Genomic DNA, 72,089 nt, shown 5'->3' on the forward strand with positions numbered 1-72,089 from the left:
ATGCCTTAGTTTATTGTTTTGTACTAGTTTTTGTACACCCCACTTCGCTTTAGGATAAGTGGGAGATTGTTGGGGTTTATGCCCTAAAGTCTCATGTCCTGTAGTTTGTAAATAGTATGTACGAACGCTTGTGTTGTTAATATATGATATTTACTTTACATCTTATAATTTTGCTCATTTATTTGTTTTATTTGCTTTACAACAAACTAATAAACATAAAATCCCTGGTTATCTGTATGTGACTCAAGCATGTATATGGTGACATACAAGTCGATCATGTCTTGAGTGATAACCAAAATGGTCTGTAGTATATGGATAAAGGAGGGAAACCGTATCTTGGTAATGCTACGGACGCGGCCCACTTTGTGGAATAGTCACAAGTGTTGTGACTTGTCACAGATGGTCTAATCTTGATCATTTGTATTGGGGACATGCGAGTAGGGGCGTCCTATACAAAGAGTTTGCATAAGACTTGACCACGAAGTGTTAACGTCTCGTTATATAACACCGTTCATGGCAGAGACTTCACTTCACAGTATGACCATAGGTAACATGACCTCAATCTTGAGTGACTTGGGAACTCCTGCCATTGAGGGCGGTCCTTTGATTTGTATGGGTGCGAATGGCCAGGCCGCCGATTCAAACCTACTATTTTGGGGATTCGTCTGATTTGGGAGCTTGGAACTCAGCTGCACAAGATGGAATTCACTCATTCCCCGAGGCAGGGGTAAGTAGATAGATGGCTCCCTTAAGGGCTAATTCTGGGGCTTGAATGATGTGGCGCCGCACACCTTCTCTTGGCCCGAGAGGTGTTCACACATAGTTGGACAATGTTGTATTATTCATTAGAGGAATAAGTGGTACTTAAGGAGTGAGATGTAACTACAGGAGCAAAACGATAAATTGGCCCAGCTGTACTTATGAGCATCTATGAAGGGTCATCGTACTAATGATTGGTTATATCCGATGGACACAGAGATATATCTGTGGTAAGAAGATTTCAACTATTGGTCTTTAGTGGAATGTCTGACAGTTAACGGATGGTGGATCTCGTGGCTAAAGAGTTTAGTCAGCTATTCACGTACCGTTTGAGCTTCAACCCACAAGTCCATTAGCCCCCTGGGTAGCTTGGATAAAGTGGAGAATCAGTATTTGGATTAATTTGAAATGTTCAAATTAACAAGAGGAAGTTCGATTATATGTGGTATAATTGGACTGGTTAATTATATATGATATAATTGGCAAATGTATGAGATACATTATTTTGGAGGAAATAAGATATAAATATGATTTATATCGAGTAGAGGAGAAAATACTATAGTAGATATGTGATATCAAACTATAGGATATAAATATAATATGATTATATTTATTAATTAATTAATTGATTAATTATATGATAATTAATCCTAATATCACGTTTGGACATGGGTTAGTGTACAGCATCGGTTATGGTAACCGATGAGTTAAAAATGAATTTTTTTTTTCATTTTGGATCGTGCAATCGATAGTCCGTCAGATCGCCCAAAAGAATTGTGAAGCGTGCGTTAGTGATTCAAAACGATCGCTTGAGAGCCTATACGATAGCATTCTCCACTTAGACGATCGTATACCTCGTACCTAAACGATCGCACACTATCGCCTAGACGATTGGATAGCTTCTCTAAACGATCGTATAGTGTACCGATTTAACTAAACGATCGTATACGTTTTTCTAAACGATCGTTCAGTAATTCCTACACATCGTGTAGCTTCTCTAGACGATAAGTATTTTTGCTATGCGATAGCGACCTTCACCCTCCCACTTGCTTATCGACTACACGATTCGTGCTTCCTCCGTCCTCTACCAAATTCACCAAGCCCACCCTTTGGGTTTTCACTCCGAGAATACCCGGGGCTCATTAGTGGTGGTGTCGTCCCCGTTGCGGCGTTTATGTTTGCGTTGATGGTATTGTTGCAGTCGACGTTACCGTGAGGTGTTGGTAGATCTCTTGGAGGGTTTCCGCTGCATTGGAGTTCCGGAGTGTGAAGATAGTCTTCAACTGGTATGGAACTCTATCCCTTATGTTTTTGTTTGTTCTTAGCATGTCGTTAATTAAGTTTTGATTGCATAACTGTATGTGTTGAATGTATAATGTTATATTTCGATCACGGTGAGATTGGAGCGATCCGAAAGAACTCATAGAACTCTCGGTATGAGATCTTTTAGAGAGGACTACTACTGACTGTAATGTAGCCTTCCAACTTAGAACACATCTTCCATATAGGAAGATATAACCTGATATGGATTTTCTTTTGTCTTGGTCTCCAGAATAGTCAGAGTCAACATACCCTACTAATTCTGGTTTTTTGTCTGATAGCTGTTGATATAGTAGTTTAGCACTTGTAGTGCCTTTAAGATACCTCATTATCCATTTGGTTGCCTCCCAATATCTCTTTTCCGGATTAGCCATGTACCTACTTACTAGACTTATAGCATAAGCAATATCCGACCTTGTAGACACTATTAGATACATTAAACTTCCCACAACTTGGGAATAGGGAATAGTTGACATTACCTTCAAATGTTCAATGTCAGATTCTTTAGGTGAATTTTCTGCTGAGAGTTTGAAATGATTAGCAATAGGAGTACAAACTGATTTAGCCTCTGTCATATGATATTTCTTGAATAGCTTTTGAAAATATCGAGACTGATCAATGCTAAGTATACATAATTTTCTGTTTCTGATTATATCAATGCCTAATATTCTTTTTGCATTGCCCATGTTTTTCATTCCAAATTCTGACTTGAGTAGACCTTTGAATTTATTCAAATCTTGCATAGTTGTTCCTGATAACAACATATCATCCACATAGAATAGCAAATAGATAAGATGAGTGTAGGTGTCCGTGTTTATATAAACACAACTATCATAGGAACTCTTGATAAAGCCATTCTTTTGCACAAAGTCACTGAATCATCTGTTTCAGCACCTAGGGGATTGTTTAAGGCCATAGATTGACCTTTTAAGTAAGCAAACACGGTCTTCTTTCCTTCTGACTTCATACCCTTTAGGTTGACTCATGTAGATAACTTCATCTAGAAAACCATGTAAGAAAGTTGTTTTAACATCAAGTTGTTCCAGCTCTAGATCATTCTGAGCCACAATACGCAGTAAGAGTCTGATAGAAGTTTTCTTGACACTGGAGAAAATATCTCATTGAAGTCAACACCTGGTCTTTGAGTAAATCCCTTAGCTACCAACCTAGCTTTATATCTAGGTCATTAACCATTAGGGAATCCCTCTTTATATTTATACACCCATTTGGATGCAATTGGTTTGCAGCTTTTGGGTAAAAGTGTCAACTCCCAAGTGTCATTTCTGACAAGTGAATCAACTTCTTCATTCATTGCTTCTATCCACAATTTAGCTTTAGGATAGCTTACTGCTTCTTCAAAGGTTGAGGGTTCTGCTTTATTATATAGATCTGAGGCATTTACAGCTAAATTGATATAGTCATCATATCTTAAAGGTAGCACAATAGTTCTTTTTTGCCTATCTCTTACTAGGCTATACCCCCTTAGATCTGGTTCTTCTTGCACTGGATAAAAAACAGCATCTTCTACTTCTTCTTCATGATGAGGTAGTTGATCAAAATGTGATTCTGAGCTTGAAGGATCATTGCTAGGGTTAAGAACTTGCTCCAACTCAATTGTATCATTCTTTCTTTGAGGTGTTATAACATTTGAAGTATATCCTTGCATAAACATCTCAGTCTCCCTGAAAACAACATCTCTACTAGTAATACACCTCTTATCTGTAGGATGCCACATTCTAAAACCTTTCACTCCTTTTGTGAAACCCAAAAACAAACATTTCACAGCTCGGGCAGCCAATTTCCCCTTGTTCTGATGAACAAATCCTATGCAACCAAACACTCTTAAATTATTTAGGTTTGGAGGTTGTTTGGTCCACCTTTCTTCAGGAGTTAGCAGATTAAGTGAGGCATGAGGGCATCTATTAAGAGTATAGATAGTGTAAGATGCTGCCTCAACCCAAAACTTCTGAGGAAGAATGGCATCTGACAATAGGCTTCTAATTCTTTCCATAATTGTTCTATTCAATCTCTCTGCCACCCCATTTTGCTGAGGTGTATACCTAACAGTCTTGTGTCTAATAATCCCCTGCTATCTACAAAAAACATTAAAATATTCTACACAGAACTCGAGCCCATTATCAGTTCTTAGACACTTTATTTGACTGTTAAACATTTTTTCAACCACAAGCTTCCATTCTTTAAACTTATCAAACACTAAGTCCTTATATTTAAGGAAAAATATCCAACATTTTCTAGAATAATCATCCAAAAAGGTTAAGAAGTACCTGGCTCCACTCAAAGACTGGAAAGGTGAAGGACCCTATAGGTCCGAATGCACATAATCAAGGATGGCCTTGTTTGTATGCTGAGCCTTTACAAAAATCTACCTTGTAGCTTTGCCTATCACACAATGTTCACAAAAGGATAGGCTTTGATGAATTCCTTTAGGTAGAATTTCATGATTGGTAAGAGCTTGTAGACCTTTGGCACTAATATGTAAGAATCTTTTGTGCCAAAAATCTCATTCAGTAGGCGTTTCTGAGTTACAATCAAGGCTGTATGCAGTTTCTGAATTCCTTGAACAACATAGACCCCGTTTATCTGGTCCCTCTGAAAATAGGCTTACTATTCTTCAAAACTTCACAATAGTCTTCCTTTCCTCTATATTCACAGCCGATTAAGTCAAGTATGCCTAGTGAAATCAAATTTCTCTTCAACTTAGGCACATATCTGACATTTCTTAGTAATTTGACTGATCCATCTTCAAGCTTGAGTGATACAAAACCAATACCAACCACTGGACATGAGTTATTATTACTCATGTAAACTGAGCCTCCATCCAAATCTCTATATGTGCTGAACCAGTCCTTGTGGGGTGTCATATGAAAGGAACACCCTGAGTTTAGAACCCAATCTAGGTTCTTATTAGATCCTTCATCTGCCTTTAAATTTGATGTAGCTAGGGCATCTGAATAGAAGTAAGAATCCTAAAAAATTGAGGCTTTTCCTTACTGACTTTGCTGGTTTTTCTATTGAGGCCGTGATTGCTTACTCTTCTGTTCATTTCTCCACTTCAAGGTTCTACAATCCTTGATTAGATGTCCCAACTTTTTGCAATATTTACATCTAACCTTGGTCTTATCTTTGCCTTCTTCTATTGAGTTTTGCTTCCCCTTTTCCTTATTACTTTGTTTAGACTTCCCTTTAACAAATAAACCCTCAACACTAGATTTATCTTCTTTGCTAGTTAAGAGCTCAATCTCTTTGATTTTAAAGGCTGAAATGATAATATCAATTGTTAAAGAGTCTCTTCCATACTTTAGGTCAGTCTTGACATCCTTATAAGAATTCGGTAGTGAGTTAAGAAGCACAAAAGCTTCATTATCAACCCCAATCTCTTCACCTTGATTCTTGAATTTAGTAGTAATCCTCTTGAAGTCATCTAAGTTTTCTGTTAAGGATTTTGAAGAACTCATTTTGAAGGTAAAAAAACCTTTCCCTCAGGAAAAGCTTGTTAGGTAGATTCTTTGTCTCGTACAGCTCATTCAACTTAGTCTACATCTTGAATGCGGTTTCTTGGTCAATTACTTGTCTTAATACACTGTCTGAAAAATTAAAAACAAGTGTGCCATGAGCAATTAGCTCCATATTCTCCTTCTCTTCTTCTGTTGTTGTAGTAGGTAGCTTGGTTGGATCTTCAAGGGCCTTATGAGCCTTTTGTTGCCCTAAAATTACTTTGATCTTGGCTTTTCATTAGCCAAAGTCTCCTTCCCATCAAAATTTTCAATATCATATCTTTCTACTGCTATTTCATTCCCTTTTAATTTTGAAAGCTCCAAGATTTACTTTCTTTATGAATCTTTGAATAATCTTGAAGTTTTCTTGCAGGTTCTGATACCACTTGTTCCACTTAATGGGCTTGGAAAAGAAAATAGAAAGAAAAACAATTTGGGCTTTGCCAATTAAAGAGTCTGGCCCAAATTGTCAATACCACTTACTTGATTTGAGCTGAAAATTATTCTATGTGCTAAAAGCCCAATCCTCGTGAAGGAAAATCTTCACCATACATGTTGACGACCCTGATTTACTTCGAGCACTCAGAGAAAATAGAGAAATTTAATGATTAACACATATTTTCAGAAGAAATCGAGAGAGAAAAGAGAAAGAACAAACGAAATGCTGCCGAAATTTCTCCAAGACTGATGAAGAGCTGAAGAATACGAACAAGAAGATAAAGAAGATTAAGGGAAGAAGAAAGAACACAGAAGATTTATGTGGTTCGGCTAAACATTGCCTACATCCACGGAGAGAAGCTGATTAATGCAGATCGGGGAGCTACTAGGCTTTTACAAGATAAGTCTCTGTCTAATAACTATCTCTAGATGTAATTTTCTCTCTTAATGTACAAGTATGATTACAAAAGTATTTATAGACAACCTTGTATAACTAATTTAACAACCTTTGAAGTTGTTTTTCATTGCTTATAATAATAGCAGCATTATTAACACAAAAATGACTGAAACCTCACTCTCATATATAATAATCGTACTATCAATGAAACTTAAAACAAGAGCTACTGGTAGCACTTGAAACATGTTGTTTGAGGACTCTTAATTGGCTAGTTTTGTGCGATATTTGTGCACTTTGACGCATTTTACTTGTGTTTTTATATGAATTGAGTTGATGAGCATAAATCAAACACTTCGGTGTTATGATTAAGAAAAATGACCCCTAAGAGTAAAAAAGATCGAGACTAAAGTATGAAAAAGTAGAAGAAAAAGTATGTAAGAACCATGGAAGGAGCATCTTGATTATTCCATTGAGTGTCTCAACGCTCTAAACTTGAGAGGAACTATCACAACACTCTGAAGAATTTTCAATTTCGCTTCAATGCTCGACATCGAAGGGCATTCACTACAAGATATTTGGTTATTTTCGACAAAACCTTTCTCGATGAAAGAAAAACAGTCAACATAACCCATTTTTCCTGACGCTTTTAATGTGACGTCGGGAATAAATAATCTCTCGACGGTCGTTTGATTGGAGTCGGGATAAATCAGTTATCTCGACAGTAACCCAAACAATCGTCGCGAGAACAGACCTTGCCCGACGATTGTACGACTGTCGGGAGAGGGTCAATTTTTAAAAGATATTAGAATTTTTTATTAGAGTTCTCCCAATGATGGTCCAAATGATCGTTGGGAGACCTAGTTAGCCCGACGGGTTTTATACCCTCAGGCGAGGGTCAAATTTTTAAAACAATATTAGGATTTGTTATTGAAGTTCTCCCGATGGTGATCCATAGGACCGTCGAGATACCCTGGTTAGCCTAATAGTTTGATAAAAAAAAATATTAGAATTTTTATTGAAGTTCTCACACGATCATTCGTATGACCGTTGAGAATTCCTACTTAGCCCAACGATTGTACCATCGTTTGGAGAGGATCAATTTAAAAAAAATGGGAAAAAATGTTTTGTAGAGTTCTCCTGACGGTTGTCCAAACAATCGTTAGGAGTACATACTTAGTCTGATGGTTTTTAGGCTGGTGGGATAGGGTTAATTTTAAAAAAAAAAATTAAGAATTTTTTTTAGAGTTATCCTGACAATAACCCAAAGAACCGTCGGGAGTAACTACTTATCCCGAAGGTTTGTCGACCGTCGGGAGAGATCCAATTATAATCCTCTTCTTCCCCTCATTTTCCCTGTCGCCTGTGAGCTTTCTCATTTTCTATCTAACCACAAACGGCCATTTCTCTCCTCCTCGCAAAATCGACCGTTACAGATCACCGTTCGCCACCGTTTGTGCAGTTGTCACCATTCACCACGAGGTAAGCCATTCGCCACTGGGGTCGATTTATATGCTTCTTTTAACTTATTTACAACATGATTATCTATTATGTTTGTTGGATTAACGATTGTCATGTTTGTATACGATTGTTATGTTTGTTGGATTAACGATTGTCGATATAATAATTTGATTTATACGATTGTCATGTTTGTTGCATTTCATCGCCATCATTTCTATTTTGACTAGAGTAGAATGGATTCTAGTTTGATTTTGATCAGATTGGTTACTTTGGTTACTTTTACTTCAATTTAATTTATTGAGGTAATTATTATGTTGGTATACATGTCAAAATATTTATTTCTGTTTAATATTGTACATGTAATAAATAGGTCTTTTACTTCGATTTCTTGTAGTGTAATATGATTAATTATATAATTCTTACTTGTATTAAATTATGTTAAAATTCTTATATATATAAATATGGGGATGATTAACAAGTTTGTAAAAGAAGTTGTGACTTCTTATAGAGCAAGTCTCATTAGAGAATATAATTAGGCATGGCAATGTCTAAAGATCAGAGTGGAGGAAGAGTTATGAAATATGGAAGAGGAATGCAAAATGTTGCAGAAAGCTTTTTATTCCAAGAAATGTAAAGGCTTTTGGATGCAGACATCATATGGTTCTCACATTAATAACAAAGTTCAAAGGAAAAAACCTCTCATTTTTTGTTGGCTGAATTGGCTTAGGCTGCTAAGTTTCTTCAACTTATCCTTGCTGAGAGTGAAGGAAAATATGTTGTTGAGTTTATGTTACTGTACAATCAACATACAAAAATATTTTATTGTCAATCTTTTGTGATGAATTGCATGTTTTTTATAAATTTTTTATTGCATTTAATTTTGTTGAATTGGATTTTTTTGTTGAATCTTATAATATTTGCATTATATAGTTCTCTTTTAAATGTTGGAGATGAGTTTCATGTTTATAGTAGATTACTTTGATGTGATAGATATTTTGTTGCATTTAAATTTGTTGAACTAGATTTGTACTAGTTAAATAAATTAATTATTTTTAACATGTACTATATAACAAAATAAATTTCATGACTTCGAAGTTCCATTTCTAAAATTTTAAAGATGATTGAGTCATTGCTCTTCAAGTTGTAGTAATCTTCTCTTTATGGTTTTTTGCTACATGAAATGCTCAAGTACAATTGATTTCATGTTTTTCCATAAAGTAGGATTTAAATTTGAGAATTAGTAATAGTTGATAGGGACAAGACTCTCAAACTATCTCCATTATGATATTGTCCACTTTGGGCATAAACCCTCATGGGTTTGTTTTTTGTTTCACCCGAAAAGGCCTCATACCAATGGAGATAGTCATCCTCATTTATATACCCATGATCCTCCTCTTATCTAACAGTCCAATCAATGTGGGACTTTGGTCGCATTCTAGTGTTCTATTTATGAGTTTTCCTAATTAATAAATACATGAAAATTCTCATGCATATAAAAATACATGTACATTTGAGAAGTAGTAATATTCTCTTCATGAATATTTCTAATTCTAACTCCATAAATACATGAATTTTCACTTGTAATTTTTCAGTAAAAAATTACATGAAAATTTTCACACTTTTTAAATGAATTATTTTTTTATTTAGTTTGATGTTGTTCTACTTGAGTCGGTCATTGTATTACGTTGAGACAATTATCGTAGCTTATTTTAGCAATTTGTGCAAAGAACATAATCATATTTAGGTCCGTACTTTTGAAGCATGCTTTGACTACTAATCATCACATTTTTCTCTGTTTTCAAGTTTTGTTTGTTTGATGTTATTACTATTTTCGATTTGATAATCTAATACTAAGGCGTCGGGAGATAGTGCTTTTCGATAGAGTATTTTATGTTATCTTTGTGTCTGAATTCATTGATAGTTTCGAACTTGTTTATTGCCCAAATACTTGAAAGTTTGTTACTTTGGCTATTTCTTCTTGTATCATCCTCTTTTTTATTTCATTTTGACTTTTTTGTTTGATTGGATTACAAAGGATTGTCAATCCCTTGTAATAAAAGAAAGAGACCCTTAAAGGAAAACTTTATTTTGAAGGATGATTGGGGAAATTCACCCCAAAAAAGAAACACAAACAAGAAAGAAATTAAATTAAATTAAAAGTCTTAATATATATTTTAACTTGGGTTTATTATTTGTGGTCGAATATTGTTCTTAAAGAAAACAACTCTTCTAACAAAAAATTAGTACTTAGAAATTGAAACTATGTGTTCTAATATATCTAATTGTCTAAATCATACAGGTTCAACTTATCACATATATTTACTAAGAATGGATAAGAGTGGATTAAGATTATGAACAAGTTATCAACTGAGTATACAGAAGGAGTATACCAATTTCTTGAGGTTATAAAATTTCATGTTAATAACTCAGGAAAAACAAGATGTCTATGCAGAAAATGTATGAATGCAATCCGAGAACCAATAGATGGAGTTGAACGATATTTATTCATTTTTTTATGGAATTTCTCTATCGTATCATCAATGGATATATCAAAGAGACCTAGTCGACTTGTCTAGGGGATACAAGAGTCACACATCTCAATCGACACATGATGATGGATTAAGTATGACAGAGATGAATGTTATAGATGAAGAAATGAAATTTTGAATATTATAAATGATCTACAGTGTCCAATTGCCGATGTAAATGAAGAAGATAACGAGAATGAGATGCACACCAATGCCCAAGAAAGAGATAACAATTCAAGCTTATTTGAAGACTTAATAAATGAAGCATGCAATCAGTTGTACAAAATTCTTTTCATTGTTGTTCTTTGTGAAGTTGATGCATATTAAGGTTCTTAGCAGTTGGATGAACAAGTCATTTGATTTGTTACTTGAATTGTTAAAAGAAGCATTTCTTGTTGGAGCATCTATACCTAGTTCATTTTATGAAGCTAAAAGAAACTTACGTGACTTAGGACTAGGTTATGAGTTTATTCATGCTTGCTAATACGATTCCATCCTATATTGGAAATAATTTGTCGATTGGTGACAGTGCTTAGTATGTGGTGAGTCTCGATACAAAGTTGAAGATGGAAAAAGTAAAAAGATTCTATATAAAATTTTACGACATTTTCCTTTAATACCAAGATTGAAGCGAAGTTTTCATCTAAACATATTGCACCTAAAATGATGTGGCATAAAGATAATCGTGTTGCAATTAATGGAGTGTTACGACATCTAGCTGATGTTGAAGGGTGGAAGCATTTTGATCATGAGCTTCCTCAGTTTGCTTTAGACCCATGAAATGTTCATTTAGGACTAGCTTCAGATGGCTTCAATCTATTCGGGAATATGAATACTTCGTATAGTATGTGGCCAGTGGTGATCATTCCTTACAATTTGCCACCTTGGAAATGCATGAAAGAGACAAATTTCATTGTCTCCCTTCTTATACCCAGGCCGAAATCTCCTGGAAAATAAATAAATATTTACTGACAACTATTGATTGAAGAGTTAAAGAAGTTATGGAATTATGGTGTGCACACTTATGATTGTGTTAGCAACGAATACTTTCAACTACGTGCGAGCTTATTGTGGATTATTAATGACTTTCCTACGTATGGTGACCTATCTGGATAGAGTACCAAAGGTTTCCAAGCATGTCCTATTTGTAAAGAGGACACATCATCATTAAGGCTAAGAAGAAATCAATGTTTTATGGGGCATCGACGTTATCTTCCAGATAATTGTAGTTGGCGTAAGATCAAACAATATGACGGAAAAGTGGAACGTAGACTTCTTCCAGTTTTCATGAATGGAGAAGATATCTTACGAGAGGTGAACTTGTTAAAATTTTCCATGCTTAGCAAACATCCAGCAAAACGTGATAAAAATCAGAAACGAAATTTAAATTAGAATAAAAAAGGTATATTTTTCCAACTTCTATATTGGTCGAAACTTTTATTCAGACATAAGTTGGATATAACGCATATCGAAAATAATATTTGTGATGATTTGGTGGCACATTGTTAAATATTGAGAGAAAGAATAAGGATACAACTAATGCCCGTTTTGAATTAGAATATCTAAATATATGAAAATAACTACACCTGTAAAAGGTAGGGGATAAAGTTGTAAAGCCACACGCTGCATACACATTGACTACTAGTGATAAGGGTGCATTCTGAGTAGATGAAATCAGTTAATTTTTCTGATGGGTTTGTATCAAATATATCAAGATGTGTGAGTAAGAAAGATGGAAACCTATGGGGGCTAAAAACTCACAACTCTCATGTTTTGCTTTAGAGACTTCTTCCAATTGGTGTTTGAGAAAAAAAGATGTGCCCACTGTTGTCGTTGAGTTATACAAATTTTTCTATGATCTATGTGCAAAAACAGTATCTATAGGGGATTTAGATCGATTACAAAGAGACATTATAATCATACTTTGTAAGTTAGAAAAAATATTCCCACGGGCATTTTTTGATGTAATGGTGCACCTTTGTCCATTTACCCTATGAAACAAAAGTTGCAGGTCCAGTTAGTTATAGTTAGATGTACCCTATCGAAATAAGTTTACGGACATTGAAACAATACGTAGAAAAAAAAGCACGTCTTGAGGGTTCTATTGTAGAAACGTATATAATGAATGAATTGTTGGTATTTGTTCTGTGTACATAACTGAAATTGAGACGATGTTCAATAGAGATGAAAGAAATTATGATAGACTTCCAAAGAATGAAATATGTGGTGAAATTTCAATGTTTAGACAAAATAAGCGACCATTAAGAGTACCAAGAGTAAGGACATTATCAAAAGAAGAGAAATAGGACATTATCGAAAGAAGAGAAATGCAATGCACATTGGTACATGTTAAACAATTGCATGGAAATTAAATCTTATAGAAAGTATGTTTTGAACATTCTATTGTAATTGATGATTTTCATACAAGGTGTGAAATAGAAAATTGAGACACGTCTCTTTCTTATAGGTAATATTTGAGACTAATTCGACATGAAGGTTAAAGTCAAGATGATTTATATGGAAGGCACCAACGAAGCTTTCTCGATTGGTTCAAATCTCATGTAAGTATGATATTAAAAGATAAGTAACAATTTCATTGAATTAATGTGAGTGACATTAGTTTTTAAAATCTAATGTGTTATACTAAATTAACAGGTTCTTTCATTGCGTGAAAATGGAGATATGTCTGATAATATATATTCACTAGCAATGGGGCCAACTTCAGAAGTGCGCTCATATAGTGGATATATTATTAATGGAGTACGCTATCATAGTATTGAGCATGATAATTGTCACAGTACACAAAATAGTGAGATCATGGTGCCTACAGAAAGTGAAGGTGGAGGAGATCTCCATAATTTCTATGGTGTTACTAGTGAAGTATTAGACTTCTATATGCCAAGAGAAAATTTGTAATTATGTTTAAGTGTACTTAATTCGACACAGATCCTAAATGACTAATAGAGTACACATGGATTTGGGGTATATATCAATTAATACAGCTCATCATTGGTTTGTTAACGAGCCTTTTGTATTTGTCAGTCAAGCTAAACAAGTGTTTTACCTTAACGATCCCAAATATGGTAATAACTGGAAAGTGGGCTTAGTTCACATGTTCTAGCTTAGTTCGTATTCTGGGTATGTGGCAAGCAAGAAAAACGTATTTTCCATAATTATGATATCCTTTGCTGATGCTGATAGTACTACTAGCTCTTGACTTAAAGGGCAGTAAGTGGCTCACCAATTTCGGGTGTACGCGTCCCATAGTCTAATTGGTATTCATGTCTTCTATAGCAGTATGGTATATGTAACGTTCTTGGGCAAGTAGTCCAAAACAAGCTTATGTGGGACATGCCAGAAGTAGAAGAACGTGGGAATGACCAACCTGAGTTATTAGAAGTTGTGAATAGTATTCCTTGTACAGTCGATGAATAAATGGACGATATCAGTTTATGTAAAGTTGATGTTAATCCTATAGTTATAGAAGAACAGATAATCCAGCGAGTTGGTGATGACTTCATAAATGACGAGAAAGAGGATGTACAATCATCTTCTAATAGGAGTTTAAGTCTTGATGAACATCTTAATGATACAGAATAATCATGTAAATATGTATCTTCTTTTTTATTTCACAACTTACGTATTGTTGTATAACATATATATTTTTGTTTGCACGGGAACAATGGTAGGTCATACTAAGAAGGAGGCATTAATGGAGTATTTAGAGTCCGAGCATATCGGCACATCATCCTCCATGGAAGATAATTCAGGTAATTTTACATACACATTTTATTTGTATAAAAGATGTATAATTGTCTTTAAACTAATGTATAATTGTCTTTAAACTAATGTTTAATTAAACTAACGACGTATAATTTCTTTAGAGATAAGTTGTACGACTAATAGGATAGGACTTGGATACTCTTGAAATGTTGATTTGGATAAATATGTCCAAGCATTTGGGAGAAGTCTTATCGAGATCGACCCTATATAGGAGAAACTAATTTGTAATCATGCAACAAAGTTTTGCAATATCATTGGTACCAATGTTTGGGTATCCTTTTCTGTTCGTTATGGAACATGGAGAGAAGTACCAATAGAAACTAGAAAGCTAGTTAAAAGTTGACTAATGGTAAGATGGTTATTTGATATTTTACAAATTATATATGTGTCTGCATGGATACTAGTAAGTTTTTTTTTTCTTTTTAATTCAAAACCATTTTGTGTTTGACTGGTCCAATCAACTGGTCAATGATTTCATTGATGAACAGATGAAATTTCCGTTTAAAGAGTATAGGGGGAGATACAAAAACACTATAAAAAATATGCAAGTTCTGAAGAGGCACGAGCACTCCCACCTAATCGACTTAAAATTGCCATTGAAGATTGGCACTTTTTATGCACCAAGTTTGAATCCATCGAATGGAAAGTAAGAATTTTGTGTTTATTTTAGTGAATTTTGTGTTTATTTTAGTCTACTTACATTTCAATTACTCATTTCCTCTTAATTTCTCATTTTCTTAGAAAGTGGTAGAGACTAATCAAAAGAATCGGTTAGCTCTAAAGTTCACTGATGACATGCAGAAATACATGTCATCGTAGGCCTTTTACTTAGAATTATGAAGGTTATTAGGCAGAATATGCGGCAATCATGATGAGGAATTCACGAGAAAATAAGTTTGCATCGATTAGCATGTTGAATCTCAGCTAACCCGTTATTTTGCGTTATTATGCGTTCAATATTCTATTTTTGTAGCTAACGCAAGAAATGAACGCAAACGCAGAAATCGGACCACCACATAGACGACCGCATGCGGAGAAACACTCCATCGTAAAGGCAAACACATCGATCAACGCAAGGATGTTGCGGTAATTAGCTGTATACGTCCATCACATGGGAGTTGCGCTCATCAAGCGATTGTGGTCATCATGTAGAGTTGCGGTATTAAGCGAATGCGGCCATTGAATGATTGCGGCTATACAACAATGCATTCTAATGGGATCAACGCAAGGTAGGTGGAATGAATGCATCAATGCATCTACCTCGAGAAAATCTAAAGTTGATGCTGACATTTCACCTACCACGCTTTTAGTGGCAGAGGTTCAGAAAGAACTAATGCACTGAACGTTAGACTCGAAGCAGTCCAATTAATGTTATCAGTGACCCAAGCTCTATAAATAGAAGCCGATAAGAAAAAATTCAAGTAATCCAGGGTTTTCGCCCAAGGTTGAATCCATGGTTTTCGCCTGAGGTTCGCCTAGGGTTGATCCTTGCGGTCCAAACAAATGCATGAGAAGATGGCTGAGAGTTCTTCACCTTCTTCATCCATTCCGAGTGACGACCGGAGCTAGATCTTGAGAGAGTCAGCTCCTCCACCCATCCATGGTACCACCGGTAGCCTTGATGCACATCCGCTGGGAACAAATCTTTGCTTCCAGCCGGTCATTTCCTTTTCCTTTCTTTTCTCATATTGTATTGAATGAAATTTTGGAATTAAGAAATTAATACAATTTTTTTTCAATACATTTCTCTGTTCCTTCGACTCCATCTCCACCTTCTTTGCTTAACATCTTTACTTTCATTGCAACACTTAATGAGATTCCTTGGGTGTTGCATACTTAGTCATGTGGATTAGGGATATGAAGCATGTAGCAACCCACCGAGAGGTGTGCATTGCGCGAGTGTGTGAGTAATCTTATTTTCTTAGTGTGAAGCTGCTGTAACGTCTATCTATAGGCTAATGCATTGCTTGTCTGTGAAGTCAGCAACAATCAACTACCGGGGAGGGTAACTGGTTGGACGCATTAAGCAATGTATGCATTGTTCACTAGGGATAGTAACAATCTTGCGTCAACTAAGTTCATGTGATTGTCTTGTATTATGTATGCTTCATTCGTCCATTAGGGATACTCGGGAAGGTAGTCTAAGGACAGGATATAGGCTTGGGAAGGTTAGGTCCGAATCTAGGCTCGGGAGAGTCAGATTAGAACACATAATACGAGAGATAGGAGCTTAGGAATAAGCCTTGTTTGCTATTAACCTATCATATGCATCCTAGAGATAGGATACGATTGTGTGCGGTCACCGCAGTGTTGTGTGCATTTTGCATCATCGCATAGGAAAAGAGTAGAGACTTAGAAATAAGCTCAATGGTCACTTTTTCATTCAACACATGCATCCTAGACTTAGAAGTGCCGCATTTCCATTGAAAAATGATTTGCCGTGCATGAGTGTAGCATGATCGCATTAGCTTGCGTTGACTAGGATTGCCCTTGCGGTCACTCTTAAGGGTTGCAATGAAAACATCTCCGCATTTTATCTATTTTCCCACACATTTATTTCATGTCAAGGTTTGTCGTATCTCTACCTTTCATGCATATTCTCATTGTGTTGTCTGTTAGATAGAAGTAGGAGTAGGATTAACTTAGCAACATCCCCTCCATTCTATTATTTATACCACCGCATGCACATCACCGCATACATATAGCTACAAGTTCCTGTGTTCGACCTCGGATTACCCGAGAAATTTGCGTTCGCATTATACTTGGCATGAGCGCAAGAAAACTTGTGGCAGAACGCATGGTCATCGCATACATTCGTTAACGTAATATTAGTCGAACGCATGACCATTGACGCATGACTATCAACGCATATCTTAGGAACATGCATCACATACCGCATCCACAAGATTTTGGTTGTCGAGTAAAATTGACTTCTAATTTTCCGGCATCAAGTTTTTGGTTGCCGGGGATTTGGCAACTAAATGTTTGTTAAGTTTTGTGTCTCTACGAGCAAACTTTTTATCTTAGAAGTATTACAGCTTGTGCAACCAGGTTGCAAACAATATTGAAGTGTAGGCGATGCGCTGAAAGCCAATGTTGACCCCAAGGTAGAGGGACAATCAGTCGCAAAAGAACTGAAGGTAATTCTAAGCACATAATGGCCGCATGCGCCCAACAATTGTCGAAAGTTCCAATGGTCAAGGCAACTTGACCCAAGCAGTTGAGAACCATCTTCTGCATGGAAGACTCCTTGCGATGACAACACTCCAATTTTTCCAGGGACGTCTTCTACTTTATCTTTTCTTTTCTTTCTTAGTATAGGTTATTTATTTCATTTTCATTGTTATTTTGGATATATGGCTGCTTCCTTGGTTGTGGTACATTTTCTCTTGTAGGTGCAACAATAAGTCTCCTCGGTTTGTAGTTCAATGGAAGAATTCCCTTCACCCTTCAACGCATGGCTTCAATCACGTGGATTCCAACGCATGAGCACATGCGTTGTTCCGCCTAAGGTCTTTTCTTGTTATCTTGTATGCCTTATCCTTTTGAAATTCTCTTTTTCTCGATTGCGTTGTTTTACGATGTTTCTATGATGGTACGTATCGTTCACCGCCTTTTCTAACTAACTAACCAACGAAAGGCACTCTTTACTTTTATTAGCTTCTTAAAATTTTTAAAGTCTTAAGTTTTATTTTGCGCAAACTTTTGTTCAAAAATTTATTATCGCATTCTTGTAATTCTGTTTTTAGCTTTGCGGTGAGAACGTTGCCAACCTCTAAGTTTGGGGGTAGCGGTCTCGGAGAATTACGTTCATTATATTGTGATCAGTTGAAAAAAAAATTGTTGTTTTGCTTTAAATCATTTGACCCTCTCTTTGTTTGTTTACAACACTTAAGGCACAAGATTGCGAAGATGTTACATGAAGACGCAAATTATCTCACTCCATCACTGCAATCCACAGAAGATAGATCGCTGCAAGGATAGATGCGTCAATACACAATGCGGGCGATCTATTTTCTGTGGATTGTGGTGATGGAGTGAGATAATTTACGTCTTCATGTAATATCTCTGCAATCCTGTGCCTTAAGGGTTGTAAACAAACAAAGAGAGGGTCAAATGATTGAAAGCAAAACAACAATTTTTTTTTTAGAGATAAAATAAGGATAGATAAAGATTGAAGAGATATAGTGAAAATTCCGAGTAGTGGTAAAGAATTGAAGAGTTGATGCTTCCAAAAACATGTGTCCCTGATGAGGTTGAATCATATAATACTCAGGGATCACTTATTCCAGGCTGGTTTGTTCACGTCTATGGTGGCTTTTCTCTCTTTTCCTTGTCTTTTGGAATCTTTACTGCCTTAATCCGAAGTTTCTCCCCATGAATGCTCATTACAATTTTCCCCTTGCGCACATCAATTTAACCGCGACTGGTTGAAAGGAATGGTTGTCCCAATATGATGGCCGCATCTTTGTCTACTTTATAATCCAAAATGAGTAAGTCTGCCAGCAGGATGAATTTATCGATTGAAATTGTGGCATTTTTCAACTCTCCTTTAGATTGTATTCAAGGTCTGTTCGCGAGCAGGAGAGTTTCCTTTATGGGCGTAAGTGTGCCGGCATTCAATTGTTTGAAGACTGATAACAGGTTTATGTTTATACTTGCCCCAAGATCGCATAGTGCTTGGCCACTGAAGGTCCCTCCGATAGAGCATGGGATCATGAAGATTCCTGGGTCGCACATTTTAGGTGGGATCATAGCATTTTATGCTGCAGCCACTATTACGATCTTTCCTTCCTCATTTTGTTCCTCTTTCAGTTTTTGCGGAGTTGCTGGTGGTTAGACTTCTTCTATTCCAAGATCTAGAGGCTTAAGGGTGGACGCAGCTTCAGGGTCTATTTTCTCGGGCTTCTCCAAACTATAGGTCAACGGGTCTTCGGTTGTTGCCGCATTCAAGTTGGTCGCAATTTGCTTTTCCCCTACTTCCACAGTCATGTTGTCGCTTAACAAGGAGATTGCTAAGCATTGTTCCTTCCTGTTACTCCCAACATTGCGAGGGAGCTCAGTTGCTTAGTGATAACGGGCAGAAATGCACGTTATCATAGTGCTAAGTTCTTAAACAATGTTGGATTACGTTGATGAAATATGTTAACTTGCGTCCATTAAGCATCGTTTTCATAATATTGCGGTCGCATGCGTTCAACGCATTAGAACAGTTTATTTTTGTATTTTTGTGCAGAATATGCATTAACGCAATGTAAGAATTGCGATTATAGGAAATCATTGGTCGAGCACAAATTCACCGCAAGGCTTTGTGTTGATCGTGCTCGCAAACATTTGCCCGAGAAGGATCGCCGCAACTTGGTTAGCGCAACATGGTGGGCGCATTTGGGTGAAAGGCCAATTAAACGCGATGCGACAGAAAGCTAATGACAGTCGAATCTAAATTAAGTTGACAGTCGATAACGGTCACAAAGTACATTTAGCTTTATCGGTGACAATTATTCGGCGTATCAGTCAGGAATTAAAGTTGTTCCATCTGTACAACCAAGAGAGAGAAACTGCCTTGCACTATGGATCCTCTATAAATACAAGGGCATTCTTTAGAGAAGGGGTTCACGAGTTAAACAATTAGAGATTTCATACTTCAGTTCGCATGCTGTTATTCTTAGTTTTCTGTCATTTTAAGGCGGACGCGAGGGAGGAAGTTGTACCGGCAGATCATTCCGGTAAGCTTAGGAGAGCGCCAGGAGCTTCAAGGACAGAGAGAGGGCCGACGCCTGCGGAAGCAGGAACCTCTTTAGAATAGAATAGAGATTCAGTGTAAAAGCCTCGGTCAGCAAGGAATTGCTACCAAGCTCTCTACCTTTAACTTCCATTGTAATTTTTTACTCAACTCATTTATAAAAAAAGGAATTTCCTTCTCTATACTTGTTCACTCTCTGTTATTCATGCATGGGTAGCTAAATCAGTTGAATGGGTTGAGAAGCATTTAGCTTGCACAACTAGGAAATCTTCATCTTTGCGATTATCTTGTTTATGTATGCTTCATTCGTCCATTAGAAATACTCAGGAGGGTAGTCTAAGGACAGGATCTAGACTTGGGAAGGTCAGGTTAGAATCTAGACTCGAAAGAGCCAGATTAAAACGCATAAACAAGAGATAGGAGCTTAGGAATGAGCTCTATTTATTATCAATGCATCGCGTGCAGCTAGAGGTAGGATATGATTGAATGCGGTCACTTTGCCCTTATGCATTTTGCATCATCGCATAGAACAAGAGTAGAGACTTAGGGATGAGCTCTATGGGCATTTTGCATTCAACACATGTGTCCTAGATTTAGGAGCATCGCATTTGCATTGGAAAATGACTTGTTGTGCATGGTTGTAACATGATCGCATAATCTGACGCACTCCCAAGTAATACTAGCTAAAGATCTTCTTAACCCGTTCATCACATACTCATTGCATCTATCACACAACTGCATTTTCTCAAATCCGCCGCATTTATTTATTTTTCATCAACGTAAACAACAAATCCAATGACTTATTTATTGATATGGTTACTGCAAAGGCTTTCATAAAAATTACCAATGCAATCTGTTTTCACAAGTCCCTATGTTCGATCCTGGACTTAGCAGGAAACTCAGAGAAATTTACACTTGGATTCCACTGAGGAAACTTGAGTGCACAACGTAATTTCATCAACGCATATCATCCATATTTCCACTGCAAAAAACCAAGCATCATTCACTCACACCGTTGGTTCTTAGACTTTCATACGCATACGAGAATCTACGGTAGAAATAAAAGTATTTCTATAATTTACTTCTAAGAAATTATTATTGATATCTTCTATGTGAATTGTTTTACAGAAAGGACCCGATGATCAAACAATGAAACTAGTAGTCTTATTTAAGCATACGCATTCTAAGAGTGGCAACTTGTTTGTTAATCACGCCGTTAATGATGCATATGTAAGTTTTTATTCCGCAATGTAACTTTATTTATATACAATTGTCATACAATTATTAGTCATAATCATTGATGTAGAGTCAAATGGTCGAGCTGAGAGAAGCCTCCACCCTGGAAGGGTTTGAACCAATATGGGAAGAAAAAATATGCGAGCAAGTGTTGGGCACAGGAGTGAGCCTTGGTAGGACACCAAAGTGTAAAAAATAAAAAATAAAAAAATAAATCATTGTCCAATGCATTCTCCTTGAAAGTTATAGAGGAGCAACAACAAGAGATAGAATCCTTAAAGGTAGTTAACTAGATTGAACGAACTGCAAGAAAGAAGACAAACTGAGATGGATGATATGAAAGCTTTAATCTTATAGCTCATGAAAGATAAATCGAACTAGGTATGAGCTCTTTAACTTTCATTGTAAACTAATTAGAAGACTGTGTATATTGTTATCCTGCAGTTATAGTAACAATATAAATGTATAGTTATGTAAAATATAGTTTATGTTCTGAAGTTGAGTTTGAAGTTGAGTTTGTGGTTAAAATTAGTGGGGTTTTCAGTTGAATTTTAAGTTCTATATTGAGATGGAGAATAATTTTGAGATGAGTATATGCTATATTAAGTTTGTGGTTGAAATAAGTGGGGGAGAGGGGAGAGAGATTGAATAAACTTCATTTGAATTTGTTCATATTCTTATGCTAAGTTTAAAATTGGTAAAGGGGTAAACGTACAATTATGTTTATGTTTAAGTTGGGTTTTAAGTTCTATATTGGGTTTAAGATTGACATATGTAGATAAGAGTTGGTTTGTTTCAACTCTTAGTGTTCTCATTTGAGTTTTAAGTGATTGAGATTGAGAATAATTTTGAGATGGGTATATGATATATTGAGCTTGTGGTTGAAATAAGTGGGTTATATACTAATGTTAAGATTGTTATTTATATATTGAATTTGAGTTTAAAATATGTAAATACGGGTTGGTTTGAAGCTAAAGTGGGTTCTATTTGTTAATATTCTTATATTGAATTTAAAGTTGGTATAGGGGTAAATGTATAATTATGATTAAGTTTAAGTTGGGTTTTAAGTTTTATATTGAGTTTGAGATTGAAATATGTAAATTTGAGTTGGTTTGTTTCAATTCATTGATGTTCTTAGTTGAGTTTTAAGTTTTATATTCATTTTTAGATTGGTATATGGTATATTGAATATTAAACTTATTTAAATTTGTATTTTGTAGGTATCTCGAGATTTATGTTGGAGATGCATCTCCCGACAAGCTTAGTTAACCATCGGCATAGGTTGACTTCTTCCGACGGTTGTGATTTATTATCACCGTCGGGAGAAATGACTAATCCCAACCGTTTCATTAGGGTCAGCAAAAAGCTCACATCCTTGATCCGTCAAAATATCTTTTTTTTCTCTACGATAAGGCTTTTTTGGGTTAGGAAATGTTTCTCCAACGATGTTCTGCCAACGATTCTACTGACGATAATTTTACCGTCAGGATAAGTTTTGTCGACGGGGTTTGAAACTTTTGCTGACGGTTTCCGTTGTCGAAAAATGTCCAAATTCTTGTAGTGATTCCCAATGACAGTATTAACGATGCCTACTTAATGTTCAAATTGGTTAGGTTTAAGGGGGGAATGTTTTGGACGAGGAGGACGATGAACACTACAGCTAAAAACGATCGAAGTTTACCTTTCAATATCTAGCTTTTTGGTTGGATGAGACAACTTCGCAAAGAATTGAAGCTTGGGACATTGCTAAATTGTTGTTCAAGTATGCATAAGATCAGTGATAGACGAACAATAAAGGTTAATAACAAAAAATCTTAATTCCACATAGGTTAGTTACTTGCAAAGAGATTTATGTTACTCGGTGAGAAAAGTTTGAGCTCGAGAGAGAATCTCAAGACATTAGACTTGTAGACCTTTGAAAGTAATGTTAAATTAACTAAGGGTTGATCAAGTAAGTCCATTCCATTAAACGAAGTCGTACACTAGAATTCTTCTGTGTTTGAATTTCTCTGTTATTCTCGTTGCTTCCTTTATTTTTTTTCCGAACACCATTGCTTGCAGTTGTTCCCTAAATAAAATTAAAGTTCACACTTACTAAGAGAATTAACAACCCAATCTTCAGAGAATGATACTCAGTCTCTAACCATTTCTATATTATAATTTGACCCGTTCACTTATAATTGCATCGTAGTTGGCACTTATAGCTACTTGTGTTCTCCTTTTTGACTTGTTTCCTGCTTCATCCATAGAAATAACTCTGAAATCTAAGGTAAATAACTCTTTATCCAAAACCTAAACCTCCAGTGTGCTATCAGCTTTTGCTTCCACTAAATTAAAAGAGTTTTAAAGATCATACAACTATTCCTTTCGAATGGATACATGTTTAGAAGTGATTTAGAAATTATTGAGTTTTAATATTACGTTGCCTTCAAAATCATTTTTTTTTTTTTTTTTTTTTGTGAATAGGATTCAAAATCAATTTTAATTGTATGAAGTATATCACATTTAAAAGTATAAAATCAAATATTAAATTGATTTTTTTTAAGATTAAAGGCATGTATTTGAAAATGATTTTGAACTTAATAAAACTAGTTTTAGCAATTTCAAAATCACTTTCAAATGTCTTAAATACATATTTGGGAAAGTGAGCAAAGCAACCATACCCTCTATTTGTTTTCTAAGGAAAACATTCCCTTGAGGGAACCTTAATGGTTTTTAGTTCAAATATCCTTTTCCTTATATTCAATTAGTAAGACTCATATTCAATTAGTAAGACTCCATGCAATGGCATATAACTTGTGTTTGTGGCTCCAATAATAATAGTTGGTATTATCAATTATTACAACCTACAATCTAACTACAGTATTACTATTTCAAATTTCTCTTTATTACAGTATTTATTATCTCTTACCTAGACTAAAATAGTTTATACTTTAAACACGAACTATTATAACTTAAACTAAAATAGTAAGCACTTCAAATACAAATTATTATAATCTACATTTTATTATAACCCGCAAATTATAATAACCACTGACAATCATAATCAACTCAGTACTGCAAAGACCTCCAAGCGTCATCATTTTGAGGGAAATTATTTGAGGAAAATATAATGTAATGGCCACGAGAAAATATGTAAGAGGAGAATGCAATTTTCATAGAAAGAATTTTACAAAAGAAATTGAAAAGCAATGAACTGTACACGATCAGAAAAGTCGACAAGACATTTGAGAATATTCACAAACATTTGAGAATATTCATTAAATTTTCTTTCTCAAGGCCGTCAACTGAAGAGCATTCCTAAAATTCCTTCTTCCATCTATTTTGGAGGGCAGCACACACCGTCCATTCATAAACTAATGTTGTATTTGCTTTCTCTCATATCCTCATAGACACGACTCGTTGGGATATTCTTGAGATAACGCATGCAATAGCTGGTAGAGAGAGGTAGCAACATGTTATAGCACTGATGATTAAATTAGCTTTAAAATGTTGGATTTCAAGAGCTAAGAAGCACAAACACTCTAGTTTGGCTAGTGTGTTTGTGTCTGTGTTTAACACGTGTTAGACACTTAGGCATTCTGATAGTTGTTGGACATGTATTAGACACTTGATAGGACAATATATGTGTTAGATACTGGTTGTACAAAGTCAAAGAAGGTTCAACATTTGTTAAACATGCTTCAAACACTTATTAACTGTACTAAATATACACATGTTTGGCAAAAATAATAAACTTTAAGAGCATAATACATCAAACTAAGTTTTTAAGCATATGAATGCATAAACTCATTCAACTTGAATATCCTTGCATAAAAAATATATATATTTCTAAAACTGTATATTTTAATCATGTCCTCGAACTAGAGTTTACAAATATGACGTGTTGTGACGATCCATGTCTTGATTTGTGATTTTTAGTTAAAAAAGAAATGGATATGATATCAATTTGGTTCCCTATAGTTTTAAGAGTTTCAATTTAATCTCCACGCTTTGAGTTTAGATCTAATTTGGTTTTGCTAGAGGCTTTTATTTGATCTCTTCAACCTTAGTAAGGTTTCATCAAAGTCTTTGAGGGGAAAAGTTTTTAAGCTTTTATGCAGCATTATGAAACTCATAAGTTTATTTGCTTTGGGTAAATGTGTTAACAATAAAGGACTGTTATGTGTTTAGTTCTAAGGGCATTTTAATCTTTTTACATTGTCCTAATTTTTTCTTTTTTGTATTAGGGTTTCCTAGAGCCCATTTATATCTCTGTTATTTCTTCTATAAAAAGTGTCTTTCTATCGTGGTGTTTTCTCCCTGAACTAGGGTTCTCCACGTAAAAATCTTGTGTTTTCTTCTTTCATATTTTAATATGGTATCAGAGCGTGGTGACGAAACCCTAGCCATTGTTGACGGAAATCAACCATTGCTTCAACAATCATCACCAACGATCGCAGTCGGTGACGCCATCACTACCAAAATGAGTGCTACCACCAGTGTTGTCACCGATGTCGCCCATGTCGTCGCCGCTGCCGTTACCTCTGCTGCCATTCAAGCTGCCATCAACTACTATCTCCAGTTGCTTCACCTCAGCCCAACGCCGATTCTGCCGCCTCCTTGTACCTTCCCCACTGACAACATCCCTAGCTTTGGCCACTCGAGTAACACCAAAATAAACAGCGGGAAATTCACATTTGAAACGGGTGAGTCATCATCCTACCATGGTGGACAGCAACCAGCCGACTAGTCACGTGCAGCCACGTCCGAGCCTCCCTCAACATGCGCCAGCCCCATGGTGCTTTGGGTTCAATGGGTCTATGTCTAATTGTGGTCCGACAACAATTAGCTCACCTTCAACAACAGATTGCTGCACTTGGGGCAGCCCTTAGAGCTACCACAAACGTCCAATTGAATCTAGTCAATTCGGATTTATCTTCCGATCTACCGATGTATTCAGAGAATCCAATAATCGCCTTTCCTACTTTACCTACAATACATATTTTGTCTGGACCTATGGGAAACTCTGCAGGTTTCATTACAAGGGAGAAGCTGAATGACTAGAATTATTTCTCTTGGTCTCAATCCATTAAGATGGCCCTCGAGGGGAGTCACAAGTTTGGGTATCTAACTGATGAGATACTAAAAGCACATTTGGAAAGGGGAAGACTCCTTGATTCGATCTTAGTTAGTTAACAGTATGGAATCACAAATAGGAAAACTCTTACTGTATGTTGCAACTACTCGGGATATCTGGGATGCAGTACAGAAATTGTACTCTAAGAGGCAGAATGCGTCTCATTTGTACATTTTGCGTAAATAGGTTCATGAGTGCAAATAGAGAACAATGGATGTTACTTCTTATTTTAATAAACTATCTTTAATCTGGCAGGAGATGGATTATGTCATGAAATTATCTGGGATTGTCCATGTGGTGGAGTTCAATATTCAAAAATTGAGGAATTTGATCACGTTTATGACTTTCTTGCTGGTCTGAATTCCAAGTTTGATGCAACGCGTAGTCGAATTCTAAGACAAAGACTAATACCTTCTCTTATGAAAGTATGCTCTGAGGTTCGTTTAAAAGAAGATAGATCAAATTCTATGAAAACCCTATTGTTTCTGCTATTGATTCTACTTTGTTTAGTGCAAAATCATCGAGGTTTGATAGTGACAAGCAGAATGGAAAACCACCTCCAATTTGTGAATATTGCAAGAAACCTTGACATACAAAGGAATGGTGTTGGAAATTAAGGATGTTAACAAATTTTGGACCGAACAATGAGTACTATTAGATTCAGTTACAAGGTGTTGTTTCTGTCTAATAGTTGAAAATGTCTCATTTTAGTGAATGAGCACTTGTTCACCCTATGGTGACTTTTGTCCTGCCTCACTGAAGCATAATTGCAAAATAGATGTAACTTAGGGTACACTAGACTATTTTGCTAAAACTTGTTTGGTTTTCTAAAAGTTGTTTAATGCAAGTAGACTTAATTAAGTTTGTTTTGTTTCAGTAATTTTGATATAGCTACCGCGACTCAAAGCTTACTTGTTGCCGACAAACTAACTGACGAGAACTACGCTAGTTGGAGAACTAGAGAACTACGAATGTCCTCCCATTCCAGCTCTTCCTGTTGCTCGAAATGTTCGAGAAGCGTATGAGCGATGGACAAGGGTGAACCCATGGTCACTGCACGAGAGATTATGGAGTCCCTATGGGGGATGTTCGGACAACCGTTCGCACAACTCAGACATGACGCTCTAAAGTACATCTTCAACTCATGGATGCAAGAAGGGTCATCTATTCGGAAACACGTTCTCAACATGATGATCCACTTCAACGTGGCTGAGATGAGCGGGTCGAGCATCGATGAGGCCAGCCAGGTTAGCATCATACTGGAATCTTTACCAGAAAGCTTCCTGCACTCCCGTAGCAATGCTATTCTGAAAAGGATTGACCACAACCTTACAACTTTGCTCAACGAGTTGCAGACTTTCCAATCCTTGTTGAAAAGCAAGGAAAAGAAGGGTGAAACAAATGTTGTTTCATCATTTAAAAGGTTCCACAAAGGTTCGACCTTTTGAACTAAGTCTGCACCTTCTTGAAGAAGGGTGGTAAGGGAAAGGCTCCTGCTAACCCACAAGCTGATACTCCAAGGGTAGACAACCAGTAAGGGTTGACAACGGAAAATATTTCCATTGCAACCAGGACGGATATTGAAAGAGAAACTCTCCAAATATTTGCTAGAAAAGAAGGCCAAACAAGATAAATGTGATTTTCTTGTTTTGGAGACTTGTTTGATGGAGAATGATGATTTTGTCTGGATTATTGACTCTGGGGCCACTAACCATGTTTGTTCTTCATTTCAAGGAATTAGTTCCTGGCGACAACTTGGTGCTGGTGAGATGATGATGCGAGTTGGAACCAGGCACATCGTCTCAGCTGTGGCAGTTGGAGGTCTCCAGTTAACTTTACAGAACAAACTTCTCATTTTGAATGATGTATTTATTGTTCTTGATTTAAAAAGGAACTTAGTGTCAGTAAAGTATTTGTTAGAATGTAACTATCAACTTTTTTTTTTCTTATAATAAAGTGTTTATTACTAAGAATGGTGTTGATATATGTTCTTCTCAATTGGAAAGTAATTTGTATGTGCTAAGGTCGTTAGCAACAAATGCCCTCCATAACATAGAGATGTTTAAAACTTTCGCAACTCAAAATAAGCGACTTAGAATTTCTCCTAAAAAAATGCCCATCTTTGGCACCTAAGATTAGGACACATTAACATCAATAGGATTGAGAGATTGGTAAAGAATGAACTTCTAAGCGAGTTAGAAGAAAATTCTTTACCTATGTGTGAGTCATGCATTAAAGGCAAAATGACTAAAAGACATTTTACTGGAAAGTCAGAGGGCCAAAAAACCTCTAGAGCTAGTGCATTCAGACCTTTGTGGTCCGATGAATGTAAGAGCCAAGGGAGATTATGAATATTTCATCACTTTCACTGATGATTATTCTAGATACGGGTACGTTTATTTAATACAACATAAGTCTGAGTCTTTTGAAAAGTTCAAAGAATTCAAGGCTGAAGTTGAAAATGCATTAAATACAACGATTAAAACACTTTGATCTAATTGAGATGGAGTTTTCGGATTCGACTTTCCAGAACTATTTGATAAAACATGGAATGGTATCCTAACTCTCAGCACCTGGTAAACCTCAGTAGAATAGTGTATCAGAGAGAAGAAATCAAACCTTGTGGGACATAGTTCGGTCTATAATGAGTTACGTTTCCTTACCTAACTCGTTTTGAGGTTATGTAGTGGAGATTGCAGCTTATATCCTTAACTGTGTTCCCTCTAAGAGCGTTGCCAAAAAAATCTCTAGAGTTATGGAACAGTCATAAAGCTAGTTTACGTTATTTCAGAATTTGGGACTGCTTAACACATGTGCTTGAGGCCAACCCTAAGAAACTGGAACCAAGTTCAAGGTAATGCTTATTTGTAGGCTACCAAGGAAACGAGAGGTGGTTATTTTTATGATCCTAAAGAAAATAAAGTGTTTGTATCGACAAATGCTACTTTTCTTGAGGACCACATAAGGGGGCACAGACCTAGAAGCAAAATCGTGTTGAATGAGCTTTTCAAAGAAACTACTGAATATTCAACAAGAGTTGTTGAAGAGCCTATTACCTCAACAAAAGTTATTGAAGTAGGTTCATCTAGTTGGTCAAATTCACCTCAAGTGTTGAGGGAACCTTGACGTAGTGGGAGGGTTGCGAACCCGCCTATTCGTTAGATAGGTTTAAGTGAAATCTTAGCTACGATAGCTGATGGTAAGGTTGAGGATCCATTGTCATATAAGAAGGCAATGGAGGATGTTGACAAAGATGAATGAATCAAAGCCATAGGTCTCGAAATGGAGTCTATGTACTTCAATTCAGTTTGGGATCTTGTAGATCAACCTGATGAGGTTAAAACTATAGGTTGCAAATGGATTTACAAAAAGAAACGGGGTGCTGATGGAAAGATGCAAACCTTCAAGGTTAGACTGGTGGCAAAAAGTTATACCCAGGTAGAGGGAGTCGACTATGAGGAGACTTTATCGCCTGTTGCCATGTGAAAGTCTATCTGAATCCTCCTATCAATTGCCTCATATTATGACTATGAGATATGACAAATTGATGTCAAGACTGTTTTTCTGAATGGCAATCTTGAGGAGACTATTTATATGGTGCAGCCCCAGGGATTTGTCCAAGGTCAAAAGCAAAAAGTTTGCAAGCTTAATCGATCCATTTAGGGATTGAAACAGGCATCTCAATCTTGGAACATAAAGTGTGATACTGCGATCAAATCTTATGGCTTTGATCAAAATGTTGATGAACCTTATGTCTACAAGATGATCATCAACAGTTCAGTAGTTTTTCTGGTGTTGTATATAGATGATATCCTACTCATTGGGAATGATGTAGGCTTACTGACTACAGTTAAAAACTGCTAGCGACCCAATTCTAAATGAAAGATTTGGGAGAGGCTCGATTTGTTCTGGATATTCAGATCTTTCGAGATCGAAAGAACAAAACGCTAGCACTGTCTCAGGCATCGTATATTGACAAGATGCTTGTCAAATATTCGATGCAGAACTCCAAAAAGGGCCTTTTACCTTTCAAGCATGGAGTTACTTTGTCTAAGGAACGGTGTCCTAAGACACCTCAAGAGGTTGAGGATATGAGACGGGTCCCCTATGCATCTATCATGAGTAGTTTGATGTATGCGATGTTATGTATTAGACCTGACATTTGCTATACAGTGGGGATAGTTAATAGATATCAATCTAATCCAGGATATGATTATTGGACAGCCGTTAAGAACATTCTCAAGTATCTACGGAGAACGAAGGATTACATGTTTGTGTATGGTTCTAAGGATTTGATCCTTACAGGATACACAGACTCTGATTTTCAGACTGATAGGGATTCTAGGAAATCCACTTTAGGATCAGTATTCACTCTTAACGGAGGAACAGTAGTATGGTAAAGCACCAAACAGGGGTGCATCGTGGATTCCACCATGGAGGCTGGTTATGTAGCAGCTTGTGAAGATGCTAAGAAGGTCGTTTGACTCAGGAAATTTCTGACTGATCTGGAAGTTGTTCCAGACATGTCAAAGCCCATCACACTTTATTGTGATAATAGTGGTGTTGTGGCTAATTCCCGTGAGCCTAGAAGTCATAAGCGCGGCAAGCACATAGAGCGAAAGTATCATCTCATTCGAGAGATTGTGCAACGAGGATGTGATTGTCACAAAGATAGCTTCGAAGCACAATGTTGCTAATCCGTTTACAATGGCCCTCACGGCTACAATGTTTGAGGGTTACCTGAAGAGTATGGGTCTATGGAACAGACCACGACTAGACTAGGGCAAGTGGGAGATCTAGTATTAGGCGTGTTATGCCCTAGTTTATTGTTTTCTGTACTTGTATTTCATTATCTTGTACACCCACTAACTTTAGGACAAGTGGGAGATTATTGGGGTTGATGCCCTAAATCCTGTAAGGTCCTATAGTTTGTAAATCTTGTATGAACAAACTTGTATGTGATTAATAATATATGATATTTTAATCACTTTTGTTGCAAAATGTTGTTTTAGCCCTAAGGACATTTTGATCTTTTACTTGGTGTCTACAGTCTAGGGTTTCTGTCTTCTAGCTATTTATATCTGTACTTGGGTACTGTGTAGTGTGTATCAAAATTAATAAAACTCTTTATTGTGGTTTTTTCTCCCTGACCTAGGGTTTTCCACGTAAATTTGGTTTTCTTTCTACTACTCTTTATTTTTCAATATAGTATCAGAGCGAGGTGATGAAACCTTAGCTGGGATAAAAGAAATTCAATCATCAACCCTAATAGGAGATGGGACTCCGACGAAAAATTCACAAAATGTTGGAATTAGGGTTGTCGTCAATCGTTACATTCGATCTATTCTTGGCCCAATGCAAGTTCAGCCGCAGCCGTTTGGAGTAGAAGCAACCACCCAGTTAGGTTTGTCCTCAGTCGCGCCCCAGCCAGTCGGCTTCTTATTCGTGCAGCACTAACCAGCGTTGGGAATTCCAGTCGGCCCCTCCTCTTCGATCGTGCAGCAGTATCAGCTTGAACAACCTCCGATCGGGCAGTCCCCTTCTCACTCGGTCGTTCAAGCTTTGCAGATCAGGGATTCAGTAACCGATCAGCCGATCAGTCAAGCCTCGCCGCCATTAAGATCAGCCGCCATCTTTGCAGTAATTTCTAGCGGCTTCCAAGGTTCGACACTGCCTTCTTCAACCTACCCAGTCACGTCTCTGCCCGGTTCATCAAGCCAACCACCGGTTCAGCCAGTCTAGTTCTTTGTCCAGTTGGTTCTCGCTTCTTCCATACCAGTTGAAAGTCTTTTTCAGGGGCCTATGGGCAGAAACATCTCATGCATACTCCGTTTCAAGTCGAATCAATGGGTTATGGCGGGACCATTGGGTTTCAACAACAACTGGCTAATTTGCATTAACAGATTTTCGCACTTAGGGCAGCCTTTAGATCCAGGCAAGTCATCCGTTCGATTCCCATCCAGATTTTTATTTTGGCCTTTTTTATGTTTAGAAATCCCGATAACTGCTTACCCTACTTTACCTATTACGAATATTATGTCTGGTTCTCTGGGAAATTCTGCAGGGATAACCATTGGAGAAAAACTTAACGACCAAAACTATTTCTCCTGGTTTCAATCGGTGAGAATGGTCCTCGAGGGATGACATAAGTTTGGGTATCTGACTGGGGAGATACCTAGACCGAACCCTGGGACCCTCAGAAGCGTATATGGAAGGGGGAGGATTCCCTCCTCTGCTCAATTATGATAAACAACATGGAACCTTAAATTGGAAAGCCCCTGCTCTATTCAGCGTCAACTTGGGATATTTGGGAAGCTGTCTAGAAACTATATTCGAAAAGACAGAATGCTTTACGACTTTATATGTTGCGGAAACAAGTACATGAGTGCAAGCAAGGGACCTTAAATATAACGTCCTATTTCAATAAACTGACACTATTGTGGCAAGAAATGGACTTGTGTGGTCAAGTTGTCTGGAATTGCCCAGTTGACGGAGTCCAGTATTCGAAGATTGAAGAAGCTGATCGTGTCTGTGATTTCTTGGCTGGCTTGAACTTGAGATTTGACCCTGTCCAGAGCTGGATTTTAGGACAAAGACCGATGTCGTCCCTTATGGAGGTGTGCTCAGATGTCAGACTAGAAGAAGATAGAACAAGCGCTATGAATGGTACAGCTGCTTCTTCCTTGGACTCTGCTACGTTTGGGGTGAAGTCTTCTGGATCCGAAAGTGATAAGTAGAATGGAAAATATCCTCCAATTTGTAAGCAGTATAAGAAACCGTGGCACACAAAAGACCAATGCTGGAAATTATACGGTCGTCCACCAAATTGCATGCGGCATCCTACGAATGATAAGCCTAAATCCAATTGAGCCCTCATTAGTGAAGCTATTGATGGTGCTCCCCATGTGACCAGTTATGTTGATCCAGATACGATTGAGACCGACAATATTGTTCAATTAGGTACTCCTCAGTCCTTTAGTTTCTTTATTGAGGGGGATGAATCCTGGATTCCTGACTTGAGAGCAACTGATCACTTAACTGAGTCATCTGACCAATTTCTCTCCTATTATCCAAGCGCTGGAAATGAGAGAATACGAATTGCAGATGGGTCCTTTGTCCTCATTGCAGGAAAAGGTCACTTGTCTCCAGTTTATGGGTTGGTTTTACATAATGTTTTGCATGTGCCAAAGATCCTTTACAATTTGCTATTGATAAGTAAAATAACCAGAGATTTGAACTGCAAAGGTTTTTTCGAACCAGATGATGTTTTGTTTCAAGACCTAAGCTCGAGGAAGACGATTGGCACTGTCCAACACGATAGGGGACTCTATTTCCTTTCTAATGATGCTTCTTCTAAGAGTGTGTCTAGGACTAGCTTGTTATCTTCTCTTACTATTTCTGAAACTGACTATTTATTATGGCATTTTCGTCTTGAACATCTAAACTTTCATTATATGAAATACTTGTTTCCCCACTTATTACGTAATGTGAATATGTCTTCTTTATCTTGTGATGTTTGTATTCGTGTAAAGCAGCCCAGGGCCTCTTTTACTTCTCAACCTTATAAACCTTCCCAACATTTTCATTTAATACATATTGATGTTTGGGATCCGTCTAATGTCACGACTGTATCCGTTAAAAGGTGGTTTGTCACCTTTATTGACGATCACACCCATCTTACATGGGTGTTTCTCCTTACTGACAAATTTGAAGTGATGACGATGTTCCAACAATTCTACACTACCGTCGAAACTCAATTCAATACTAAAATCATCATTCTTTGAAATGACAATGGACGAGAGTTTGTTAATCAGTCTCTTCGTGAGTCTTTGACTTCAAAGGGCATCGTCCATCAGAATTCTTGTGCTTATACCCCTCAGTAGAATGGGGTGGCTAAGCGAAAAAATCGCCACCTCATTGATGTAGTCCGATCTCTCACGATCCCTGCATCCTTACCTTCGTATCTATGGGGGGATATTGTACTTACTACAACTCATCTCATCAATCGAATGCCCTCCTGTGTGCTTAAATTCCAAACAACCTCGAGTGTTTTAAAGAATCTTTTTCGTCCACTCGCCTTTTCCCAGATGTTCCCCTTAGGTTGTTTGGATGTACCGTCTTTGTTCATAATCATGATCCTCACCAGAGTAAGTTTGATCCTCGAGCCCAAAAGTATGTGTTTATTGGGTATCCCCTTCATCAACGGGACTACAAGTATTTTCAGCCTTCCTATAGAAAGTACTTTGTCAACATGGATGCCACCTTTCTCGAGGACAAACCCTTTTTTCCCGTTAGTTCTCTTCAGGGGGAGATCGCTAGTGAAGAGGCTAACACATCCCTCTATTATGTTACTATAGATCTTTTTCCTAAGTCTATCCTTGAAACAAATGACCTTGTCCTTCCTACAAAATAAGTTCCTAAGATAACCTACTACAGGAAGAATCTCAAACAAGTGCTCCACCAAAAGTTGCCCAAAAGTCGAAACCGAAACCAGCTCAAGGTACCTCTATTCTTGATGATAATGAGTGTGTTTGGGGTGATATAGTTGAAGGTGATGTAGTGAACTCTGACGAAATCAAGATCGATGGTGGTAATGAGTTAACAGGTGATACAGAAAATTGAAAACGTGCAACAATCTAGTACAGATAAACAGGTGGAAAAAACTAGTGAGTATGATGCTACCCTGGATTTGCCAATTGAAACTGGTGAGTTTGATGCTATCAGATCCTGAATGGCAAGCCGCAATTATGGAGGAAATGTGTGACTTGAGACAAACAGAACTTAGGATCTAGTCGCTCTTCCTAAAGGCCACAAAATTGTCGGGTGCAAGTGGGTGTTCACTGTCAAATACAAAATCTAATGGGACTCTCAATAGATACAAGGTCAGGCTGGTTGCAAAAGGGTTTACTCAGTCATATGGGGTGGATTACTCATAAACTTTCTCTCCAATGGCAAAACTTAACACGATTCGAGTTCTCTCAATTGCTGTTAACAAAGACTGACCCTTACATCAACTGGATGTAAAAAATGCTTTTCTGAACGGTGAGTTAGAAGAAGAGGTCTACATGAACCCGCCTCCAAGTTTTGAAGCACGGTTTGGTAATCGGGTTTGCAAATTAAAGAAATCTTTATATGGCTTAAAGCAGTCTCCTAAAGCCTGGTTCGATAAATTCATTACTTTCGTTAAGTCCCCGGGGTTTGTTCAAGGACATTCTGATCATACCTTGTTCACTAAGAGATCGACACTAGGGAAGGTGGTTGTTCTGATTGTCTATGTTGATGATATCATCTTGTCAGGTGACGATTCAGCTGAGATTGACAAGTTGAAACATAGGATGGTAGATGAAATTGAGATCAAAGATCTTGGTGACTTGAGATATTTCCTGAGGATGGAAGTAGCAAGGTCAAAAGAAGGGATCTCCGTTTCACAAAGGAAGTATACGCTGGACTTATTAAAAGAAACAAGAACGACTGAGTGTAAACCTATAGATACACCAGTGGAAGTTAATAGCAATCTGGTAGAGTCTACAGAAGATGTCCCTGTAAACAAGGAAAGGTATCAACGTCTTGTGGGAAAATTGATTTATCTTTCGCATACCAGACCTGATATATCATATGCAGTTAGTTTGGTCAGTCAGTTTATCCAGGCTCCTTCTGAGAGACACATGAAGGTTGTTACACGAATTCTGAGATATTTGAAGTCTACTCCTGGAAAAGGCTTAGTGTTCAAGAAACATGACAAAAGGTGCATTGAGGCCTACACAGATTCAGATTGGGCAGATTCTGTTACTGATGGAAAGTCCACTTTAGGATATTGTACGTTTGTGTGGGGAATTTAGTTACCTGGCGGAGTAAGAAATTTGGTTAAAAAATGTTCGTTGCTAGAAGTAGCACCGAAGCTGAATACAGAGCTATGAGCCTAGGAATTTGTGAAGAAATTTGGTTAAAAAATGTTCTGGCAGATCTTCATCAAGAAAGTCATGACCCCATGAGACTTTATTGCGATAATAAGGCTGCTATTAATATCACCAACAATCCTGTCCAACACGACAGAACCAAACATGTGGAGATTGACCGGCACTTCATAAAAAAGAAACTGGATAGTGGTAGTATCTGTATTCCCTATATTCCGTCAAGTCAACATATTGCCGATGTTCTCACCAAAGGATTACCAAGACAGATTTTCGACACCTATGTTAGCAAGTTGGGTCTTATTGATATTTACGTTCCAACTTGAGGGGGATTGTTGCAAAACGTTGTTTTAACCCTAAGGGCATTTTGGTCTTTTACTTGGTGTCTACAGTTTAGGGTTTCTGTCTTGTAGCTATTTATATTTGTACCTGGGTACTGTGTAGTGTGTATCAAAATTAATAAAACTCTATATCGTGGTTTTTTCACCCTGACATAGAGTTTTCCACGTAAATTTGGTTTTCTTTCTTCTACCCTTTATTTTTCAATAATTTTATCTATAAAATATGTTATATTTTAGTTGCATTAACCACAAACCAATAAACTAACATCCAAGGTTATCGTTGTAACTTAAACATGTATGTGGAGACATACAGGTGGATCATGTTTAAGTGATAACCTAAATGGTTCGTAATAGATGGATAAGGCTGAGTACCTTATCCTGGTAACACTATGAGTATGATTCGCTTTGTAGGTGTTACAAATGTTGTAAAGTACTACAAATGATCTGGTCTTAATCATTCACGTATTAGACATGTGAGCGGGGATATTCTATACAAAGGAGTTTATATAAGACCGGACCATGAAATGTTTATTCTCATTATATAACACTGTTCATAATAGAGACTTTCATTTCACTATGACGACCATAGGTAACATGAACTTAATCTTAAGTGAGTTGTGAACTCCTGCCTATGAGGGCAGTTATTTGATTTGTATAGATGTGAGTAGCCAGATCGCCGACTCAACAAGCCTGCCATTTTAGGGATTCGTCTGATTAGGGAGTTGAGAACTCAACTACACAAGATGGAATTCACTCTTTCCCTAAAGTAGGGGTGACTAGATAAATTGCTCCCTTAAGGGCTGATTCGAGGTCTTGAACAATGTAGCGTCACATCCTCTCCTGGCTCAAGAGGGGTTTAGTCATAATGGAACTATGATCTATTGTTCATTAGAGGGATCAGTGGTACTTAAGGAGTTAGATGTAACTATAGGGGCAAAACGGTAATTTGGCCCAACTGTACTTACGAACAATTTGTGAAGGATCACTGTACTATTGATTGGTTATATCCAATTGACACAGAAATATATATGTAGTGCAAAGAGTATAGTTGTCGATCTTTAGTAGAGTGTCTAATAGTTAACGGATGGTAGATAATGTTATTAACGAGTTTAATTAATTATTCACATACCGTTTGAGCTTCAAGCAACAGGTCCATAAGGTCTCGTTGGTAGCTCAAAAAGATTTAGTTGAGAATCAATTTTTCGGTTAATTTGGATTGTACAAATTAATAAGAAAGAATTTAATTACATATGATATAATTAAATTAATTCAATTATATATGATATAATTGACATAATGTATTTGATACATTGTAGTTTAATTTGAGGAATAAATGTTTGAATTGGATTCAAATATATTTTTCTATGAATCTTTCTATGTATGAGATTCATAGTTGTTAAATTTAATATAAAATTGATTTATATTAAATGTCATAAAATAGAGAAAAAGAACTATAGTTTATATTGTATATGTTGCAATATTTAAACTATAGGTCATAAATATAATATGATAAGTTGGTTATCATATTTATTTATATTATTTATTTTTTTTAATAATGATCCATTTTTCTCTCAAACCACCTTGGTGGTTATGTAGTTTTTTTGGCAAATCGGATAAACAAAAATAAGTTTTTATTTTTCCAAGAATAAGGCTACACGAAAATTGCAAAGACTATACGATAGTTTCTTTTGACTACACGATTGAGAAGCTTTCTATACAATAATTCTTCAATCTTCTTCCTCCTCCAAACTCGAAAACCCCCTCCTAACCAAAATAGTCAGAGTCCACAACTCCTGGACTCTCACCCCGAGCATACCGAAGGTTCCAAGTGGTCGTATCTGCATTTTGGTTCATGTTTTCCTTGAAGAGGGTCTTCAAGTTTGCTGTTTGTTGAGTTCGTGACTGTTCAAGGGTTTTACGAGAATAAGTGTTTTTCAAAGGTATAATCTTTTGAACTCTTTTTATTGTTTAAAAAGCATGTTGTAATTTACTTAGAATGCATAATGTGTATGTTTATTGTAAATTTGTGTTTTCAATCTAAATGGAATTTGGACGATCCGCTTCCGCTCAAGGATCTCTTTAAATCGAGTTCCTTCAATGGATACCACCAAATAAGAATTAGACTGGGGGATGAGTAGAAAACCGCATTCAAAACTAACCAAGGACTATTTGAGTGACTTGTAATGCCCTTTGGGCTGTCAAATGCACCTAGCACTTTTACGAGACTTATAAACCAAATATTTTTACCTTGCATCAACAAATTTGTGGTCATTTACTTTGATGACTAATTTACAGCAAAATTGTCAATGACCACCTTACACACCTCCAGGATGTATTCTCTATCCTAGAATCTAATGTCTATACATCAATCCTAAGAAATGTGTCTTCTTATGCAGCAACATCAAATTTCTTGGCTTCATTATTGGACAAGAATGTGTCCAAGCGGATCATCTAAAAATTGCAGCCATTAAAGAATGGCCAATACCTACATCGGTCAAAGAGGTGCAATCTTTCCTTGGTTTAACATCATTTTACCGCAAATTTATTAAGAATTTTAGCTCCATAATTTCCCCTTTAACTCGTTTCCTAAAGAAATGTCAAATTTGCAAGGTTTAAAGAGACTACGGATAGTTTTAATGCTTTAAAAGCAAATTAGCTAACCCACCGGTTTTAGCTCTCCCAGATTTTAGTAAACTATTTGAATTAGTTGTAGATGCAAGTTCTATTGGCGTAGGGGTTGTCCTCTCACAAGAATCCCATCCTTTAGAGTTTTTTAGTGAAAAGTTAAGCGAGGCTAGACAAAAGTGGTCCACCTATGAACAAGAACTTTATGCATTCATCATTTCCCTCCATCAATGGGAACATTATCTTATAGGCAAGGAATTTGTTTTATAACTGATCATTATTCCTTAAAATTCCTTCATTCTCCGAAAAACATAAACCGAATGCATGTTAAATGGATTTCTTTTATACAAAAATTCGATTTTATCATCAAGCATACATCTGAAATCACTAACAAAGTGGTTGATGCCTTAAGTAGAAAGTCATCTCTCCTTACCATACTTCAAAGTAAAATTATTGCCTTTGACCATCTACCAAATTGTTATAAGAATGAGCCTGATTTTCATGATATTTGGCATAAATGTTTCTCTAACTCTCCTCCTAAGGACTACCATGTTTTGGATGATTTTTTACTTTGTGGTAATAGGTTATGCATCCTACAAGGATCTCTACGTGAGGCTATCATCATAGAAGCCCATTCGAGCGGCCTAACAACTCATTTAGGTCATGACAAAACCTATGAAACCCTTACCACACGATTTTTCTAGCCTCAACTTCGCAAAGATGTCAACAATTTAGTAAAAAGGTGCTTTACTTGCCAAATCTACAAAAGTCACACTCAAAACACCGGTTTGTATACTCCTCTTCCAATCCCTACTAACATTTGGGAGGACTTATCGATGGATTTTATATTAGGGTTGCCAAGGACACAAATGGGGTTTGACTCTATATTTGTCGTAGTGGTTAGGTTTAGCAAAATGACTCATTTCATACCTTGTAAGAAAACATATGATGCTTTGAACATTGCTAATCTTTTCTTTTGAGATATTATCAGGCTCCATGGAATTCCAAAGACAATTGTGTATGATAGATATGTCAATTTAGCTCTTCAAGCCACCCACAAACGGACGGCCAAACAGAAGTTACAAATCGAACATTGGGTAATATGCTTCGATGTCTAAGTGGAAATCAACCAAAACAATGGGACACTAACCTAGCACAAGAAAAGTTTGCTTACAACAACATGCAAAATAGATCAATAGGAAAGTGTCCATTTGAGATTGTATACACTAGACCCCCTCGTTTGACTTTTGATCTTACAACCCTTCCTTCTAACGTAGATATTAGTGAAGAAGTTGAACAACTTGCTAAACGTATTTCAAGAACTCCGCTTGAAAGTCATTGACCACCTAGAGAAAGCAACCTCCACATACAAAGCTCAAACGGATAGTTATAAAAGACATGTTTAATTCAAGTCGGGAGACCTTGTAATGATATATCTTCGAATGGACTGCTTGCCAAAAGGAGCATACAATAAACTTGATGACAAAAGGCTTGGACCATTTGCTATCCTGGAGAAATACAGTGATAATGCTTTCAAGATCGACCTCCCATCTTCATTCAACATAAGCAATACTTTCAATGTTGCAGACATCTTCCCTTATCAAGCCCCAGATGAGTTCAAGCTTTCAACTTAAAACTCGAGGACGAGTTTAATTCTAAGGGGACCGAGTTGATGTAGGGATATTAAGGGTATTTGGGCATTTCTTGTAAAAAGTGTATTTTGGATATTTCTTGTAAAATGTCAGATTGTATTCTCTTTTTAAATTAAGTTTTAATTTTAGAATATGGGTGTGACAAAACCTTTCTCCTTTGGGTCTATTTAAAGGAGGTTAGGTTAGTTAGTTAATTAGGTGTGTACACGTCCTTTCTCTTTGGGCTTATTCAAAGGGAACTTATCACTCATTTTAATCAATGAATAAAAACTTTAGCTCCAAGATTCTTCCAAGATTTATCCAAGACTCTTTAGTCTTCACCACATCTTTAAATTGATTTCTTTTTTTTTTTTTTTTGGTAAGAACAACGAGCTTTCATATATTGATAATAAATTAATACAAGGGTATACAAAAACAAAGGTGGTAGAAATGGAGTGAGCTTATAAGAAGAGGTAAAATAAGACCTAGAAGTTAATTAAAATAACTTGACTACCTAAGCCTAGAAAAAAAAATTAAATAAAAAATAAAACGAAGCATGGAGCCTAGCAAAGGACCAAATCAACCTAAAACCCTCTAATGATTCTTTCCAGAAGTCTCTTTAACCCTACCGAACATCAATTCAAAGGATATGCCTATACTTGCTCAGAATGATGTTATACTACGAAGAGTTGAATTCACGAGTGAAACTCCACAACTATTTAGCCAACAAGCCTTTGTTCCACGCCCTTTAACTACCTATATTTAACCCTACAAGTCCTAATCCACATGATTGTAAACCTTTTGTAAGCCAAGTCCTTAAATTGTGTTCTATGAATCTATCCACTCGGAAACCCGCCTATTTCCTTTCTTTTTTTTTTCTTTTACTCATTCCTGAACCTTAACAAAGTTAACTTAGCTCCCTGCCACATTAAAAATAAATAAATAAATTTTTTTTTAAAAAAAAAAAAAAAAAAAAAAAAAAGATCAATATGGCTATGATAGGGATGATTTTGAAGTTTTGACCAAATCATGAGGACAAAATTGAAACCAACTAAACTATGGAGACTAAACAGAGACCAAACTCTCATCAAAATTGTAACCTAACCAAATAATAAAAACAAAATACAACTACCGTCTTTGAACAAGAAATCCACATTTTAGTAAGTACATAATTAGGATACAATCATTGTAGAGTACCTGAAGCTCCCATTAAGAGAAAGAAAGGGTGATGAAGGGGAAATCAAAACCACCATTTAAAAACGTCTAAACAAGGGACGGGAAACATAAACTATGATGATGCCGCAGAATAGACGATTGTTCGTTACTGAAAATTTTCAATGTCATTTTCCACCATCCCCAGTTGAAAAAAAAAATGACTGTTTACTGGTGTTAATTACTATAATCAAACTAGATGGGCAAAGTGTAGAAAGGACAGAGCATTTACCCCCCTCTAGTTTCGTACTAAGTTAAAAAGTTATACATAAAAAGTTTTCGAAATTTAAGGTACTCTTTGATTTTCCACCTTCCCCTAAAACTTTGAAGTTTGAAAGATTATCATAATACATGTAAAAGTTAGAATGAAAATATATTTCCCTTCTATAGAAATTTCTAACTCCGTCCAGTGGTTCAAGGGGAGTCGGAGAACACATGGTTTTTCCTCACATATTACTCACCATGAATAAATAATGAATAAAATGATGTTTTTATATAATATCTGCCATTTAAATACTACAAAATGTAACCAAATAGACAAAGTGAAGCAAGAAAATTAATTACGACTATGACAAAGAGTTTTGAGTCCCTACTTGATAATCATTTCCTGTTTTGTTTTTGGTCTTTGAAAAATGTGCTTCTTTTCTCATATTTTCTTTCCAATGATTTTCAATTTTTCATATTTGTTAAAAAAACATTGGAATTTTTAATCAAATTTTAAAAATAAAAACAAGTTTTTAAAAACTATTGTATTGTTTATGTTTCTAAAAGTTGATTAGAAATGTTTCTTTGACAAAGATCAAAATCATTGTAAGCAAATATGAGAAAACAAACCCATTTGTCAAAAACAAAACGTTAAAATGAAATTCGTTATGAGACGCTTAATTAGAGTTCTTTCTTCTAAAATCCTGATAGAACATGTTTCATTTGAAAGTGCTACTTCAAAAAGTCATCACCAACTTGTTTCAAATTATCTATCTTTAGCAACTAAGGGCAAGTAGAGGTTTTCTAAATGAAACATTAAAATGAGAAGAGATGATCATACATGTGCTCACAAGCTATTTTGCACTGAGAGCAAGCAACAACTAGATCGGCAAAACCAGCATTGACAGAAACATCACAAAATTCAACCTGAAATATCAAGCATCAAGAAATTGGAAAATAGTTGGTAAAATTACCTCATTTTAAAGTCCCTGAAGCCTTTTGCTCCATCCCTGAAACTATGGTAATGAGGATTTTTCTGTGTCTGACTCCTTTCTCTCCCCCAAGCATCTCTCTAAAATATCCTCCGTACAAAAGAATCACTGAAGATCTGATTTTTAGAAGAAATCTTTGATCTCATGCACTAAAAAGATAAAACACACAGATATATATAAAGTGCTAGTTTTTGCAATTTCAGAAGGTAGGAAGATTGATTGAATTAACATACATTATTACTGAAAATCAAATGAGAAAACACCCATAAGCAAGCATCATGTAAGTCCAGTCGAATCAACATAGATTATTCTGATGCCATGTGCACCCTTTACCTCATTGGATCCTCCCCTAGCTTCATTTAGCCCTTCCAGTGATGTTCCCCCCTATGTCATTTATTTCTATCACCTCTGCTAAGGAATTGATGTTTGTGTCACCCAACTCTTCTCCAACAATAGTTGACCCTATATTATATAATATGATAAAGAAACATTAAATAAAATTTTGGTGCATATCCAGGACTGATTTTCAACAAGTGATTTTGGCAAAATTGGCCTAGTGACAAATGAATTCATAAAAAGTGTTGAATAATGATTTCAGACTTTAGAAAGTGATTTTTCATACAATAAAAATTGATGGTTGTTTGAAAAAGTGATTTTACAATCATCAAAGTACTAAAAATGACCTCCCAAGTGATTGACCAGAAATTACTTAGGTGATTTCAGAATTAGATTTCCTTCAAAAACCAGTTCTGTACCAATGTCAAACATCACTATGTTAAAGTGGAAGTACTTTCAAAGATGCTTTAATAATTTAGTGAGTAGTAATATTAATTTATCTAAGTATTTGCATTGATAACACTAAGTATTTGCCTTCAATAAATAATTACAATACTAAGTATTTGCATACCTTACAAAGATGTTGTAAGACTCTTCTTCCCTACAACAATCAACCTAGCAAATACACAAGAGAGATAAAATGTAGAAAACAGGAGAATGAGAGTAAGATAGCTTTATTTATGAACATTCTCCATGAGTCCTTCACGGTCAACTAAAATAGAGAAATGCACACTCCCAAAATGTAGCAACATTCCTCTTAAAAACAAACCAAATGGTAGAACAAAAATGGAAAACAAATAACCCAGCACATTAGAGAGAGTTGGGTGGTCCTCTCCTGCAAAAGCCCTCTCAGCTTCTACCCAAAATGTTCCTCGTCTTTCCTTCTCCCTCCTGCTGTTCTTTATAACGGTTTTGTGGTCCCTAACTGATTGCCCCTCCTTCTGCCACCTTAGCTGGTTGTCTATTTCCCTTTTTACCCTTGCGTTTATAAGTGTAAATAATTTGAGGCCTTAAAATACCTCCCTTCTCGAATTGTACCTTGTCCTCAAGGTGAAAATGAGGGAATTGTTGGTTCATGATATGGACAGCTTCCCATGTAGCTTCATTCTCAGACAACCCCTTCCATTTTACAAGCCACTCGTTGGTTGCTAGTTCCCCATTCCACCTCACTCCTAAGACTGTCTTTGGCGTAGTTTGTAGCTCGAATTCTTCTGTCAGGATTGGGGGATTTTGTTGAATTTGATGACCTTGTCCCAGCTTCTTCTTTAGTTGAGATATGTGAAACACATTGTGGATTGCAGCTTCAGAAGGCAAAGTCAATCTGTATGCCACCTCTCCAATCCGTTCGAGGACCTGATATGGTCCATAGAATCGTGGTGTCAAGTTCTCACTTCTTTTCCTTGCTAATGATTTCTATTTATAGGGCCGCAATTTCAGATAAACCTTATCCCCAATTTCAAAGCTTAATCCTCTTTGATGCTTATCCGCTTGTTTCTTCATACGATTTTGTGTTATTGCTAGATTTTCCTTTAATGCATTAAGTGCCAAATCTCTTTCTTGTAGCTGCTGTTCTACTGAGTTATTGGTGGTTTTCCTATCTCCATACGAGACTAGAGAAGGAGGAGGTCTTCCATAAACTGCTTGGTAGGGGGTGGTCTTTATAGAGATATGAAAGATGGTGGTATACCAAAGCTCAACCCAAGCGATCCATTTGTTCCAGTTCGTAGGTTGTTCATTGCAGAAGCATCTGAGGTAGGTTTCTAGGCATCGATTCACCCTCTCGGTTTGTCCATCTGTTTGGGGGTGGAAAGAGGTACTTTTCTTCAGTTGTGTTCCCATAGTTACAAACATTTCCTTCCAAAAGTTGCCCAAGAATATTTTGTCTCTATCTGTTAAGATTAAGAAGAGAACTCCATGGTGTCAAACCACCTCTTGAATGAATATTTCTACCACTTGTTTGGCTGAGAATGGATGCTTGAGAGGGATGAAATGTGCATACTTGTTTAATCGGTCCACCACTACCATGATAGATTCATATCCCCCTGCCTTTGGTAAGCCTTCCACAAAGTCCATAATCCAATCTTCCAAAATCAGGCAGGGAATGGGAAGTGGTTGCAATAATCCAACTGGTGATAGGGCTTCAGTCTTGTTCCTTAGGCAGATTTCACATCCTTCTACATATTTCTTCACGTCAGACTTCATTCCTTGCCAGAACAATTCCCCACTCATCCTTTTGTATGTCCTTAAAAATCCGGAATGACCTCCTAATACTGAATCGTGGAACGTATGCAACAATGAAGGAATCAAGCTAGAGTTCTAGAGAGTACCAATCTGTCTTTGTATAGTAACCGGTCGTGTTGCCATTTATACTTAGGTTTTCCCTCCGGGTTCTCCTTCAAGATGGCTATTATCCTTTGGAGCTCTTCATCCTCTTCCACTTATTTCAGTACTACCTTAATATCTATTAAGGTGGGGGTTGTGAAGGCACATAATTCTGCTGAAGTGGGCACTCTAGATAATGCATCAGCAACTTTGTTTTGCAGGCTCGATTGATAGAGTATCTCAAATTCATACCCCAGTAGTTTTGTCAACCACCTCTGGAACTGTGACTAGACTTTTCGTTGTTCAATAAAAAACTTGAGAGCTTTTTGGTCTGATATCACCGTGAATTTGTTCCTCAGCAGGTAATGTCTCCACTTTTGCATAGTTAGCACTACAGCCATCAACTCTTTCTCATATATGGATTTGGCTTGAGCTCTTGCTAATAACTTCTGACTGAAATATGCTATACGTTTCGACTCTTGAGATAGCATAGCACCTAATCCAAACTCGGAGGCATTGATCTCTATACAAAATGTCTTGGAGAAAACGGGAAGGGCTAGTACTGGAGCTGTCACCATGGCTTGCTTCAGCTTTTTGAATGCCTGAGTGGCTTCATCTTCCCACACAAAAGAATTTTTCTGAAGGAGTCTAGTGAGAGGGGCTGCAATACTCCCATAACCCTACACAAACCTTCTATAATAACCAGTGAGCCCTAAAAAACCCCTCAGCTCGATCACGCTCTTTGGTTGAGGTCATTCTTTCATGACTTTGATCTTACCATCATCAACTTCCACCCCTTGTGCTGAAATCCAATGGCCTAAATATTGAATCTTGGTTTGACAGAATGTGCATTTCTTCCTATTGGCAAACAATTTATGGTCACGAAGGATGTTGAACACTACTCCCAAATGAGTTTCATGTGTCGAAATGTCGGGGCTGTACACCAGAATATCGTCAAAGAAGACTAAAACAAATCTATAAGAAATTGCCGAAATACCTGGTTCATGAGTGATTGGAAGGTGGCTGGTGCATTTGTCAGCCCAAAAGGCATCACTAAGAACTCATAAAGCCCTTCGTGAGTTCTGAACGTCGTTTTCTCGATATCCCCCTCACTCATTCTGATCTGATGATAGCCATACCTCAGATCGAGCTTGGAGTATACAACTACGCCATGTAACTCATCTAATAACTTCTCTATTATTGGAATGGGGAATTTATCGGACACTGTGGCCTGGTTCAGCTTCCGGTAGTCGACACAAAACCTCCATCCTCCGTCTTTCTTCTTAAGTAACAAAATTGGACTGGAGTAGGGGCTATGGCTCGACATGATTCTTCCCTTCAGCATCTCCTCAACTAGTTTCTCAATCTCTTCTTTCTGGTTATGACCATACTTATAGTGCCTCACATTGATGGGCTTTTGGCTTGCACACATTAGTATGCGGTGATCTACAACTCTTCTTGGGGGTAGTGTTGTAGGTTCTTGAAACACGTCCACACTCTGTTCTAACAGGGCCTTCAACATGATTGGTATCTCCTCCTCTTTACTCTTTTCGGTTGCCTCTTCTTCTCCCTCCTCATTTTCGAACTCAAAATTCTGGAATTCAATAAAAAATCCCTAGTCCTCTGCTTGCCATGTTTTTTCCAAGGCTTTGAATGATACTTCGGACTTAGTCAGTGATGGATCGTCGCATAATATGACTTGTGAGTTACCTGCCAAGAAAGACATGGTTAGTGAGGGCCAATGTACTCTCATAAACCCTGTTGTACACAGCCATGGCATTCCTAACACCAGGTCCATTTGCCCGAGATCAATGGCAAGGAAGTCAGCCTTCACGGTTAGAGTAGGGAGATTCAACTCCACTGCCTTGCATAGTCCTTCCCCTTGTATGGTCGTACCATTATCGATCACCACATTGAAGTTCTTCTTGTCGACTGGGAGGTGCAACTCTTTTACTATCTTCTGGTGTACAAAATTGTGGGTTGCTCCAAAATCGATCAGCACTAGGACTTCTTTCCCCTTCAACTTTCCTTTTAACTTCATCATCCCTCGGGCAGACAGTCCAAACATGGACCTCAAAGTAATCTCTATCGTCTCTTCATCCTCTAAGGCTTTCATTTCTTTCAACTCTTCCCGTTCCTCTTTGCCCCCGATCATTTCCTCCTCTTCGTTGGTAATGAACAGCATCAGCTCGCGATTCTCCTTGACTTTGCATCGATGGCCGAGTGCATACTTCTCATTACATCTAAAATAAAGCCCCTTGTCCAGCCGGTCACGAAACTCACTATCAGACAGGTGCTTCATGGGTGGATCTTTCTTCACGATGTTGACTTTTACTGGTAATGTGATGCGTTTTATTGCTTGAATATCTATCATTCTCCCACTTTTTCTTTCAGACGTTCCTCCTTTCATTTGGGCTTCAATCTTGCCTGGCCCAACTACTTCCAGGTCTGCTAGTGCTAGTTTCAGGGTCATGTTCCTATCACTCACCAACTGGGCTTCGCACATACATTCCTCCAGAGTGATTGGTTTCCTACCGATAATTTCTGCCCTCAGCGTAGGTTTCAGCCCATTTATGAAGGTATCTTTGAGAACATCTTCTGCCAAATCTGGAAGGGGGGCCGAGTACATTACAAACTTCTTTACGTAGTCTATGTATGAACCATCTTGCCTTATCCTCAGTAGCCGTGCGCCCAAGCTTCCTTCTCCGGTCGGCCTGAAGTATTCAAACATTCTTCTCTTCAACTCTTCCTAGGTATTGATCGCCTTCCGGTTGTGACTCCAACGAAACCAGTCGACCTCATCTAGTCCAAAGCTGATTACAGCCACCTTCACCTTCTCCGGATCGGACAACTCATGGATCTCGAAGTAGTGTTCTGCTCTATACACTCAGGATTCCGGGTTTTCTCCGGCGAAAATGGGTATCTCCATCATCTTATGTTTACTCCTATCCGGTCCTCCCACCTCAGGGTTTGGTGATGAGTCAGCCTCTTCGATCTTCCCCTTGAGTTTCAGTCGTCGACCATCGGTAGTCCCTAATTCCTCAGCCTTCCGAGCTGAGTTGCTTTCCCTCATCTCCTCCATGAGCTTTTCTACGTTTTTGCATAATCCTAGCAACATCTCCTTTACTTATGAGATTCCCTTCTCGCTTTTCTCCATTCTTTCCTCTATTTGCTTTTGAGCCATAGCTCTAGTTCATCCCAGGTTGAAGCGGGCTCTGATACCACTTGTAAGACTCTTCTTCCCTGCAACAATCAACCTAGCAAATACACAAGAGAGACAAAATGTAGAAAACAAGGGAATGAGAGTAAGATAGCTTTATTTATGAACATTCTCCACGAGTCCTTCACAGTCAACTAAAATAGAGAAATGGACACTCCCAAAATGTAGCAACATTCCTCTTAAAAAAAAACCAAATGATAGAGCAAAAATGGAAACAAATAACCCAGCACATTAGAGAGAGATGGGTGGTCCTCTCCTGCAAAAGCCCTCTCAGTTTCTACCCAAAATGTTCCCCGCCTTTCCTTCTCCCTCATGCTGTTCTTTATAACAGTTTTGTGGTCCCTAACTGATTGCCCCTCCTACTGCCACCTTAGCTGGTTGTCCATTTCCCTTTTTACCCTTGCATTTATAAGTGAATAATTTGAGGCCTTACAGATGCCTCTACATATTTTGGAGCGTTGATAACACAAGCTTCATGTCCTCCTTCAGGCCTTTCATGTCATCTTCTAAAACCTTTATGCATGCCTTGGTGCATTTGAAGTAATTTTTTATGGACTTCAACTTCAGTTTATGTTTTGTTTTTATTTTCTTTTCCTTCTTTTTAGGAATGTCATCCCTATTAAAGAACATGGACACATCATCAAGGATGGGTTTTTCTTCCCTAGGCTCCACTCCTTCATGAGCAATATTGTCTATTAGAAAAAGCAGGGAAGGTATTAACCCCTAATAACATCAATGGCTCGCTTTTCATTTTCAATCATCTCAAGCACTGGTTGAACATCCACCTATAAGGTTACAAAAGGTACATAACCAACATATTACATAGATAACCCAATACAATAAATACATCTTTAGTGTCATTTACCAATTGCGCATAGAAAATATCTTCATGAAGAATCTGAAATGAAGGTGGCCGTGAACAAGACCACTAAAGAATGCATGGGATTGCACTATGATTTAACCTTTTGGCAACACGTAAACTCAAAGATGATATAGTTTCATATTCCCATACCTATACTATATTGATAATACACATATATGTCATAAGCACATAGAACATAATGAATGCACATCAATCAACTAACTACCTGAAAGGCAAATGGAAACCCATGTAAATGGTACTTTTCCTTGTGAGTTGGATTTACTTTGACCTTCTCTTTATATCCACGAACTCTATTCTTCAATGCATTTTGAAGCGCTGTTAACATACGTCTAAAAACAAGTGAACTCCAATCATAATTTAGGAAGGTCTCCCAATCATCCAGAATTGAGAATAAGTAGTATCAATCGAAAATTTTCTCTCCTTCCCCAGCATAGCCAACTCAATAAAGTACACGGAACAAAATTTCACTGCATCCTTATCATTGGGCAAGCACGCAGATATAAAGGTTTGTTCTAACTCTCCAACTCTCATTTTTTTCCTTATCCTTTTATAATCAGATTTCGTAATCTATTATTTGCCCTCAATTGTACTTGTTTACCAGTATGCTATAAGCCAGTTATTAAATCAAACTCTCGTGTGGAAAATGTTACAATGGTCCCTCCTAGTATAAAGCTAATTGCATCCTTATTTTCTTCATAAGCTTCCCTTAACAACAAATGATGCATAAGGTTGCCATTGAAAACAATTTCAACATCTACCAACTTTCCAAAACATGTTTTTCTAAACATGTGCATAATTGGGTTGGACTTAGTTTTCCCTTAATTGTCTTGGTTGTGCTCACTAAACTAGAGAAACAATATACCTTGAAGGAAAGTAATTCGAGGGACTTATCTTATAAGCAATGTTCTTCTTTTCATCCATGGTTATATACAATGTTTCTTAACTCCTACAAAAACATGGAAAAAAAACTAGTTTTAAAAAACATTAATGTTATACCTAAAAGAATAAGAAATGGAAGGCATGGAAAGAAGGAATGTTCTCTTGGTTTGAAAATGATAAACAAATAGGGCTATAAATTACCATCACTCAAGAAGGTTTGATTCCATAAATGAAATAGAGATATCAACACTAAACAGCATCAAACAAGATCCAGGAAAAACGAAATTTCATTCAAATACTACAATCATACAGTTGAATCCACCAAAAAATGTGTTAATAGAATCTCATAAACATTTTGAATGAAATAGAAAATAGAAATTGAAAAGAATAATCAACTGAAACATACTAAGACGAAGAGAGCAACGAGAACGATTCATTGGAAAACTTTCGTGGTTGAAACTTGAAGATGGAATGGACGATTTTTGGTCGTCTTGGAATTTGGTTTCTGTTCATTGGAAAATGCTGTGCAGCAGAAGAGCGGGAAATGAATGAGCTTGTAAAAGTATATATATTATTCGCATTCTAATTTAAAATTATGGAAATTTTTAAAAATAGAAAAATAAAGGAAATTATTTACACAATATAGCAAAATTTTAATCTCTTTTGATAGTAGTTGATAGAAGTCTATCAGTCATAGAGATTGATAGAAGTGTTGATAGTATAGATGTCCACGGGACGGGGCGGGGCCAGGGATGTCATTCTTCATCTCTGTCACTGCTTCTCATTTCATTCCCCATCCCTATGAAATTTCCCACAGGGATCGGGATGGGGATTCCCCGCGGGGAATTCGTGGGGATCGGGTTCCCCGTGGGGAATTCTTCCCCATTACTTTTTTTTTTTTGTAAAAAAGCTAGAAACTTTTAATTAAATAATTAATTTTATCACTAAATTGTTTATTGTGGTTAGTTTTATATGACAATTTGAATTTAAAGATAAATTACTCAAATTTTGGCTTAAAAAAACTAATTAATATTTTAGATGAAAGAAATAAATATAAATCAAATTATTCACATATATAATCTAAATTTAAACATACAATTTAAACATATTCATTATGTTTGCCAATAAATAATCAAATTTGAAACTTAAATGTACTATTTATATAATAATAATAATAACATAACATTAGATAACTATACTAAATAAATATGTAAAAGCTAATCGGGGTCGGGACCGGGGACGGGGAATGCATTTCCCGTTCCCGTCCTCGTTTAGCTCATAGGGAATTTTTTTCCCCCATTCCCTCTTCCATTCCCTGCCTAATCGGGAAATCCCTGCCCTGTTTGGAGTGGGGCGGCCCCGTGGAGAAATTGGACATCTCGAATTGATAGACACGGATAGAAATCTATCCATATCTATTAGTGTGTTTTTATCATTTTTATAAATAATTTGACCTTTTTTCTATTTGTGAACATTTTTCTTATATATATATTATCAGTCTTTTAACTTATTTTAAAAGTTTCTTCCCTAAAATAGCATACCTACTGAAATAGTGTTTTATATATAGAGAGGTTTGATTTTTCTAAACCATATATTGTAAAAGAAAATAATAATAATAACTCCATAAAGATTTGTTTTAAAAGTTTAAAAGGTTGTACTTTTTTATAGAGTGAACAAGTATGTTTATTAATTTAAAATTCTTGATAGCTATGGTTGCATGCATAGCAAAAGGATATGGAAGCATAAATTAAAAAGGCCTAGCAAAATATCAGCCCAGTTGAAGTATTAAAAAAGTAAAAAGTCTAAAATACCTTCCTAATACTCAATCTCAAGTATATTTGTTAAGTGATATACCTTATGTTGAATATATATAAATTACTATTGATCTACTTTATTTTCAGTTAATCGGTTAATGAAGTATTTACTGATCGGTGTCTGATAGACTCATGTCTTATATATGATATGCTACTAGTACACTTGGAATATCATACTTATAAAATGAAACAAGCATATTTTACTTCGAAATAAGTTATTGATTGAATGTTGATTGTTGTTAGATATATTATTGAAACACTCAAGTCTTACTTCAAGCATTTACTGATTGATGTCAGATACACTCATGTATTGATACGTTTGAAATGTCATGCTTATAAAATGAAATACATATGTTTTACTTCAAAATAAGTTACTGATTGAATGTTGGTTGTTGTTAGATATACTATCGATACACTTAGAATGTAGATTGTTGTTAGATATAGTGATGATACACTCATTCTTACTTCAAGTAGTTATTAATTGATATTAATATATATGTGTCTTATATATGATATTGATTTATAATTGGAATATATATCATGCTTATAAAATGAAACATGCATGTTTTTACTGACATACTCTCTTTTAAATATATCAATTATGTGACCAATATACTTTTACACTTTAAAATTAAATATACACACTTACTAATATACTTTACATAAATCGTACTTACAATATTTAGGTTTGGAGGTTGCGTTAAATTAGCCACGAGAAAATTTCCATTCCCCTCATCCCTTCCCCTTCTTCAACCTTTCTCTGGCAAAGTCGCGACCCCATCTTCTTCTTCCCCAACTTCTATCTTTTTTTTTATAGAATGGAGAGTTCGTTCGTAACGTTGTTTTATAACACCTTCTAATTCGACGATCGAAAAGTGTCAACAAAGAGACTGTAGTTGATGATTTTTTTTTTGAAATAGTTGATGGCTAAAAAAATTCAAAAAGTGTCAATAGAGACTTATAGTTGACATTTTTTTGCTTCAACTAAGACCTAAAACTAGACGTTTCTAATAGTTGACAATGGCACTATTGATGCTCAAAACATGCTAACTATAACAATTTTGACATTTTTAGAATGTCAACAAAAGTTAAATTTGTAGTAGTGATTGCTTATTCTCTTAAAAGTATGTTTGTAAGAACAGTATGACAACCATATGGTGGGGTGAACAGAGTTTATTCAACTTAATGAAAACCTTTTCTCTAAGTGGGCCCCATTAAATAAATTAATACACTTTTGTTAATTAGTAATTTGAACAAGAATTTTATGCAAATACATTCACTTCAAAAAAATAAATAAATTGACATAAACAAGTTCAAGTAAAAACTTTAGCAATTAATTCTATGCAATGAAATCTATTAACAAATTAATTGCAAAATTAAATAAGAGAGAGATAGAGAAATTGACACCGGTAAGTTTATAGTTCGACATAATCCAGCCTACATTCACTTCCTAGGCTCCATTTGGGTATGTCACTAGGAACTTGACTCTTTTCACAGCTTAGAATCGAACTGCAACAACATTCCTTTTTCTAGCCGCAAGAATAAACCTGATCATTTTCACAATTGAGTATCAAACCATTACAGCACTCTTGTTATGGGTTCAAGAATAACACTTTACAATAGATTTAGAAATGAAGAACAAGATGAGAAAAACTCTCTTAAAAAGTAGATTTATAAATTTGAGCACTCAACAAATAAATCATCACAATACAATAAATCTATCAAGAATAAGATAAAAAGAAAAAAATATAGAGAGAATGACAATGATGGCCTTGAGGACTGTAAAAATATATAACTGTTGTTAAAAATTTGGAGAAGATAAAGTATTTTAAAAGAGAGGGAAGTGGGTGAAAATCACATTTAATTTGGGTCATTAGATCTTGGAAATGAAAAATCAATGGTGGAGATTTTTCTTTTTTTGAATCAATTAGTCATTAGACATAAGCAAAAAAAATATAATAATATATATTTTTAAAGTCATTTCTTTTAAAATCCAACAAAAAGTAAAAATTCATCATGTGTCCAGAACTAGCCATAAAATATATTAAATTCATTTTGTTTTAAATTCACTTTCTTTTTAAAACCAATCCAAAAATCAAAAGTCCATCATGTTTCTCCTCCATTGCTCAAAGTGATACCTTTTAATTGGTCCATTTTTATGAGAAAAACTTATATCACGTCATCAATTCGAGATTTTTCTATTAAGTTTGTTTCGGTCATATCTTCTTCGTTTAAACTCCAATTTGGGTGATTCAAATTGCGATAAGATCATTGTTCCAAGCTCTACATAATGGAGACTTTAAAACACTCAAATTATTAATAAATAAAAGTAGGTTTGTTACAATCAAAATATTAACTATTTACTTAATTAAAATTAATTAACTTTGAGATTAAGAACCAAAAAGCCAACAATCTCTTGAAGATAAACTGCTATGAACAAGAATCACAATCAACACATATATAATTTCAATTCACTTGAACAGAAAGAATATATTCAATAACAACATGCCAAAGAGAGTTGAATAGTTGTTGAGTTCGACTCATGTTGCTCAGTGTCGATTCTATATAAGAGATTTCAGGTGCAATCTCATTGCATGTGATGTAACTCCACTCGTTTGATAAAGAAAGATATAGGTGCATCTAGATTAAATGTCACATTGTGTCCTGGACTAATTAAACAAAGCAATTGCTAGCGCAAGTTGGACACAATTTTCCCTTGAAGGCTGAGACACTTTTTTTTCATTATCTCTTTAAATCATTCATTTCTCTAACTATTTTTCCTTACTTTTCCAACATTTTACTTTTTATTTTAAATTTCAAAAGTATCAACAACTCAAATAATTGTTGTTAGTTATCTTTGGCCACAAATTTTTAAGTCTGAGTTATTTGCTTCACTAAATCATTATACTTCTTTTCCTTGGAATTCGATACTTGGATTCTATCTATTTATATTACTTTTTGACAAATGTATACTTGCACTTGGGGATTGCTTGTTCCAACATCCATCGGTTGCAGACGGCAAGAGTGGGGGTACAGTTGATAGCCAACTAAAAAGCACTAAAAAAATGCTTTTTTAGGTTTAGAATTTAATTTGCTTTATTGCATAAATGTGTTCATTGATACTTTATTTATCTAATTTGTAGGAACCAAGACTTGGGACTAAAAAGGGCTAATGAAAGCGTAAACTAACAAATATACCCTTTATGAAGGTTAAAATTTGACCTAGGACAAGAAAACATGTGGGAAAAGGATTGAAACAGGTGTGGATGATGCACTGTAACCAAATAGGAAGAAAACAAGTCCTACGATATTGTCCTATAGCACTACGACACTATGATTATGTCACGCACGATAATGTTTTTTAGACAACACCACGACACTACAATTAATTCATATATACATATATACATACTTACATACACACACACATATATTTCATTTGTCGTCATTTGGAGGGAGGTTGATTAAAGTTTGATTCGGGCTTCCACGGGAAAAACTGGGGTTCGATTTCTGAATAGAGATGACAACTTGGAGTTTCAGAGGATTGGATAATTAAGAGATCGTTGGAGGACATTGCCGAGTTTGAGAACGACAGTCAAGAGCCCGACTTACTTCTCTTTGCCTTCTTAAATCTTTGGTTTCTCTATATTTTGGACGCATTATGGATTGTCAACATTTGTATTGTACCATGCATTGTTGGGTTCATACTTCCTAGGGTTTTGATGTAGTTTTTAGATTGTTAAAAATGATTTAATTTGTTCTTGAGGGGAGACGAAGAAATTCATAAGAACCATTTCAACCACCACAAAAAAGAGAAGAAGAAAAAGGAGCTCTAAAAAACTAGCATCTCTCAAATAATTGGAAGCCATGGTAGAGAGAATTGTAAATGAATGCTGATTTCGACAACTTTAATAGTTAGTTTTAACATTCTCCACCTTTGAAATTAATAGAACGAGCTTCAGAACTCCTTTCTTAAATTTCTAACTTTATTAATAAAACTTTTTAAGAAAGTTAAATACTAAATAAAACTTTATAATATCAACCATTTTTTCAAGAAAAAAATAGTAAAAATACAAAAGAAATTAAATAAAATTTAATAATATCTCATTAAGATAATCTTTATATATATATAATCAAATAATTAGTATCTAGTGAGTCAACCCAAGTTTGGCCCAAACTTTGATCCAACGAGTCAAGCTCGAGAGTTGGGCCATAGGTTTTTACTATTGATGAAGAGTTGGGCCGGCCCAATCCAAGCTCAAATAATGCATTTAGCTCTTAGGCTTGGGTCTGGGTCGAACTTGAGCCTTTTAGTTTTTATGGTTAGCTGTCTCAATAATGAAAGTGACTTGTAGCAACCAGCACAACTTATGAACTTATAATTCAAGATTAAATCAAAACTTTTAAAACACAAAAAATAATTTTAACCTTTCAAGTTGAGTGTATTATATATATGTTTAGTTTCAACCATTGAACAAATAACTATCCCTCCAAACTATCATCTTCCTTCCATCCATTAATGAAGGTTGAAACATCAACTAACATTAAACCATCATTCTTTACACTATTCTTTGACATATTCAACACATAAAGGAAATAGTTAAGGAACTATATTCAAACATAAATTTCAAAAAAGTGTGTAAAAGGTAAATCAAAATCTTGTCTCCTTGAAAAACCCTTTCTAGGGGTCGTCTCACAAGTCACAACCAACCACTCGAATGTCGGTTGATGCCATGTCATAGTCATATATATTTGTGGTAAAACTAAAATATTTGGATGTTGTGGACAAATATGAAAACTCTATGTTCATCCCATTAAAGACATCAAACTTTTTCTTGCTTCGAATATGGAAACACATCTCATAAAGTGATTGGTTCATTTCTTTTCCCCTTTTTATTTACTATTGCTTCTCTCTTTATAGATTTTTTTGTCTAATTCATTTTGGTTTTTGTAATTATTTTTCCCTTAATTTTTTTTTGTGTTCAATATTGATGGCTCAATTTGGACATGTTTTTGTAGCTACATATATTTTGTTGATATGGTTATTGGATGGATTGATATTAAATGACAAGATAATATAGTAAAGACCAAAATTATTGTTCTTGTTTTTTTTTAAAAAAAATATACTTTTTTTTTTCATAGGTTTTGTGCCTAATTTCTACTTGATCACTAAGTGTCAAAATGATACACTTTTAGTCCTTGAATTTTGAGTTTGATTTCCATTTAATCCTTAAGTGAAATTTTAAAATTAATTTTAATAGTAATAAAAATAATAGTAAAATTTAAGGGAAATTATTTCAAATAGTAAAATTATTGAAAATATTTACAAGATATAACAAAATTTTAAAACTATCAATGATAGATGTTGATACCAATGTCACTGATAAATACTGATATATGTCTAGCAATATTTATCAATGTCTATCATTGATAGTTCTAAAATTTTGCTATATTTTGTAAATATTTTTGTTCATTTTTCTATATTTGAAAACAACCAAAAATTTAATTACTTTAAATTAATTAATAGACATGAACACTAAATACTAAAAGTATTGAAAAAATCAAGATTAAAAACGTAAATCTTGAAACGTAGATATCAAATTAAAATAAAATTTAAATTTTAATGATAAAATTATAATATTTTGAAATATAGAACTTAAATAAATTAAACTAAAAGCTTAAGGAATAAAAGTAGTATTTTCAAACCCAAGGTAAACCTAAAGTTGAGTGACAAACCAGTATTTTTGTCCCTTATTTTTTTAAAGTTCATGTACTAAAGATATCCAATAGTTATCCAATGCTATATCTTAAAATTAAAAAAAGAAAAAAGAAAGAAAAAAAGAAATAAATAAATAAGATAAGACATGTTTATTATGTAATAATTATAGCATTAAAGCTTTTCAAAGTAAGGTGTGTCAGACTTTGTAATAGGCAAATATATCAATTTGTAACATGTACATTATAGAAGTTGTATAATTATTAAAATCCTAAACATTCTGATTTCCAATAACTACATTCTAGGGCAAATATATCAATTTGTAATATGTACATTATAGAAGTTGTATCAATTAATTAAATTTCTAAACTTTCTGATAGCTCTACTTAATTTGAGTTCGTTATTTGATTTTACATATTTATTTCATGATTTTGTAGGTCTTAAGCATTAAAAAAGTAGAATTGACCATTAGAATAGAAATCGGACTAAAATGGACCAACAGGACTCCAAAACATCAACCGAGGAAAAGAGACCAAAATTATGAAAAGTCCCTTGGATGCGTAGCGCTGCAACGTCTGCACGCAGCGCTAAAGTTGCAATGTTGCACCAAAGAAAGAAGACGAAACAGACGAGGGTGCCACAACGCTCTTCAGCGCCTGCGCACAGTGTCCTTTATAAAAACATCAAGCGAGGACAACATTGTCTTGTGGTACCATAAAGATGTTGCAAGTGAAGATTGCATATGGGATGCTACAATTTTCGTAGCCATAACGCTGCAATGCCAGTGCGATTTCTAAAAAATGTGCATGATTTTGTAGGTCAAAGGAAGATCCATTTTCTTAGCCCCACAACAGTTCTCTTAATTCTTTCATCTCTGAACTCTCCCTCTAAGCTCTTTTTTATTGTATTAATCAGGATTTCTATCATTTATTTCTTGTTAGAACGCTGTGAGCAGCTAAGTTAACATCCCGATTTTGGGATAGGAGTTAGGTTGCAATTCTTCTGACGATTTGATTTTATTTTTGGGAATTTTCTACTGTGAACTTTTTGAATCTTTGATAAAATTGAATGATCTTTCTTGATCGAGTCAACACATTGGATATATTTATCGTTCTTTGTTAGTTTTAACTTTGTCATAGTTTTAACTTTGTCATACATTTACATCGTAAGAAACACCTAGTAGTATGATTAGGGAATGTATGTTCAATTGGTGGGCTATCCACCTAATTTGATAAATACACTCTAATTATAATTAAGAATGACATATGCTAGACTTAGGCTATCCAAGTCTTTCACGCGTCTCGACTAATTACCCCTCCCTCTTAATACAAACTAAGATAATTTTATGGACGCTATGAAACTTAATTGATTTGAATGGTTTATTATAATTAGGAGCAATCTTAATTAATGAATTGGGGAAATTTGTAAAGCAATCTACAAGCGTCGTATATTTGCATGTAAATTTTGCCTTATCCCTAGTTTTAATTTCAATGATAAAAAAAAAAGGCAATAGAACTTGATCCTATCCCTGAGTCGCTTTCCGTAATTGAATTTTTCCAAAATCTTCTGACAAGCATTTAATTTCAATTTAAATTTCGCAATTGTGTGACCATTAAATCAACTCCCAATACGTGTTCTTACCACTGAATTCAAGTACTAGATTAAGAGAATTATTTGATTTCCTATAGAGATGACCTAATTCTGATAAGACTACAAGTTCGTAAAAGCACGAAAAAGTTTATTTATAAGTGAATTGATGATTTACCATATACATACATACATACATACATATATATATATCCTTTATTTTTCTTCTTTTGCTTTATTTGCGATTGTCTACCTTTTTTTAAAAAAAATTGTATATCAGCCTTTAATACTAAAGGAGTGAAGATTTCACTTGGCAGTTGAAGCATTCACATTGTCATTGATATTATTTATAACTAAACTACAATCCAAAATTAAATAGTGTAATTTTTTTTAAATAAAAAACCTGTTAAAAATATTTCTAAATATAATAAAATGTTACTGTTTATCGACGATAGATAGTGATAGACATTGATAGACATGTATCGACATCTAAGGTGTCTATCGACGTCTATCATTGCCTGTCATTGATAGACTGTAATATTTTACTATATCTATAAATAATTTAGCTCATTTTTCTATATTTGAAAGTAACCTAATTAAATATTACGTACCTTGAATATTATGAAGAATTATCTGATAAGTCTTTAAATTCCTTGCTCCAACTTCAATATACATAGTCGAATCTCCTTTCATAAAATCTTCTTTGCTATGACTCAAAACAAGAATCAAAACTTGTTGTAGTCTCTTGAAATAGATCACAAGGAATAGTCAGAGAATTTGAGAGAATTATTTTCTCTTGAGGAAGGAATTAAGCATGTATTTTTTTTTTATTTGAATCTCTTCCGACCATTTTTTTATATATTTTTCTTTAAATATATCTTGATAAATTAATAATTTGATATTTAATGTATCGAATACAATAAATATGTTTTTCCTCGAATATAAAATAATATTAATTTGAATATTTCAATTTTTTTTTAACGAAATTGATCCCTAATTATTTGTATGAGTTAGTAAGGGACCTTATAGACTTACTGTTATAAGCTCCAATCATATTAAATTAATTGATCAAACACTTTACTTAATTTTCATTCACTAATGGTCATTCTACTATTGACCTAGAGTTGTTGCACTCTTATGCACTATAGAATAAGTTGTATCCATAGATCTAATCATTACATGCAAGTCAATCATTCACGAGTCATTCATGATTACAATTTAGTAAAATTAGAAGTTCTTTCTTCCCCCGTAATTACATTATGTACTTTAAGTACCACATATCCTTTAATGAACAATTTATTTATGATCCAACCATAAACTAAGTTCCTCTCAATCAATGAGAGGGCAGGCTCCCATTGTTCGAATCCCAAAATCAACGCTTAACGGAACTATTCATCTACTTCCCATATATGGGAAGAAGTGAGTTTTATCTTGTTAATGGTACTTTGTGTTCTTTAGCTCCCTATTTGGTGAAGTCCTCAAAATTGTAGGCTTATTAAATTAGCTATATAGGTCATTCTCACCTATGCAAAATCATAGGAGGAGCATTCACAAGTAGAAGTTATAATCCTCACTCAGGATTAAGATGAGTCGCATATATATGATCCTTATGAAATGTAACAAATATTAATTAATCTTTTCAATTGACAAATTTATAAAGAGATATTGAATATTTGTGGTTCGGTCTAATACAAACTCATTATATAAAATACTAACTTAACTTACATGATTATACAATAAAATCCTAACATTATATAAAACAATAAAACCACGATCTTTTAACTAGATCGTTTTTACAATAACATAAGTACGAGTAAAACATACTTTGATCCATGATGATGATCTTATTAGGGATTGTAGCTCTCTCTTTTGGCATTTTTTGGAACTTGATTAGACCATTTCCTGATGGAGATAAAAAAGCCACTTAATGAGGCAGAGAGAAGACCAATCCTTAGGAATTTGTCTTTATATGGACATCTCCCATCAGTGTGTTTAATAAGAGATTTATCTTTTACTTAATTTTGGGAATTACTTTTTACTTAATTGGTGTAATAAAATAATATGGATCAAAGATAAAATAGTAGATAATGCACATGAGTCATGTTAATGCTAACATTAAATTTAAATTAAATCTAACACACACGTCTCCACGTGAAGGATTTGGATTAATCATTTGTAACAATTACAAAATGGGTCATATCTAAAATGTTACTAGAATAAGAGACCCAACTTTATCTTTATATTATAGACCTTTTAAGTTATTTTGTGAATATGATCCCAACGTATGTTAACTACATATCATTTAAGATTATACTGATAACCTTGAATTTTTCATGTAACGGCTAGTTTCTTATCAGGTAGTTATTAAATAACACATAAATTATCAGGCTTTTAAGGCATTGATCATTTTTCAAACCTTGAAATTATTCTTGTAAACTTTCACCACACATGATATTATAATTATATAAAGAAAAATTACAAGAACTCTCAAGTTATCTCAAAACATTGTGATAACAACAGAATCTTGATGGACACACTAGGATCATCATTGTTTATAACATTTTCCAATTCCCCATTATGGAATTACAAAATTATACGCTACATACATGGATGTGTTATATACATAAGAAATAATTATTATAACAAAAGGATTGTGAAAGAACACGAACGAAAGAAGAGGCCAAAGAGAGCTAAAAATATGGCCTTCTGGTCAATGAACAAAACAGAAAATAATGATTAGAACAACATATTATTAATATATAATACGTAGGTGATGAGTAGGATCATAAGATTCTGACAAATAATTAAGGAATCCAATTATTATTACCAAAGAAAAATCATTTATTGGTCGCTAAATATTATTGAACTAATTCGACAAAGTCTCCTATTACTTGGGACATCATGTTCCACACCCTTGGGGAAATTATTGTTCTTATATATGACCCTTGGAGAAATTATTGTTTATATATATGAATTTAAGGAAATTTTATTGTGTTTTACTATTTACTATTTATAAGTTCTAATCAATGACTTTATATTGTCCTAAAGTCAATTAACATAGTAAATTACACTTCGAAAATTGAGGATAATGTTAGAAAATTATTAGAGCTCTATCTTTTAAGTAGGTGCACCTATTGTTCAATCTTTATTGCACCTGATTAAAGATTGACACGTGTCAAATTTTTTTAAAAATATATATATAATTAAAAAATACATTTTTTTTTGTGGTTAGGAGAGAAGCATAAAACTTAGGTACAGCCTAGATTATACCTAAGTATTGCTCCCCTCATAATTATTCAAAAAACAACCATCCTTCTCTTCAAGAAGAATTATGAAAGGATGTATCCTAGAAAGAAATCAAATAATTGATCCTGCACTACCAAAAAGAAAAAATGGTTAGTAGAACAAAACTGTTCAACTTGTATAGTGCATGTTTAAGAGTTATTTTGAAATTATTAAATCATTTTTGTCATATATGAAATCACTTTAAAACACACTTTTAATTATTTAAAATCAATCCAATGTTTAATTTTGTACTTTAAAATGTATTGTTATACTATTAAAATTGATTTTCAATTATTAAAATCATTTTTCGAGTGATTTTGAAAATGATAAACATGACATTCCTTTAACATGCCATAATTTTGAAATCTTTATAGTTTGTTTGGTAACGTTCTTACAACTTTAGCCACGTGTTAGAATATCTGTACATGAGTATTAGGCAGTTGTTGCCACTTGGTTAAAGTTGTAATAGTGATGTTAGTGAAGGGATTGGAATTCCCCGTAGCGTAAGCAATTGGACGCATTAATCTCTAAATTTCGTTTTATAGAATGCAGAAAATTCAAAGTGATGGAAACTATGGAAAAATATAAACCTAAGTATGTTTTCTATAGTGCAAATTAGAGAGGAAGAGATTAAGAAATGGAAAATTATTTTAAATGGTAAAACTATTGAAAATATTTACAATATATAACAAAATTTTAGAACTATCAATGATAGATGTTGATAGACTTCTATTAGTGTCTATCGGTAACATTGATAGACATTGATAGAAGTCTATCAGTGCCTATCAACATCTATCATTGATAGTTCTAAAATTTTGCTACATTTTGTAAATATTTTGGTTAATTTTTTTATATTTAAAAATAACCCTTAAGAAATTCACTCCTGTTGGAGACCAATTCATCACATTCCCCATCAATTCACGTCGTCTTCTCCCAATCACACGAACACCACAATCGGACACCATCACGAGGTCTTCTCCATTATTCTCAGGGACGAGAACCGTGCAAAGTTGTGAGTTTGTACATAAGTTTGGCATGAGGGAAGGAGAAAAGAATTGAGAGAGAGTGAGACAAAACTTTCTCTCTCCTCATTTGTTTAGTGAAGAAGAAGAGATTAAGATGTGGGAGAGTTGTAACTCCCTCCCCTTTATTAAATTTAAAATAATTAAATTCAATTTCTAAATTTGAATTTAATATATATTTTAACCATTTTAATATATATTTAAACTATATGTTATATCACATTTAACATATAACCTATAGTTAATAGTATATCACATATAACATAAACTATAGTTTATTGTTCTCTCAAATAACCTAAGGTATTAATATGAATCAAATTCATTTTAATTTTAACCTATAGTTTTAATATGAATCACATTCATATAAATAATAATTGAATCATATTCAAATTATACACCTTTCAATAAAATATATAATTTAATATGAATCATATTCGTATAATTAATATTTTGAATTATATTCAAATATTTATTTCTCTCATAAAACTATACAAATTTAATATGAATCATATTGATATTAAATTATAGGGTTGTTTTTAAATATAGAAAAATGAACCAAAATATAGCAAAATTTTAGAACTATCGGTGATAGATACTGATAGACACTGATAGACTTCTATCAGTGTCTATCAGTGGCATTGATACACACTGATAGAAGTCTATCTTGTAAATATTTTCAACAATTTTACCATTTGAAATAATTTTCCTTAATTATAACATATAGTGTTTATATGAATCATATTCATATAATTAATATTTGAATCACATTCATATAACTAATATTTGAATCATATTCAAATATTTATTTCTCTCATAAATTTATATTTAAATTTAATATGAATCATATTCACATTGAATTTTAACATATAGTTTTTATATAAGTCATATTCATATAATTAATATTTGAGTCATATTCAAATATTTATTTCTCTCATAAAAATGTATCAACATACATTATATTATATAATGTATCAATATGCACTATAACTGTATCTTATACAATTAATTCTCTTTAATTAATTTGAACAATTCAAACCACACCAAAAATAATTTAATTCTCATCAGTCCTCATTGAGTTAACGAGAGGACCTTATAGTCCTATAGATTGAAACTCCAATGATACGAGATTAATTTATTAAACTCTTTTAATCAAATTAATTAGCATTCATTACTTTTGGTCACTCTACTAAAGACCGACAAATGAACTCTTCACATTATAGATATATTTTTGTGTCCATTGGATATAACCAATCAACAATGCATTGACCTTTCATAAATCGCTTGTAAATACACCTGGATCAAATTACCGTTTTACTCTTGTAGTTGCATCTAACTCTTTAAGTACCACTGATGCCTCTAATGAACAATTAGTCATAGTCCAACTATGATCAAATCCCTCAGGCTAGGAGAGTGTGAGACGCCTCATTATTCAAGCCCTAGAATCAGCCCTTAAAGGAGCAATTTATCTTTTTACCCTAACTATAGGAAAGAAGTAAATTCCTTCTTGTGTAGCTGTGTTCCCAGTTCCCCAATTAGACGAATCCCCAAAATGGTAGGTTTATTGAGTCGAAGAATCTGGCCACTCTCACCCGTACAAATCAAAGGATCGCCCTCATAGACAGAGTTCACAACTCACTCAGAATTAAGGTTAAGTCACCATGGTTATCCTGGTGAAATGTAAGTCACTTATAGCAACGACGTTATAAAGAGAGACCTAATATTTCATGGTTTGGTCTTTATACAAACTCTTTTGTATAATATACCCCCGCTCACATGTCTCCACAAGAATTATCATGATCAGATCATTTATAGTACTTTACAACAATTGTAACAACTACAAAGTGGACTTATCAGTAGTGTTACCAGGATAAGGCACCCAATCTTATCCGTGTACTACAGACAATTCAGGTTATCACTTAAACATGATCTACCTGTATGTATCCACATACATGTTTAAGTTACATTAGATAATCTTAGATCTTAGGTTAATGGATTATTGCATAAGTAATATAAAATTAATCAACCATTGATTCAACTAAAATAAAATTACGAGGCTTTAGGACATACACTCAAACAATTAGAGCCCTTCACCATTCAAGAAATTGTTCCTGTTTTTCCAACAAATGGTCGTGGAAAAGTATGATATTGATAAGATTCAACGATAAGTCAAACTAGGCAATGGAAGGCCAAGATCAAGGCAACCTTAGGACAATGGAAAACCACTAAGGTTCTCATAGGCTCATCCAAACTTACAGAAAATATGATAAAAGAAGATAAAAAGGTTCTTGAATCAACAGCCTATATGGAACAATAGTTCAAAACCTCAGTGACAATGTTCCTAGACAAGCAATCAATGGAGAAAAGTTCTTCAAAACAGGAACAATCCCAATGAGCTGTGCATTTGCAAATATATGCCCAATAAAATGTACCTATGAGAGAGATTTTTTACCTACAAAATGGACTCATCTAAAACTGAGAGAATTTAGATGATTTCAAGATCACTTTTGAATTCAAGAATCTTGGTGGCGGTTGGTATTCACTAGTTGCATGTTTTGTCTCTATTCTAGTGAAGAATAAGTTATACTATTGTCTTCATAACTAGAGGAGTCTAAGTTCTAGCTTGGAGAAGGAATCTTAGTCCTAAAAGAGCCCAAGCATTCTTATTTTGAAGCATATTTCAAACAACTGGCAAATGAAAAGAGTGATAAAACAATTCGAGAAGGAGTTTCAAGTTTAGGGGGGAGTCTAAACTAGTTCTTCATTATGAGTGAGTTGTTTGAGAGCCTTTTTAGAGGTTGTCTATTAGATAAGTATTTCTTTGTAATCACTTAACTTTTATTAGTGGAGTTCTTTTCAACGGGCACTCTACTTTAAAGTCGTAGGGGATTGCACTGGACTAAGCTACCAATCTCTATGTGTTTCTGTTTATGTTGTTTTTCCAGTTTGATCTATTGTCTTTTATTGTGTTTGTAGAATTGTGTTTAACTTATATAGTCATATAATTAGGTTCATCTAAATTTCAAACTAGAGCTGAAGTATGAATAGAAAACGTAAACGAGAAATAAAAGAAATTTATTTAATTGTTTCCAAAATTTACACCAAGAAAAAAATTCTTATTATTGATGGCAAAATCTAGCCAAGTAAACTCACCTAAATTTTTACATGTTACCGACAGTAAATTTTTAATTTGGAGAGAAGGTTACTGCAAAATAGTCAAAATAACACACCAGTGTGGTACTTGCCACAGATACTTTAATGCTTAAGTTAGATCTTAACACTTTATGTTAGGCTGTTATGCTCTATTTATGATGTAGTTCTTCTTGAGGTCTTCCTTATCCTTTTAAGGTTAGGATTCTATCTCCTTTATCTCTTTGGAAATCGGACACTTAGCTGGATCCAGCCACTATGGAGGTTTCAGATAATGGACTTATTATACAAAAAGCCTCATTTTTGGGATTTGCTATCCTCGGCCTTGATCTCCAAGGCCAAAATGGGCCAATTAGGTCATATGGCTCAATTTCTCTTTCCACACTTGAGAGGAACTCACCCAGCCCCATTTCCTGCCAATCTTGGATCCGTTTGATGCTAAGGTAACTCTTTTGGCTTTACTTTCATTTAATCTTTTTACTAGTTCAAAATTGGGCCATATGACTCCTCTCTCGTTATCATCCCTATAATGGTAGCCATATTGAGTTGGCAACTAAGGCTACTTTACGCATACAAATTAAAGAATGACCCTCATGAACAGGTTCATAACTCACTTAGGATTAAGATCGAGTCATATGATTATTGTTTGAAATATTGATCTCTTCATTTACCAGTGTTATAAAGAGAGATTATATATTTCATGGTCCGATCTTATACAAACTTAATGTATGGGATACCCCCACGTACATATCTTGACACAAACAATTTAGATCAAATCGTTTGTAATACTTCTAACATTTTTAATATTTACAAAGTAGATTGTATCCATAGCGTTATCATGGTAAGACACCTAACTTTATCCATATACTATAGACCTTTTATGTTATTACTTAAACATAATCCACTTTATGTCAACCACATCCTGTTCAAGTTACATTAAATGACGTTGGATCTTAATTTATTAGATTTTGAGTTATGCAATTAATAATGATACTTATATGAAAAATAATAATACTTATTTTTTTTAATAATTTGTTTACAAAAATTTTTAGACTACGAGATTTAGAACAGAAATCTCAACACCTTAATCTTGCTACCATCGCCATCAATGCAACTGAATCTATCTATCCTTCAACCCTCAAAGCTTCACTATTGAATCTTGTTATATATTCTCGTGGACTCTCCCTTCTTTCTTGTATTATAGTCAAGAGATGCATTGATTTTTTTTTTGTTTCTAATCTTCACCTCTTAGGAATTGAGTAATAAAGACTCAGGCCAAGTCTTTAAAGGAATTGATTAACTTCCTTTTTAGTTTTTGAAACCACTCTTTTGCAGTACTTGCTAATGAATAACAAGATGCCTTGCACCTGATGGCGTCTAGCACTCCGTGAAACTCCATCCAGGATCTGTATGTATCAGGTAGTTAATGGGTTAAGACTTACCATTAAATAGCTTGATGTTCCAAATTTTAAACTTTGGAGGTAGCACTTCTCTCATTACCTCATCAGAGAAGGGGTGGGTCTATCTATTCAGTTAAATCCTCAAGATCGACTCCATCTATCAATGGCAAAATCTAACCAAATAAACTCACCTGCCTTTTACATGCCACCGATAGTAACTTTGTAATTTGAAGAGAAGATCACCTACAAAATAATAAAAGTAACACACTGATATAGTTCTTGTCATAACACTTTGATGCTTAAGTTAGATCTCAGTACAAAGGTCAGAGCAACTATTTAAGAAGGAAGATGAACTTATTTCATGTTAGGCTGTCATGCTCTATTTATAATGGAGTCCTTTTTGGGGTCTTCCTCATCCTTTCAGGGTTATGATTCTATTTCCTTTATCCCTTTGGAAATAGGACGCTCAAGGGCAAGATCAAGCCACTATAGAGGTTCCAGATAATCGGCCTATTATACATAGGCCTCATCTACAAATTTGTTGGCCTCGGCCTCTGAGGGCGAGGTGGTCTAATTAGGCCATATGGACCAATTTTTTTCCACACTTTAGAGTAACTCACTCTAGACTGTTTCTTGCCAATCTCAAGTCCAATTTAGGATAAGATAACTTTTCTGGCTTTACTTTCATCTTAATCTTTTTAACGATTCAAAATCATCCATAACATCTATCGCTTCATAATTTTTGTTCCATTTGTAGGAACATAAAAACAAATTAATACTAAACAAAAAAGAAAAAAAATCATTTAAATACCCAATTAAAAAAATGGGAGAAACAAAAATATAAAATAAGAAACAAAAGTGTTACTAAATTAAAGCACATGCTCATAACTTATCAATCTAGACTTATTTAAAATACTTGTCATTCTTTCTATTTCTCTTTTTGATGAAGAGCAAGAGACGGCCAAAACCCAAGGTTTAAATTTCGATGTCGAGAGAAATATAGAGATTTTAATTTCACAAAAATTCTGATGAAAATATCGATAAAATATCGATTTTGATATATATTTATAGAAAAATTATAATTAAAAATAAATTAAAATTAGAAAGTAACATTTTATGATTTTAAAATAAGTCAACATGTCTATTATTTATATTACATTTATATTAATTGACATTCTGTTGCTGTTTTTTTTTTTTTTTTTTTTTTTTATGTTTCATGAATTTTTCTACGATACAATCAAAATATGGATTCATCCTCATATCGATGTCCAACCTTTGAAAACTTAAAACTGTCAATGAAAATTCGACACGATGGAAATTTAATATTATCCAAAAACCTAGCATAGTGAAAACCACAACTTTAGTTATATATATTGAAAAGCTCTAGTTATATATTGTTCACGCTATGGATTTTTTTTTTCTTTCTAATTTTAAAAGATTAACAATTTGATATCTACACAGGTTGGGGCCACACTTGTTGAAGAAGCCTATGGGCCTATAATAAAGATAACCTAATAACTTAAATATTTACGCCAAAGTCAATAATAATAGGTATGATTTTCCTTCCTAGAGTTTGAATGTTTGATCCCTGCCCATTCCCAATTTAAATATTTACTTCCAATAATCTCCAACTAAAATATTTATTCCCAATAAGGAGCATAACTCAATTAGCATATATTTGTATCATCAACCTTGAAGTCTGAAATTCGATTTCTCATCCATCTCAAAAAAAAAAAAAATTAAATATTTGCAAAGAAAAAAATAAGCTTATAAGTTATCAAATTTTAAAATATACTATTTTATTCTTCAAATTTTAAGATCATACTTAAAGGCCCCTAAGTAACTCTTATTATTATTTTAAATGTCATGAGATTTTAAGTTAAAAATAATAATTTCCTTACAAAAAGTTTGGTGTTTCATTTACCAAGAAAGCTAGGTGTTTTAGACTGTCTGAAGTGTGGTGCAATAATTCCCCTAATTGGGCTCCATCACCTTTTGCAAAAAGATGTCTCTCTTTCACTTGCCAAGAAGCTTAATAAAGTATTCCTTTAAAATAATAATAATAATTATAATAATAATAATAATAATTTAAATGATAATTAGGAATGAATAGCACTTCTTGACTTTATGTATATATATATATATATAATGTGTATATATGATTTCATATGATTTTATTTTCCTAACATATGTCTTATTTATATATCGCAGCGAAGGTAAATATGTCAATCAAGTTTAAAGTAGTAGTAAATATAACACAATATAAAAAATTGCAGATATAATATAACCAAATCGAGTATGGCTCAATTAACACATGAGTATATTAATAACCACAAGGTCCGTAGTTTGACTCCATCCACTTCTAATTGCACTAAAGAAACACGATTTACATCTATCTAAAAAAAATTGATTGTAACGGGTAATATACTATTTCAAATTCAGTGACTAAAAAAAGTGATTTTGCCTAAACTTATTTCAAATTCTTACTCATTTATGAGTTGATAATATAAACTGATTGTAACGGGTAATATATCATTTCAAGGTGAAATGACATAATGAAGACGAAATAACGTTTTGGAAAAGTTTGTTACAAGTTACAACATATTAATAGTAACTCAATGTCTTTTCAAAAACAATAAAAGAATAATTATTTTTATTTTCTGTTAAAGGAGAATAATTATCTTTATTAATACTCAATATTTAATATAGTTGTAGTGAGTATTAAGGGAATTTGTACAGGGGCCAACTTGAAATTTGGTTTTACTTTAAAAGTGCTCGAAATTTGGCTTTCTATTGACGTCATCCACATGTGAAAGTATCCATTTGATCTCAAAATGCATGCGAGAGCCTGTTTCGAGCTCCTCACTCTCGTTCCCACTCCCACTTCTCACTCCTTCGTCTTGGATCCTCATAAGACACGAGTGCATTTTTTTCTTCAATTTTTCTTTTCATTTGTTCGGATCTTCCTCTCGTTTTCTCGCTCATACTCCCATTCCTCTCTCTATTGTCTTGTTCTTCATCAGACACACCAACAAGTTTTTTTCTTTGGGAAAAAATTGTAGAACAAAGAATAAAGAAAAAAAATGAAAAAAAAGATGGCGACATAAAAAAAAAAGTTCCATTTATATGTCGATATTTCCTTTGATATTTCCACCTTTCTATATCAACATAAGGAATAAATCGATATTTCCATTATATCGTAGAAAAATCTACGAAACACAAAACATAAACATCAAAATGCAACTAATATAATTATAATTTAAATA

General features: G+C 34.8%; 1 protein-coding gene and 1 long non-coding RNA gene across 2 annotated transcripts in view; one reads left to right on the forward strand and one right to left on the reverse strand.

Moving 5' to 3' along the window:
• The window catches only part of LOC150033740 (uncharacterized), a 19,791-nt gene extending 13,334 nt beyond the window's left edge, over positions 1 to 6,457 (forward strand). The window contains exon 3 of the transcript XR_016531953.1: positions 5,968 to 6,457. The gene's annotated coding sequence lies outside the window, so the exon portion shown is untranslated. The remainder of the gene's footprint in view (positions 1 to 5,967) is intronic.
• A 4,406-nt stretch (positions 6,458 to 10,863) lies between these two features.
• Positions 10,864 to 43,651, reverse strand: LOC150033741 (uncharacterized). The gene is made up of 2 exons (XR_016532523.1): positions 43,195 to 43,651; positions 10,864 to 11,361 (listed from the first exon to the last, which is right to left on the reverse strand). It is a non-coding gene; the product is annotated as an uncharacterized LOC150033741 (long non-coding RNA).
• Between the last annotated feature and the right edge of the window lie 28,438 nt (positions 43,652 to 72,089).

This window comes from Benincasa hispida, chromosome 9 (assembly GCF_027475165.1).
Source record: "Benincasa hispida cultivar pf3 chromosome 9, pf3_genome.v1.1, whole genome shotgun sequence".
In the NCBI taxonomy this organism is placed as follows: domain Eukaryota; kingdom Viridiplantae; phylum Streptophyta; class Magnoliopsida; order Cucurbitales; family Cucurbitaceae; genus Benincasa; species Benincasa hispida.